We start from the raw sequence: 72,089 nt of genomic DNA on the forward strand, positions 1-72,089 counted from the left end.
AAATTCCCTATGCCTTTAGGAGTCTTTCAGATAAAATTTTATGTTCCATTTGACCTTTTGTTTGAGGTACAGAAATTCCCACACACAAAAATGTGGTGAACCAGCTCAAGCTGCTTGTCAAACTGCAGAGTGGAAACCTCAGCTTACTATAAACTGGTCTAATTAAGCCTCATTAAAATTGATACCCCAGGGTGAGTTTTTATCTCTTGCACAAAGGATGAAATTGCAGATTTCCACATACAATGCAGGCAAATCTGATGCTTTTATGGGTGAATTTTCCAAATGGGGATAGCAAATGTGCCAGGGCCAGCATCCCTGAAGCACAGGGGGATGTATAACTGCTCAGTAATTACAGTTTTCATTTGGGCAAATTAAATGCAAATGAAAACAAAAGCCCTGTCCTGTCTCTGCAGTGTGTCAGTGCTAGTCCAAGCTCATGCTGGCGGTGGGGGCCAGGAGATGTCAGAGGTTCTCCTGCGGACATATCTGCTCATCTTCCACACCTCCCCCAGCTGCCTCTCGTCTCACTTCTTTTCTTCTTCCTTGAAACCTCAGTGGGGATCTTCGCAGAGGGAAAGAGTCCCATCAGACAAACGTCCCTCCGCAGAGGGGGCCATGCTGACTTTCTACAACCAGCTTTCATTCAGTCATTTCTGTCAACTCTACATTTTTTTTTTTGCGGTACGCGGGCCTCTCACTGTTGTGGCCTCTCCCGTTGTGGAGCACAGGCTCCGGACACGCAGGCTCAGCGGCCATGGCTCACGGGCCCAGCCGCTCCATGGCATGTGGGATCTTCCCAGACCGGGGCACGAACCCATGTCCCCTGCATCGGCAGGCGGACTCTCAACCACTGCGCCACCAGGGAAGCCCCTGTCAACTCTACTTTTAAAATATGTTCCAAAGCTGACGGTCTCTCACCATGCCCACAGCTACTACCCGGGTCCAAGTTATTAACATCTCTTACCTAGACTATCGTAACAGTTTGCTGGTGGAGCTCCCACTCTCACCCTTGCTTCCCTTCCCTCTCCCCCAGCACACAGCATACACAACAGGCAGCAACCAAGGAAAACCTTGAAAAACTCTTATCATAGCATGTCCTGCCCCCTTTTAAAACTCATCTTAGCCAGAATAAAGTCCTAAGTCCTTTCTAACATCTGCAAAAGCCTGTATGTTTTGGCCTTTTTCTCCTTTTTTGAACTCGTCTGGTACTTCCCTTCCCGTCTCTCATGCTCCAGACACTCTGGTCTCTACAGGCTTCTTTGCTGTTTCCAAATTGCCAGAAATGTTCCCACTTCAAGGCTTTTACATTTGCTTGTTCTTCATTTTTCTCCATGTCTAAAATCTTATAGATTTATTCCTCTATGTTTATCTTCCTCAATTAAGTGTTCATTGATGAAAGCAGGAACTTTGTTTTGTTTATTGACATAACTCTGGTACCTAGAACAGCCCTTGGTACACTGTAGACAAAATTGCACTCAACAAGCATCCTCCAGAGGGACGGGTGGCAAACTAATCTAATCATATGCTTCCTTTTATGCCTATACAGGAAAGGTGGCTGTGCAAGGGTAGTAGGTTCCAGGGCCTGGTGCATATCCTGAAGGATGCTGTACTCTTGGTCTGTTGTGTTCTTCATTTTTCATGTTGTGTCATGCGGGGGCAAGGATAACAGCATAGCCAGGAAGAAGATGCTAGTCACAGTCATCTCAAATCTGAGTATCTTTACTAAGATCCCCACCATCACCGAGGGGAATCTCAGCACATGTGCCTCTTCCTCCTGCTCTCCAAGAAACTGACAAACGGAGCCATGATGTCAGTGAGAGCCTTCTGGAGAGTTTCAATCACAAGGCTTCTCTTGTTTTTTTGTTTTTTTTGTTTTTTTGTTTTTTTTTTTGCGGTATGCGGGCCTCTCACTGTTGTGGCCTCCCCCATTGCGGAGCACAGGCTCCGGATGCGCAGGCTCAGCGGCCATGGCTCACGGGCCCAGCCACTCCGCGGCATGTGGGATCTTCCCGGACCGGGGCACGAACCTGTGTCCCCTGCATTGGCAGGCGGACTCTCAACCACTGCACCACCAGGGAAGCCCCACAAGGCTTCTCTTAATGCAAATACGCACTTTCTTCTTTGGGACCTGCTTCTCCATGCCTGTAATCAATTTTAGCCTAAGACAGGACCGAGGTAAAATTGTCATCAGAGCACTGATTTCAGATTTCAGATTCTTGCATGAAGCCAAACCCTCAGGAAAGGAAAGAAGAAAGGCAAGTAGGTGCCTCCGTGTTGGGGTGGGGAAGTAACTGGTGAGAAATGTAAGGACTTGGCTAAGTATGCAGACGCTATATGAACTGAGGTAGTGGCCTACCATGGGGGTGGGCGTATATGGTCCATGGCCCAAGTCTGGCCCACTGCCATTTTTTGTAAATAATGTTTTATTGGAACACAGCCATGCTTACTCCTTATGAATTGTCTAAGACCAATTTTATGCCACAAGGGAAGAATTGAGTACTGTGACAGATCCACAAAGACTAAAATACTTACTGTCTGAAACTTTATAGAAAACATTTGCCAAGCCCTGATCTGGTGGGAAGAGCCATGTACTGGGAACCTGATTAATCAGGATTCTGGTCCCTGCGCTATAACTCAGTATTTATGTGAGCAACTGGTCTACCCTCAGTGAGCTTCAGCTTTTTTATCTTTTATATGGTACATAATTTAGGTTAATCTACATAAGTTTATGTTCATTTAAAAGTTCTTAGCCTGAAGGAGGTACTCAATACAGATTGGTTAAACATAGAGGAAAATAAATTAAAATGTCGTAAGAGTATACTCTTTGCTCTGTCAACTGCACAGGGTTACAGTGACAATCCAATGAAGTAAGAACTGGAAAAATCCTGAAATCTAAGATTCCTCTCTCTGTGATCACTGAAGCTAAAGCCCAGACTAGATCTCTGCTGTGTGCCCACAGCTGCACCATGAGCCCTGGGAAGAGGCAGTGGCTCCACAAGCCACCTTCCCTGACTTGGGATATTGGGGTAGAGCCTACAGCTGCCTCTTAGAATGCTCCCATGCTTATAAAATGATTCCAACTCATACATGCAACAGGGAGGAACAAAAAATTGGGGTTGCGTAGAGATGGGAGGGACCGTCTGAAGCCCATGTGCTCTTCCTGTGAGACTGTCCGCAGGGTGTGGTCTCTTCTGATGTTTTTGTTGTCATTGTTTAGCTGTCCATCCTTTTTCTATATCTAAAATTTGGAAGAATCTTTTTGTTTTGCTTTGTGTCTCCTACTCAAAGCACCCCTACCTATTCCTGGTGGTATGAGTGGGGTACCTGGATTCAGCACCAAGAGCATGGAATTTGCACTTAGAGAAAGCTAGCTTTATATTCCTGGCTCCTTATTAACATGTAGTGTGACCTTGAAAAAGTTGCTTAATCTTTCCAAACCCCTGTTTCATCAACTGTAAAATGAAGACGATCCAGCCTCATTAAATCCTCATGAGAATTTTAATGAGATTGTATACCTCCCCCCACTACCCCCTCCCCTGCCCTTTATAAAAATAGATCACTTACAAATTAGATGTTTTAAAGTCTGAGGCAGCCTATTGTCATTTCTAAGAGGTAAATCTTGGCAGGCTGAGTGTCTGATTTTTTTAAAACTTTGCTAATATATATGTAGAAGATATGGGGGAGTTTATCACCCACTTCTTTTAGAACAAGTTCCCACAGGTCTGAGGATGTTTAAAACAGAAATGTATTTAAATGCAGACATAGATCATAGAAGGACAAAATCCTCAGAGGGAGTCAGATGAAACACGATTCAATTAGGGAGCAGATAGCCAGCAATCCCTACGTGCCCTGGGCTTTCTCTTCACTGAATTTTCTCTGAAAGGCCTGTGCCAGGAGAATTGCAGAGAAGCCAGAAGTCCCTATCAATGTAAACTGAAAATTCTAGATACAGGAATGAATCACTTTTTGTTTGGCAAAGAACATTTTTACTTCAGTGACTGTGAACCTAGGATTGTGATCTGGAAACCTCTGATAGGATATTAGCATTATTTGGACCATGCTGTGTGCATCACCCATTTGATGGCACTCTCACTCCTTACAGATAAGCAAATTGAGGGTTAGAGAGATGGACTGATCTGCCCCAATATATGCAGCCAGTAAATGGCAGAGCCAGGAATTGAAAAGTCCATCTGATGCACATGATTTCCCCAGCCACCTTGAAGCCCTGACAGTATGGGAAGGAAGGATAGTCTCCTGAGTTCAAGCATCCTGCTTATTACCTGAGGGAGGAGGCCAGGTAAAGAGGATTAAGCCAGCAGCAGTCATCGCCATGGCACATGAAGACAGTTGAGGAACACATCTCCTTACAGTGGGGCTTGAAAAACAAGTAGGAAGTCCTGGACCAATGGGACATGGGGACATGGATGTTGGTGAAGAAGGGGAGAATTGAGCCTAAAGGGAGGACATCAGAGACACAGTCTGCTTTCCTCATTGCACCTTCTAATTAGAGAAGAAAGAGGCTATGCTTTACAGTGAAACAACTCTTCTCTCAAAGCTCTGGTGGACCATTTTTCAGCTGTGGGACCCAGGGCATGGGGTCTGTAGGGGTATATTACTTCAGGGCAGGGGGTCAGGGAACCAGTAAGAGGTCAGCCAGGGAGCTGTGCAGTGCAGAGTCTTTATTACAGTGGGATTGGGTGTTGGTTCTCTACCAAATCCATCAATGTGCTCCATGAGAGAGGGCTAGAATTTAGATACTGGTCATGCTAGAGAGCCTTCTATAGCTGAGAGTATACTACAAACAGCACCAATTATGTAAAAATGGACTTTTGCCACTTTTGCTGCTATTTTCCTGCAACTTCCCTATCTCCACCCTAGCTGACACTGAGTCACCAGAATCAGAGACAAATCGAGGGAAAGTAGCTGTTGGCCTAGGGAGTCAGGGTTTCAACCTATGAATTAAGGGGGAGAATGATTCAGTCCATAACAGCTAGCTTCCTGTGACACTGCACTGGCCTAGGAAGTGGGATGCCACCTTGTTACTGCCAGGTGGTGAAAGTCCATGTTCTCTGCTCAGCCTCCACTGACGTTCTGGGGTGAGGGTAGAGGCACTGTATTATTACTGATGCCAGGAGTGGAAAGTGAAGCTTCCCACTAGACTTTTACTACTCCCTCCCCGGCCTCCACTGACACCGGGGAGCAGCCCCTTATTGCTACCATGTGGGTAGGAAGGTCCTAGTTCCCTACTCAGTCTTCTCTGATACCACCCCAGCAGGGAAGTTGGGCATCTATGTACAGCCTGGTGAGTGTAAACATCTATGCTTCCCAACTGGCCTTTGCTTGAAAGCAGTATCCCATCAATTTTAGAAGCAAATCACTAAGGTCTGGCCCACAGCCAAGGGAAAGGGTGTTACAAAAGGGTCAGAGGTCATTCAGGATCTGAAAGTGCTTACCACAGGAAGCAGAGCATTGGTTAATAGTGCTGGACTAGAGGAATTGCTCTCTCAAGTCAGAGCCAGTCAAAGAATGCAGGAACCTCCAGGTACAGGAACTACCTAAAATGGAACTACTAAGCTGGCATCAAAGAGGCTACTCTTTCTCTCACAGGCTGTACGATCTCTTAGGACATTTCTCCATCTCTGGTCTATTATGCTATTCTCAGCCACTAAGAAACTAGTCCAGATATGATACTGCATTACTTTATCTGGATTTCCATGTGTTTTCTAGGATACGAAGTGTCAGAATTAGAGAGACCATTTAGTAGCTCCACCATTTACTAGTTATGTAATGTTGGACAAATGACTTGACATCTCTGGATCTCCCTTTTTTCATCTGTAAAATGGGTATGTAGGGAACATGATATGATCCTTGAGGTTGGCTGCAGAAAGAGAAGATAAATTCCTCACAGCAGATCCTCTTTTCCTTATCAGTGCTGGATTCTTCTTATATTTAGGAAATATTTCAACCTACAGAAATGGCTGGGGCAGGGCAGAGAGCTGTGGATGTATAAGGAGGAGGGAGGCTCTAACAGAGTGAGCTAGATCTTTGCCTAAGAATTTGATCTTAACTCTTTAAAGCTTTTAAGAAAATTATAATTCCAAAGCTTTAGAGTTTCTTTGAGCCAAAATTTCCATAGTCTCTATTGGTTGTGAAAAAATTCCATTCAAAAATAAGCTAGAATTTCTTCAGATAAGTAGCTAGGTTTCTCATATTATTATTTGGATAATATATAGATGGAAGTTCCTGATATGCTAAATAATTTGGAAAAACTCAGGTGACATGGATACACCAGGAAGAAAAGCAAAGTGATATTAAAAATAAATGACTGGGGCCTCCCTGGTGGCGCAGTGGTTGAGAGTCCGCCTGCCGATGCAGGGGATACGGGTTCGTGCCCCGATCTGGGAGGATCCCATATGCCGCGGAGCGGCTGGGCCCGTGAGCCATGGCCGCTGGACCTGCGCGTCCGGAGCCTGTGCTCCGCAACGGGAGAGGCCATGACAGTGAGAGGCCCGCATACCACAAAAAAAAAAATAAAATAAAATAAATGACTGGAACTTTGTTCCTACGTAAGATGGAATTTTAGAGGGCAGACCAATTTTTCTTCTAAGAACAAAACAAATCAGGTTAAAATATAAGAATAATTGGTTTAAAGGCAACCGGGATCTGCTGAAACAATGAGGATTTAAAGGGTTAAGACAGAGAAGTGAGCTGAAAAATCTGTTGCTGCTTTTTTTCTGTGGCCATTTGACTGATTCTGGCAAGGAAAAGATGCTGAGCATCTAAACTGGCTCAAGTAGAGAATCAGGAAAATGGGTGACAGAAAGAAAAGAAAATAATGAGAAATGAAGAAAAGAACATAAGAGTCATAGGGACACAGCCAAAGTTTCTAGTATTCACGTGACTGGTATACTTGAAGGAGAGCAAAGAGACAATGAGATAGAAACGATATGTGAAGAGTTAATGGTTGAGATTTTCTAAAACTGGTAAAAGATGTTAACTTATAGATGTAAGAAGCATTGTAAACTCTGAGCAGGATTTTTCAAAGAGCAAACATACCTAGGCACTTCGTTATCAAATTTCTAAAAACCAAAGACCAAAAAAAAAAAAAAAGTAAACATCACTTTCAGAGAAACAACTGTTCAGACCAACAACTAGAGAGGCCAGTGGGTTTTAGTATTGATACTTTCCTACTTTGCTAAAAGAAAATGAATGCCAACCTAGAAGTTGATGCACAGTGAAAGTCTGCTTATAAAGGAAGCCAAATGTATTTCTGAAAATATGTTCTCAGAAAAACAAATTCTGAGATATTTTATTGCCAGGAAACATGCACAAAAGGGAATTCTTCAGATAGAGGAAAATGATCCTAGAAAGAAGCATGAAAATGCAGAAAAGAATGGAAAAGCAATTGGAAGGGTAAATATATGGGTAAATAAATATTGAATGTGTAAAATAATAATCACAATATCCTATTTTACATACACAGTGAATTAAAATGCATTACAACAATACACAAAAGATGGGAGGAGACGTGAATGTAATTAGTGTTTCAGGGAAACTTAAAAAGTAAAAATTTCTATTAGAGAATTAAGTATGCATGTTGTAATTTCTAGGATAACCACCAGAAGAATCACAAAAACATTGTATAACTAAGATATAACGGAGAGGAAAATTGGATAATAACAAAGGAAAAAGATGACTGATCTTCTGCACTTTCAGGTGGACATTTTTGTCTCTTAGAAGGTTTTTTTTTGTTTTTTGTTTTTTAATTCAGGAAAACTTCTTAAAGGACCTTCTGAGTGTGAAACAACAGAGCCTTGGATTGGTTTAGATGGGAGAGAAATGAGAAAACAAAGATATAATGTATTCCACATAAAAAGTCATACAGAAATTTGTGAGTTTCGCCCTGGAAGTTTAGGTGATCAAATGAGTCCTAAAAAGAGGGATTATAAAAATATGGTGAGAGGCCAGTGGCCCAGGTGGGATGTGAATGGGGAGAAACATTTTGTGGCTGAGTTTGTGTCTCTTCAAACCTTCATGAAATTGTGGAATGCACAAGTGTAGGTGAACCAAAGAGGAAAGGCTGCACTCTCCACTTGGGGTTAATCTAGCAGACTGAGAATAGCAGCTGCAGGAGGTGAGGCAGTGAAGAGATGATGAGAGTTTAGCCAGAGCTCCAAATCACAGCAAGCAAGCCCTGAGTGAACAATAGCACTCCGGGAAATTCTCTAAAATCCTTATGATTTGACCGTGTATATGTTGTGGGACGAAGGGGTCACTGAACTTTCCTTGGTAGTGGGGGCTTAAGCCTTTTTATTTGAAAATTAAAGTCCCCAAGAGAACAGAAGAATTTCGAGGCAGCTGGCTCTGCATAGAATGTGTTTCTGCCTGCTGTAGCCCTCAATAACTTCTACTATTATCATTACAGCCTCTGCAGAAAATAAAGTGTTTTTGATTCAAGTCCTCTTCCATCTCCTCTCCCCCTCTCCAATCTCCACTGAACTGAATGGATGATGTTACGTTAGAGACATTTATCTAGAATTGAAGGTGGAGGCTTAATTATTACAGACAAAAACACTAATGAGGAAACAACATTATCTTTCACACATGAAGCTGTTTTGATGGAAACTAATTTATGGCACGTATTCTATCCTCCAGGCTTCATTATAAAGGGCCTCTGTCCTCACGACTTTTCCCCTCCTCCTTCCCCTAACATTTCTCTATTTTCATTAGCTCAATCTCACAGGAAATCAGAGAGCAGATAGTGTTCTCCACACATTTTATAGGAAAGGAAGCAACGAGGCAGCCAGGATCGGCTCCAGGCAAAATCACCACATTACAATGCTTTCTTTGGGCGCCTCTCACTTTCCTTTTTGGCTGCCTTCTCCTCTTATCTTTCTTTTCTCTCTCTGTCTTTCTCCCATCCTCTCCTTGACATCTACTGCCTGACTGGTTGAAGGCTCTCTTCTGCCCTCACCTAATCAATCCTCTTCCATGCTCTTTATATACTTATAAATAAGAATCTGACCTGGACCAGGGTGCTGGCAATCTGGATTGAGCACAAGGGTTTTCCTGCCTACAACTGAGGAAAAGATGAGTAGCCTTCAGGAAGTGGGGGTCTGGGAGGTAATAAGGTCCAGAAATCAAAGCTACTTGGCAGAAGAACATCCAGTGGGACTTCCAGGTGCTATCACGGGAGAAGATGGGAAACACCAATCAGAGACCGAGACACAGAAAATTATAGTTCAATAGCCCTCCCCATCCCTGTTTTCATAATGCTTTTCTTTCCCAGCTGTTTTCCTATAGAATCAGCAATAAAACCCATGCGCTGGCCTTTGCAGCCCTGGGTGGGCTTGGCTGAGGCCACTCTGTTCTGTGCCAGTGCCCGGCTCCAGAAAGGACCTCTAGGAGTAAACTGAGTGGTGGCAACTTCAGAGTAAGGAGGAGAAGGAGGTAGGGGATTCCTGGTCTCTGCAGACTGTGACACAGGAGAGGAGAGAACTTAGTGTAGGGCTAGGCAGTGGATCTCTCCTTCTAGCCCGAATCTGCCCGAAAAGCGCCAGGTCTTTTCATTTTTGTATTCTCATTTTTTTCACAGACCTTGACATATACCATAGGGGCTCAAAACTGTGAGTGGAGTGAAAGGTAAATGAAGGATACACCTTTCCCCTAAAGTGATTTATGCCAATATTGTACTCAGTATGTGTTGATCTCCAATAGTTTGGCCTGTGGGGTTTGTACATGGTAGCTCCCTATTCCTTTTCATGCTCACCTCTCTGTTGGCAACTGTCAGAACCAAAGCAACCACTGCGTCCTGTGTGTCTGTTCGCAGAAGCAGGGGGACAGACGGAGGACAGGAATCCAGCAGGACCAGTAGCAGAAGCCAACAGTCTGAGTAATCTGAAGGCTGGGTGATGGAGAGCGAGCTGGAGAGGGCGGGTGGTCCCATTCAAGGCCAGTTGGACATGGCAAGTACCTGGGGGCAATGCCACCGATTCTGTCACTCTTAGGATGCCAGACCTTGGGCCAGTCACTTATTCCTTGTTAGATGAAGCCATCCAGCCATAGCAGCAGTGGCAAGGCAAAGCTCACGTGGGAGACAAGATGGGGAAGTCCTATGTGCTTCCTGTCATGTGCCAACTCCCTTCCACTGGTAGAGGTTAGCTGGAGGACTGGCCATGGGAAATGAGGAGATGGGGGTCTCTGGCTGTGAATCTGCTGATTCTGTTAAGGCATTTGAATGTCTTTTACCTGATTCAGACTGCCAGATCCACAGTGGCATTCGTGAATATTTCAAACGTCAGGCGAGTCTATTCTGAGTGAAATGACACATTGTGAGCCGTGAATAAATCAATTTCACTTTCCCTTAATGGTGAGTGGGGAGACAAGGAGGTCTAACAATTATCAGTGTCCCATTTGGAGCTAAGATCATTTTCATGTATGGGAATAGAGAGCTCCAGAGATGGATCCAAAAGGGGTAGTGCTCAGAGTTCCCCCAGGCCAGGCTGGAGCCAGCGCGACCCCTGGGCCTCAGGTAGGGTGCACGCTGCTTGGCTAGAGTCTGATTGCTTACCCAGGTCAACGATCTTGAAACAGCTCTCTCCCTGCTGAGCCAGTCCTGCTAACAATAGTTTCTCACATGCCTTGTTGTCATCATTACTTCCAGACTGCTAAGGAGAGTGTCAGCTCTACCTTTAGTTCTTTTTTCTTTTTTCCATGGCCTGACGAATAGGCTTCCAGAGGAGACTAGAAAAGCATGGTTCTTGTTGCTGGATGATCGCATAGCAGCTCTGTTTTTCCAAACTGATGGCATGGCTTGCCAAGAATGAATTACATATTTTCACAGAATCAGTTGCTTTGCTCCTAATCGGCTCTGTAAATTATTTTCCTTCCTCCCTCTAGTTTAACACACTGGCTCCCTTGGTCAGGCACCTCAGGCTAGGGTTTTGGGGAAAGGAAGAAACAGAAAGCCATGAGAGGCCCTTCTAGAAAGCTAGTGGGGAGAATGGAAAAGTCTGGGCTGAGTGCAACCTTGGCCTTGGAGCAGTAGGTAGGACAGAAAACACATGGATGCTCCTCCAGGGCTATGGTGACGGAGTTGCTGGGAAGCAAGGATTTCTGGGTCATTGGCTCAGGGTCACAACAAAATCACCAATGGGAGTCACAGATGCCAATGCTGTGACCTGCTCCTGCCGGAAGATCCTGGTAGGCCAGCCCCACTTCCCTGGCTCAGAGGAGAAACTTCCTAGGGTGTCTCACTCACTGTGAGCTTCCTTCTGGTGGCCCTCCAGCCTTGCCATGGTGACCATCTGTAAATACCTTGACAGGGCTGAGTACAAGGCATTCCTGCTGCTGTGAATGCTTCTCTCCTCTCTGTTCTGGGGGAGCCAGTGGGTTCTCTTTTCCATTCCAACAGGCCCCATACAGAGAGAATGGGAAGAACCTTTTTTCCCCAGGACTGTCATACTGTCTTGAAATCATAAAGCAGCTCTACCTGTGGCCCCTCACGTCCACACGCTTCTTTAGTTTTTCTTTCCATTATAGTTTTCTCTTCTGAGGACTCATGCAGCCCAGTGGGAACCAGGCTGGAGGCCAGTCTGAGTGACATGGCTTTGGGCCATACCCCTCTTCCCTCTTCTCTGTCCTGGGGATCAGCCCCTCACTGAGATTTGCACGTGGCATTCTCCACCAACTTGGCATTGTTCTCCACTAGGACATTGCTCAGCTTGTTGTTCTCCTGCCATGTAGGGAGTCTTTTGGGAAGGAATATTATTTTTTAAAGCATCCAGGATGTGTCTTTCTCCCAAACTTCCTCTTTCTCTCACATGAACAGGTCATCGCTGGGCTAGTAGAAGACTCATGAATTGGTTAAAGTAACATCCTATGACACTTACGCCATGGCACTACTCTACTACTCTACTACTAATGGTGGACATGGCTAATGGAGCATGTCTCTCCTGGTAAGCCTCAGAATCCTTCTGAACACCATGCATCAGACTGCTATTACCAGTCCATTGGAGTTGGTTCTTATGATGACATCTTTTTTTTTTTTTTTTTTTTTTTTGCGGTATGCAGGCCTCTCACTGTTGTGGCCTCTCCTGTAGCGGAGCACAGGCTCTGGACCCGCAGGCTCAGCGGCCATGGCTCACGGGCCTAGCTGCTCAGCAGCATGTGGGATCTTCCCAGACCAGGGCACAAACCCGTGTCCCCTGCATCAGCAGGTGGACTCTCAACCACTGTGCCACCAGGGAAGCCCTATGATGACATCTTTTAATCTTCCTTACCTTAAGCTCTGAATTGTATCTCCCCTCCGTCTAACCACCTATGCATGCTCAAAATTAACAGGTACTTAATGTCTTCTTGCACATGATATTGACCTTGATAGGATGTACTCTCTGCCAGGGAGCTTGCAGTTTGTCTCAGATACATTAAAAAGGTGCAAGTATACTTTATTGGGGGTGAGGGAAGTGCCTACTTTATTAAGGATGGAATTTGTCTCTTTTCAGAATTGAGGAATACGTCTCCTGTTACTATTCATTTGTCTCTGGGAGGCTGTATTCTACAAGTTATTGGTCCGGATAAGTTGTAACTATCCTGGGAGGCAGAGAGGACAACCTGAGCTGTATCTCCTACAATAAACTCTCATAGCCTGGCCAACCCACAGCCGTAAGAGCAGCTCTAATAACCACAGGTCCTGCCATGTGGACGCTTTCCCCCAACACACAGAAGACAAGGGAGGTGATGATTTTCAGCTCCATTATTTTCAAGAGTTACCTTGTATTTTGGATACATTAATAGGTGCTAAAGGGTGGGGAATTAGGTAAACAAAATAGAAATTTAATATGTGAAATAGCTAAAAGATGTTTTCTTCATTAATGCATCAAACAAATAACTACAGAAGCAAGCAAAAATAAATAACGTAAAATCTTCAGTTCTAGTTTTTCTCGAAATCCAAGTCTCAATTATGTAGCTAACAGCTTAGGAATCAGTTCCTTCTGACTTTTCCACCACAGTCCCATTACTGCATAGGTTCTCTGGACTGTTGTTTGGGACTTTTAAGATTTGACTGCATTTCTTCCCATGCCTTTTCATGCTCCTAGCACTTCTGTTTCCAGTCTGGTGGCTTCGCTTGGGCCCTGCAGGCTAGGCCCATGTTGCACTCAGGGACTGTAAGAATCCCAGGCCTCAGGTCTGCTGATTCTCTTCTGACACCGGACCTCCCCTGACGTTTGCCTGGTGCCTCTGACCCAGCCCATAGCTTTGTCCCGGACCTTGTAACAGAATCCCCGCCTGACCTCTCTGCCCATTGCTCCAGTTGTTCCAGGGTTGGGAGTTGGGGCTCTGTGCTGAGTTTTTCCAGCTCAGCCTAGGGTTCCTTCTCAGGCCCAAGTCAGTCTCCAACTCTCTCCAGGCTTCAGCATGACTCCCTCTTTCCAATATCAGTTGCTCCCTATTCCCTGCAGTTGGGGATACGATGAAAATGTTGCTTCTCCAGCTTTTCTTTTGCTTTCCTGTCCCTGAAAACAAATTCACTTACCATTTTCATCTCAACTGAGTTGTTGTTATTTACTCCAGCGGATGAGAACAGCAGTCTTGGGCAAGTGATGAAGCTTTAAAGTAACCGCGATCTTTGGCCTGTAGTTTCTAATGTTTTCTTTCTGGAATGGTAGCTGCACTCTCCCTTAGATTCCTACTCTTGAGAGGTGGACCCATTTATTCAACCTGGTAGCACCTTATAATTTATTATTTTAAGTGGGGACAATTTTGAGAATGAAAGGGATGTTATTAATAACTATGCCAGAATAACAGGAATAAACAAGGACTATTATGGGCAACAGTTACATTCTTATCCTGACCTTGCCTTTAGCAGCCCATATAGAGCAAAAGTCCCATGGCCAGTGGCTGTATCTGGGGTCATTTCTCTTGGAAGTGGTAGATGGATGTGACAGCCACCATATGGCTTTAAATTCAGGAAGATCTTGGTGCAACTCTTGGATTGACTCTTTCTAAATTCATGGACCTGGACAAGTAGTTTCTTTGGTGATTCTCAGTTTCCCTATCTGTACAATGGTTATAATGGTAACTGTCTCAAAGATGGCTTTAAAGATTAAATAAGATAACATATAAAGCATTTGACATGGAATACTTCAATGAATTCTAGTTTTCATTTCTTTATCTTTCTCCTAATGAAACCCATGAAGCATGCCAACTCTGTTTCTACTTCCTTTCCTTCAGAGGGAAGATGGTCTGTGATCTACTACTCAGTATTCTATCTTAAAATGGATTCCCGACTTTGCATTCCTAACATCTTTTAATGTACCAAATAAAAGGGCTGAAATTTGATACACTAAGTGAAGTGATTTTAATGTATGAGAGAGATTTAGCTTATGATCCAAATATGCATGAACATAAGATGCATTCAGAGGAAGATATTGCTAGATGGTAAAAATGAAAAAGATGAATCCTGTGCTGGGACCTAATTAAATGACTGAGAAGATGGCTAATGGTCTTAGATTGAAATCTTTAGCTCCAGACCTCTGGTTTTAATTCCACATTGAAAGCTATTATGCCCACTGCTGGCTGCTAGGAGAAGAGACTGACTACAACCAAATGTAATTGCTGTGGAGAGTGTGGTCTCAGACAGAAGTTCTGTGCCCTTGAATCAGTCTCTCACATTCTCTCAACTTCAGTTTCCCTACCTGTAAAATGGACACAGCAATATGAACTGAACAGGATTGTGGTGAGAATAAAATGTGAGGCCTGGCAGTGTTTGACTGTCAAATACAAACTGAAATGGGTTAATGAGTTAGTTTATTTTTATTTCTTTAGGAATTTGAATTTAATCTGAAAAACCATATACCCTTGCAATTCTTCTTTTAACTTCAACTAGATTTTTCTGCAGGGTTTAGTGAAAATTTCTTGTTTTTAGAGCTTTGGGGCCTACAGCTGTAACACCAACTGATTTCAAGTGAGAAGTTAAGAAGCACCTGATTAGAAATCCCCAAGATCCTCACCTGGCCAATTTAAACCTTTGCCCCCACACCACATACTAGCTTTGTGGGACTTTAATAGTTTTTCCTCCAAAAATAAAAGCATGTTCAAATGTCTTTGGACAATGCTGGGTAAATACAATGAAACAGATTTCTTTACTGCACAGCTTTTAAAATATTTAGCTGAACCAATATGCATCTCCAAGATGGGGCCATGTACCATATATTGTTTCCAAAATGTGCTTAACCATGGTCCCCATATTTTTTGTGGGATATTTTTAGACACCAATGGTCCTTGGCATGCTTTGGCAAGCACTCTTCTAATAATTTTTATGGATTTGGAAAAAATGTTTGCATTATAAAATTAAGCAAGAAAGCAAGCTACTAAATTTCATGTACTGTAAAATCACAATTACATTAAAATGTATATAAGAGCCTGGCAGGAAATATAAAGAAATATTAACATAGTAATTAAAAGCAGTAATCTCAGGAGGAAGAATTTGGCTATTTTTTTATATCTATTTTACTTACCCTATATTTTCCAATTTTTCTACAATGAACATGTATTATCTTTATAATCCAAAAATTTTACTCTACTTTTTTTTCTTTTGGTTAAACAATATCAGAAGGGATTGTTTCTTTTCCAACTACAATGTTGGATCCACCTGAGTGAAATATGCCTTTCATTGCATCCTGAGAAGACAGAAGAACCATAAAAAGCCTTAAGAAGCCCTTAAGGAATTTTGAGGACTATAAAAGTAAAGATTATAAACCAAAGAAAAATACACAAAGTTGTAAGAGCAGTAAAGAGAAAAGTGAGGGCAAGGGATATTGAGTATCTAAAGAGAAAATATAAGAAGCATAGCCTTTCCCAGAAAAGAAAAGAAAATTCACCGTCAAAAACAATGGCGAGTTTCTGTGAGAACCCAACAAGGTAAGGCAGAAACTCACCAATAGCCCGCAGACACATGGCTGACAGGAGTGTCCTAGATCACAACCCAGCTTCCTGCCTCAAGCCAGACCACCTCTGAGTCATCATGGGACTGTTTACATAGGACAATATCTGGGATCTATTTACATGTGAGCTCCTCAAACCCGTGTCAGAATCCTGAATCAATGAGCCCTGACAAGGAAAAAGAACTGTCTGTGGATGGGGTTAGGTAAGTAGCAGGAGATGTGAACAATTTTGTAAGCCCCATAGATTGTAAATGGCAGCAGTTTAATATACTTTGAATATCTACTGTCTGAGTTTAAATCTTGGTTCCACTGCTTATATCTGTCTGGCTTTGGATACTTAACCTCTCTGTGCTTTAGTTTCTATAAAATGGGAATAATAGTCACAACTATCTCATTTAGTTGTTTTGAGGATTCAATGAGATTTTTATATATATAAATATATAAAATATATATATTTTTATAAATATATATATATATCACTCAGCTCTGAGACCTTTATAAATGGTAGCATTAGTATTAATAAAAAGTGAATAATATCTGTAAATAGTTATACAGGGCATGGCACCCATGGGTGTATCATCCTGATTTCTGGATTTATATATAATGAGAGGCACTGTCTGCCAAATATAGGCCATATTCATACCATATTGAATGAGGGAAGTTTCTTAACTGGCCCACTTGCCTCTGGGTACTACGAACTGAAGTGCAATTATCAACTGAGTTGAACTTCTTCTATTTTGTGAAGTATCTTTAACTTGGGACTTGTGCTAGGCAGGTTTTGCTGCAATGATGCTGTGTAACAAACAACCCCCCCACAAATAGCAACAAATATGTATTTCTTACTCACATGTTTATGAGTCAGCTACAAATCTGTGATGCTTTGCTGGGCTTGGCTGGGCTTGATTTCAGGCTGTTGGTTGGTTTCAGGTCCACTCCTTGGAGGTCTCATTCTGAGGCTTAGGCTGAAGGCTGCTTGGGTCGTGCTTAGGTCATGGTGAAAGAGAAGTACATGAGAGTGCATGAGAACTGTAGGGAACCTGCCATGTCTCTGAAAGCCCCAGCCTGGAACACACTGCACTTCCAGTGACAGGGACTTTTCAGTCTCTGCCTGCAATTAATTAATTACTTTTTTTATGTTTAGAGCTTTCATCAATTGAACATCTATTACTCTGGTAATTTTTGTTCTTTTTGGCTAGTGTACAAGTGTGTGTGTGTGTGTGTATATATATATATATATATATATATATATATATATATATATATGCACGGATGTCAGATGGAGAAATTTCTCTTTAAAACATTCAACAAATAAATGATTAGATGAATGAATGAATAACCCTCTGCAAAACTGCCCATTGTAGAAGCTCACAGATACTGACTAAAGTGGGAGGCAAATGAATTCTGGCCAGTGCTTTCTAGACTCTTCTCCATACTCAAAATCATTTATCTGTGATTACTTCCTGTTTCCTGCTCCCAGCTTTCAACCCTCTTCCCTTATAGTTCTGTCTGTCCCAGAGCTAGAGTTTAAAGCTGATCTCACTTGGCACATTGGCATTCTCTCCTTCAGGAACAATTCTTTTTCTGGGCAATGTCATTTGCTAAATTTTACCCTTATAAGCTGAAAAAACATGTCCCACCCTGGGGAGAGATGTTCACTCCCTGCTCCTAAAACCTGCCCCTCCTGGGTGGTCACTGTGGGCCTATTTTTCCAAAGCACTATGTGGACGGGTGGTCTCCTCACCCACTTCTCAGTTCAGGGATATGCTTAGGCTACTTATTTTAGGACCATCAGATACACATAAAACACTGTATCTCAAGACGAATGGATGCTCAAGCCAGCTTGTAGGAGTCACGTCTGTTTTATGCAAGTAGACAAGGTGAATAATTGGACTAACAGCTTTCAGGTATGGGCTCTGTGGTGTGATCAGTTATATATAATGTTCACTCAGGCAAAAAACTAGGTGGCTACAAGCTGGCCTGCTTCAAGATTTCTGGAGCTATTCCGCCTTGAAATGCGTGTGAGTGAACTGGAGATTTTTGTAGTATCTTATACTCACTCACGATGTCTGAATTGATGAAAGACATATCAGACTTACCAGATACACTCTGTCTCCCCCTCCTCACTGTTTTGGTGTGGGTGTGGTGTTTGTCTCCTCAAGGTCCCTTTGTAAATTTTGTCTGAATTTTCTGATTATGTGCATGGCACAGAATGGTAACAGCATTAATAATAACCATTTTATTGAGTGTGTTAGGTGCTCTGTGTGAGATCATGGTATTAAATCCTCCTAACACGTCTGCGAGGCAGGTCCTGTTATAAGCCTCACTTTCCAATAGAGGAAATAGAGCCTTAAGAGAGTTTGCAAGGCTAGTAAGGAGAGAAGTCTAGTCAGGCTGGCCCTGGAGCTTACATATTATACACTACATTATACTGCTCTTTGGGACTTCATATATTTTAATTAAGGTAGGTTGAGTGAATAAATGGATGTATGAATAAATGTCCGAGTAAATGGATTCATAATGGGGAATATGAAGGCATTATGCCCAGTCTGAACCTGAAAGGAGGGTTTATATCTTGTTTGATTCCTGAAGAAAGAGAACAGCAGCTGCCCCTTGGCCCCTGACCATGTACTCTTGGAAGTGAAAGCAGAATAAATAGAAGACATCCTGGTTCAAACCCCAACTCTATCACAAGGTCATCCTGCTCATCACAGTATCCCCAGTTTGCAGCATAGTGGACAGTACAAATCAGGAGTTGAAAATATTTGATGAATAAAGAATGAAAGAATATGATGAGGTATATGAAAGCATCTATTGGTTTCTGGCACAAAGAGCTCAACAAATACATTTGAGCTAGGATGGAAAAAGAGAAAAAAGACAGGAAGGGAGAGAAGGCAGGAGTAACAGGAGTGCTCTTGAGACACGGTCCTTCCTTGGAGCTGAAGGGAACAGAATTAGTCAGGCAAATTTTACTGGGTTCTTGCTTCCCCAAGTTCTCTATCCTTGCCCAAGCCCTGGTACAGGGAAGGACAGATGTCAATCTTTTCCTTGGATATTCAGAAAGGTCCATAGTAAGGAGAATAAGTGCTGTTTGACCCATTTATTTCTTCCCTTCCTCCCTCTCTTCCTTTCCTTCCATTTTCTTTTCAGTTTGGAACTGTCCTGTTTTATAACCCCATTCAAAAACTATGCACAATTGGCAAAGGCCGAGTCACATTTGGACCTCTGGCTGATGGCATTTGACAAACAGGATTCCCTGCTTTCAAGAAAATTAACTTTAGAAAGCTGTCTTTCTTTTTTTGTAGTGGGGGTGAGGATCTTTGGAGTGCCCTCAAAAGACTTCTTGCATAGGCACTGGCTCTTAAAAAGATTTTTTAAAAAATTTAAGCTAATGGGGCCTCCCTGGTGGCGCAAGTGGTTGAGAGTCCGCCTGCCGATGCAGGGGATACGGGTTCGTGCCCCGGTCTGGGAGGATCCCATATGCCGCGGAGCGGCTGGGCCCGTGAGCCATGGCCGCTGAGCCTGCGCGTCCGGAGCCTGCGCGTCCGGAGCCTGTGCTCCGCAACGGGGGAGGCCACAACAGTGAGAGGCCCGCATACCGCAAAAAAAAAAAAAAAAAATTTAAGCTAATGAGAGGACACATTTGGAGCCTATTTCACATGGTTTTTGTATTGAATGAGGATTTATAAGCTTGGCAGAGCATCTTGAGAGTTTGGTTGACCCCCAGATATTTGAAATATGATTTGAATTGCTTGCCCAATCTGTTTTGTCCTAGTCCTGAGGCAATAATTGATAAATGATCTCCCTCCTTTCCTTCCTTCCTACTGTCCCTCTTTCTTTTTTGGGGGTGGGGTGGGTGGGGTGGGAGGGGAAGTGCAGTTGAGATGTCTAGAGCTCTTTAGGTTGGCTCTGATTTTCTTTTTTGCAGTTCTCATTAATTTTTACTTGGTAGGCAATTTGAAGTAGCCTATGTAGCATTTTTACTAAGATTTGATGCTTTATATCTCTGTCAAATTAACCATCTGAGCCTCAGTCTCCATCTTTATGAAAAGAATATCAAGTGCGTATGGTATGGGATTGCCATATTGTTGTATTAGGTGAATAGCTCATGCCAAGCTCACAGAGTAGTGAGTCAGATTAATGAAAAGACAATGAAGGGAGTCATGCTCTTCATACATTGAAACATAATTGTGTCCTTCAGTTCTACATCACAGAGTTGTTTTATGGGAGATCTCTAATCACAAAGATCTCTTGCAGCAGCAGCAGAATGTGCTAGAAACATCTGGATTTGAATCCTGCTTCCACTACATATAACTGGCAAGTTACTTACCTCTCTGACTCAGTTTGCTCGCATGTAAAATGTAGATAGCAGTGCCCGATGGCATTATGGGAGGATTCAGTTGGTAACTCAGAGTGTATCAGATGCTTCCCTCTGTGGATAGTCCATTGTAGGTGCTCAATAAATGCTCTCCGCCTCCTCCTCTACTTCCTCTTTCTTTTTCTCACAAATGGAAATAATTGTAGGATTCTTACTTGTAGAGTTGTTATAGGATTAAAAGTAAAACATTTAGATTAGTGCGTCACACAGAGTAAATGCTGCATTGGTTAATCTTATTTTATATTCATATGGCACTTCTGTGATGGAGACAAGGCAAGGCAAGTCTGTATAAAAATCTTTTCCTATTTGGATATAGACCAGAAATGCAAATAAAGGAAAATAAATAGCTCATGTACCTTAGTGGCTTTTTTTTTTCAGGCCATTTGGTTTTTTGGTTGTCTTCCCGAGACATTTCAAGCTTGGTCAACTTAACTTGGAAATACTTAAATAAACTATGATGGAAAACATTTTCCATTCTGTCCTGGCCAGATTCCCTACTCTAGGGCTGATCCCAGATGCTACTTATATCTTGGTTCAGTTATTGAAATGCATTGTCTGAAACTCAAAAATGAGGGGCTACAAATGAAGAAAAGATGCCCAGTGTCCACAGGGCACGGCCTAAATGACATCCATGCTCAGTGAGGAAGACTGAGCCTTCGTGTGTATGTCTTCCCTATGTGTTTCACAGCTGAATATTCATAGCTGGCTCCTCAGCATGGCCCCATGGACTCATGCCTACTTCGGCATGGGAATAGTGGGAGTGAGGGAATGATTTGGAGCCCCTGGTTTCATGACTTGCAGGCTGTGTGATTTCAAACAAATAAGTCAGGCTCAGTTGCCTTTCCTGAAAATGTTCTAAAAAATGCCTACCTTAAGGGTCTCCCTGAAGATTAAATGGAACAATATAAGAAAGCACATAGCAAATTGTAAAGAGTTGTGTAAACATGGGGCCTTTTGCTCTGTGGACTATTTAGGTCTGTTCCTTTCTTCTGCTTTTCCTCCTTTTCTGGCTTCCTCCCCACTTGTATGCTTTTACAACTGCCCAGAAGTTTCTGTGAGCAGCCCCCTTCTTCCTGCCTGTGTGGCCCTGTCTCCCTTTGAGTTTCATTGGCAAAGAGACTGGGCCAAGGCAGCAGCTGAGATTGGAGATGGGTGGGGGGCTGGGATATCTGCTTCCTGCTGCCTTTTTTGGAAGCAGATAAATGAACGGTGGGAAGTGTTTACAGTGACTTGGGTAGAGCTGAAGCAGGGCAGGGTAAGGTACCTGGGGTGGGATCCTAAGAAATGTAGGCTTCCCCTGTGGGCCTGAAGTGGGCAGGCAGTTGGGAGGAAAATTTCTAGACCAGTGCTGGTAAAGTCTATGATTTCCTCTTATATATAATATACAATGTAAGTCATCCTGTGACTTTGTTCTCTTTTCCCTGCATGAATCATTCTTGTTCAACCTGGTCCTGGGGACCTTTCAGCAATGACTAAAAGAGTCCTTGTGGCATTATTCAATATGGTGGAACAACAGGTCATTTTGAAGATCTGTGTAATTTACGTGAGTGTGGCAGAGAGTGTATTATACGTACAGGTGGTGTCTCCAGCACCGTAATCTACAGGCCTTTACCCTGCGTACCATGCCAAGCTGGAATCCATACACCCAGTGCATCCCCTCCATCTCTTGGACCACCTCCACCACTGCGGTCCAAGCCACAACCCTCCCTCACTTGCACCAGGCCAATAACTTCCCAGCAGCTCCCTTTATATCCATTTCCTCCTCCTGTAGTCCCCCTAGAATCAATTCTCCACAAAGCAGTCCCCAAGGAATGATCTTTTAAAAATGTAAATCAGATCATATCACTCTCCTGCTGAGACCCTCTAATGGCTTGAAGTAAAAATCCAAACTCGTTATCCTACCTTACAAATTTTTTAATCTGAGCTGTCAAATTTGGAAGCCACGGGCCACATGTGGCTACTGAGCACTTGAAATGCAGCTGATCCAATCCACAATGAGATGTGCTGTAAGTATAATATATAGGCCACATTTTGAAGACTCTGTAGGAAAAAAAAGACTGTGTGAATGGAAACGATCTCCATAATCCTTACATGGATTTCATATTGAAATGATAATGTTTAGATGTTAAGTAAAATCTATTATTAAAATTAGTTTCACCCATTTTTCAATATATATTTGGCTACTGCAGAATTTTAAATTATGCATGGTGACTTGCAGTATATTTCAATTGGACAGTGCTGGTCTACATGATGTGACCGTCGCCTGACTCTGTCCTGTTCTCTCTCATCCTCCTGCTTGTCCCTGAGCTCAGCCACACTGCTCTTCTTTCTCTTCAGTCATCAGGCAATGCTCTGTCCTATTCTTGGACATCTCCTCTCACTGTTTACTCTGCGTGGAATGCTTCCCCTTGTCCTGAAAGGGATGGCTCTTTCCCTTCGTTCAGATTTGAGCTAAATGTCAGCTGCTCTATCTCCTCTAAACATCTATCAACATGGCTAGCCTATCACATTTTATTCCCAGAGCATTCTAGTTATTCTCTGCATAGCGTTTGGCCTGGACTGATAACTTCTTTCCTCCTTTTCCTTTCTTTCACCCATTCTTCCTTCCTTACCTCCCCAACATAATGTCTACAGAAGCAGGCACTCTGTCTTGTTCATTATTGTATGCTGGTGACAAAAATAGATCCAGGCACACAGCACTAAAACCAAATTTGTTGAATGAATGAATACACTTTTGACTCATGGGAGCCATGAAGACAAAATGGCCAGAAAAGCACTTATGGCACATGTCTTACGTGTCAGAAATTGCCAAAACAACTATATTGTCAATTTAACAAAATAACTCTATGCTACCTCATTTGGTTGGCAAACTATGGCTCGTGGACCAAATCTGGTCTGCTATGTGTTGTTGTAAATAAATATTGATTGGAACATGGCCACACTTATTTGTTTACATATTGTCTCTTGCTGTTTTTGCACTCCGTGGCAGAGTTGAGTAGTTGCTAGAGAGATTGTATGGCTTGTAAAGCCTAAACTATTTATTGTCTGACCTTTTACCTAAAAAGTTTGCTGGGGTAGTCAAAGGATGACTTGGAAGGGCTATTGTCCTGTCAATAAGTCCATTATTCTTCTATGTAACCACAAAATCAGAGTAAAAGGAGTGTGGTGCCCGTGAAGCTTCAATACAACATCCTCAGTCTCCCCCTGCAACTATATTAGGAAACCTGAGCATCCTTATAAAGACAAGATAGAGCTGCTTGCTGAAACCACTGCAACCCTGTGAGGGAGACAGTGTCACGCACATTTGACAGAGGAGTTAACAGAGATCCAGACTAGGTAAGACACAGAGCTGGGGTTGAAATCCAGACCTGTCGCATCACTTAGCTGCAGTAGTTTCAGAATTCCAAACAGGATGCCCTTCCCTCCTGCTGCATACACACTTAAAAAAATTCTCCCTTACTGTACAGCACAGGGAACTCTACTCAATGCTCTGCAGTGACCTAAATGGGAAGGAAATCCAAAAAAGAGGGGATATATGTATACATATAGCTGATTCACTTTGCTGTACAGTAGAAACTAACATAACAGTGTAAAGCAACTATACTTCAATAAAAAATTAAAAAATATCTCCCTGACTGCTCTGTCTTCTTTAGTGCCTTAGTTTTTGCCTCAGCCTTGGCAAGTACTGGAAGGTTTACTATAGAATGCATCTGGCTCCCATCCAAGCGATAAAAGAGTCTCAAGAGCCTGCATCCAATCAGGAAATAGTAATCATCTTTGGCTCAGTTATAATATGAAGCAAAAGAAGACGATGCTTAAGCGGTGGTACCAAACTTCCTTGGCACACGCTTCGCTCTTTGCATATTGTTAAATTGTTATATATATACAAAAGTTCTCCACGGCTGATCAAGGCTGCCTTCAACTCAACCCATTGTATTAATGTCTGTTTTTCATCTTTCTAGCCTTATCTTCCTCTTATTAGCAAAATTAAATTAAAATGCCTTGAATTGACAGACAGCCAAGATAAGCAGAATGTTGCTTATGAGCATTCCATAATGCTCAAAGGAATTATTCATAATAGTAGAAAAACAAATTTCCATAATGAGTTCAGGCTCCCTAGGCTCTGCCTCCTTCTCCATGGTATGAGTGTGACCCTCTTCCTTGGACCATCATTACCTGTTGCTTCATCCTGAACCAAATCCAGCCTCTAATGTTGTTGACCAAGTGATTCGAGTGCTGTATACAGACATCCTCTGGCTCCGTGGTGCCTGGAGGCATTGGCACCCTGACTACATTGCAGCCATATCTGGTGTCATGCATATTCTGCTAAGTTATCCCTACTGCAAAATTGGCTTCTGGTACCTTGTATTACATCAGCAGAGGGTCCTTGTGCATCAGGAAACCCTGGGATGAAGATACTAAGAAAGCCCTTTCCAGTCCCAGAACTACTTTTAGGAGGCAGTGTGGTTTCATTCCTCCTTTGATTGGGGGTTGGAGAGGACTGTGGGTAGACAAGAGCCGAGGAAGCAACTTCTCCCCCTGAACGCGTACTCTAAAAAGTGCCCTTTCGACAATTTGAGGGAATGCACTGACATGACTGTTACTAGGGCAGCAACGAAAGGACCTAGAGAAGGCAGTGTGGAAACAAGTCTGTGAGGCCCCCAAAGAAAGCAGGCAAAAGACGGCACCGTTCTCTCTGCTCCTTCTGAGGGCAGGGGCCCTGCTGCAGGCTGAATCCCCCTGCACGTTAGAACCTGACGATGCCTCCATCTCAGCCCCAACCTTCCAGATGACAGGCAGAATCGGGTCTGTGAGGGGCACAGCTGGTTTTCAGCTTATGGTTGTGAATTGACTGCAGCAGTCTTGGCCCGAGAAGTGTCACCCTGAAGTTCATCACCAGTATTTGGTGGTAACCATAAGCCTGCCATGTGCTGGTGAGTCAGGCTGCACTTCAAGTGCTGGGCCCAGCCCTCAGCGCCAGTCTGAGGCGGCACTGACCCAGGGAGGCGAACAGATGAGAGAAGGCTCAGGGCTGGGTGTGTGGCCTGGAAAGAAACCTCAGAGGTAGTACATGTTCTGTTGGTGCCAGGGAGCAGAAATGTGGCCCCTGAGTGGATGTTTAGGGACATGGTGTCTCCACCGGTGTATTTGGTCTAGTTGAGAACTGTTTCTTACTTGAGAGGATTACCTTGGAGGTAGAAATCTCACTGTTGCTTCAAGCAGAGGCCAACCTAGGGATGGTAAGAGAGGTGAACTAAGGTCTCATGGAGGTTCCAGGTTTTGTAGGTCCCAAAGTTCATACAATCTGGGGACGCCTTTTAGAAACTACAGAATACAAACATGCAATTCGATATGAATGTAAATATTTATTTAGAATGTGAAAAGAAATCACAACAGATGACTGGGGCCTTGGAGATTCACGTTTCTTCCCTCTGAGAAATGTTCAGGCAATTTTCCAGAGATGCTTCTCCAGAAATCCTTTTGCTTTTGTAAGCTGTCTTCCCACCTCCATAGAGAACACGTTAAAATTCTCACCAAACCTCTCAGTCCTCTAATGAGCCCCTGCAAGGAGAAGCCCCAAAGCTTAAACCTCATGACTTCATGGTAGACCCTCTTCGGCTGATAGCCCATCTGGGTTGAGAATTGTGGGTATGATCAGATGCGAGGCGGACCAGACCAGCCTGCAGGGAGTGGAACGGGCGAGTCACAGAAGGTGTAGGGGTCGGAAAGAAAGAGCTCACTCCGGCTGAGTCTCTGGCACCATGCTTGTCACACTTCACCCGTTTATCTCCTCACTTAGCGCCACTTTGTTGTGGAGGAAATTAAAGCACAGAGATGTGAAGAGTCAAAGCTGCTTATGCCTGGTTCTGTGTCCTTTTTCTCACTCGGAGATGCTAGAGCCTTCCTACTGGGGAAGTTTTCATGCTGGTAGAAGAAGAAGGATCTCTTCTTGAGGACAGACTGGGCTCAGAGGACAGCCCGAGTATCCCCAGCATGGGGGTGAAGCCCAACACACACACCAGCGCCAGGGCCCTCCATGTGCATATGTGCTCCTGGCTCAAGGAAGATGCTTTTAAACCAGAGGAAAAAATTATTTTTTTGTGGCCAAAGGCACTAGGTGTTGTGGCTTCACTGATGAGAAAATTACCACTGACATCTGAGGGGAAATCAACTTTATTCAAAACAACAGTCTGGAGTCTTGTATTTTTTTTCTCAGAGCTGCTTCTAATTCTTCCTTAAATCAAGGGAAAATTTCACTGATTGTCGGGGCCTCATTTTCTCCACTTATAACACAATCGTCCTCAATCCTCCTTCAGGTTCATTATGAAAATGAATATGAAAGCAGTTTAGTCTTTAACAGACCCATTTGGACACAGGTCACAAACAGCTAGAAAAAGGCATTGATATTAGTTTTGTTGTCATTAAGAAAAGCAACCGCAAATAATAATAACACTGATTTAGTTGTAAAAGAATCCAATCTCCCTTTGATGGAAGGTAAAAAAATGTACCATTTTTCTTTTTATTATGAGTATTATGTAATTAATTTATGCTTATAGAAAACTCAGGACAGACAAATCATAAGGAAAAATCACTCATAATCTCACTTCCCAGATATAATAAACTGCTGATAACATTTTGGTGTAAATTCTTCCTTTGTTTTCTTCTTCCACGTGTATATGCATGTATGTGTGTGTGTGTGTGTGTGTGTGTGTGTAAAATGTTCTAGTTTTTACTATTTTTCTAAATGGTATTATACTATCCTCTTTTTTTTTTTTTTTTTTTTTGCGGTATGCGGGCCTCTCACTGCTGTGGCCTCTCCCGTTGCGGAGCACAGGCTCCGGACGCGCAGGCCCGGCGGCCATGGCTCACGGGCCCAGCCGCTCCGCGGCATGTGGGATCCTCCCGGACCGGGGCACGAACCCATGTCCCCTGCATCGGCAGGCGGACTCTCAACCACTGCGCCACCAGGGAAGCCCTATACTATCCTCTTTTGTAACCTGGTTGTTGGCATAGTAATATATTGTGACCATCTTTTCATGTCAATAAAATCTACTTAATAACACCTTTAAGTGACTGAATTATATTCCATTGTTTTGGTGTACCATAACGTGTAGAAATAGTTTTTACTGTTGAAAGTGAACAGAAATCAATCATCCTACACAATGATGCAATGAACATCTTTTACTTGCTGATCTGATTGTTTTCTTGGGAAGCATTCTTAGAAGTAGAATTATGGGGCCAAAGAGTATGTGCCTTTTATGGTTCGTGATACACAGACCAACCCTCTCTCCAGAAGGCTGTCCATGTGCTACACCCACCTCTGTGCCAGAAAAAGCCAGTTTCCCCATGCCTCTGCCAATAACAGGCATTTTCATTCTCTTTAAATTTGCCAATTTGAGGTGTGAAAAAATGGTATCTTGTATTCATTTGCATTTCTTACTTAGCGGTGAGTGGAAACATTTTTTTTCATGTGTTTCTTAGACATTTGAATTTTGTCTACTATAAATTGCCTATTGATTTCCTTTGTTTATTATTTTTCTAGAATATTTTTCTTTTATCTAATCTTTCCTGAGAAAGTATACTTAGCAATACTTTCTATACCTTATTTTAGGATGTAGAGATTCAGCTTCTCTTAAAATGTGATTTCCCCAATGCAGTCTCTCCTCACCGAAGAAAGGCAGGCAATAATTTTCAAAAGCAAAATGTACTGGCACTAAAATTTCCACAAAGCATATTTGATTTTTTTAACTAGTATTTCACCTCTCAATTTTTTAATATGTAATCTCTCTCTCTCTTTCTCTGTGTTGATGAACTTGTACTTTTGGTTTGGGTTCAAAAATAAATAGGTGATCTAACTTTTATGCTGTTTGAGCTCCAGAACCTTCTATAATAATGCGTTTGTCTGTGTATGTGTGTGGATAGGGGATTGGGTATAAGCCGGTGGTGTCCACAAGATGTCTTTATATCAATACCCGGAGGGCTTCTGCAAACTAACTATTGATGATAACAGCACAGGCAATTTGTTGAAAATGACAGAACCTATATCTTGGTACTAGAATAAGAACTATATATATATAATTCACTATATAGAAAATTTAAGCAAAATTATACATAACAAATTATAAATGACACATCATAGCTTCTGATATTAATTTTTAAGCCTCCACCAAGAATTACAAAGACCTGTGCTCTGCCTGGTTCTTGGGCACTCTTCTGTCTTTTCAGATCTCTTTGGTTTCTGCCTCTCCTCTTGCCCCGAGTTGATTTCTTTCTCATATCAGGGCCCTGTTTCCCAGTCACTGCACGCTCCCATATCCACAGTTGCCCATGTTACACTTCATTCATTCCTGAATTGGAGCAGTTAAGGATACTAGCTTCCTCTGATGCTCTTTGCAGAACAATTGCCCGGTGGTCGGTAGCCACCCCTTCCTGGTCCTGAAGCTTCTGTCTCTCCTCGGACGCTCTCTGCCAGCCTGTGCTTCAGCAGCACTGCTTCACTTCCCACCCCTGCTGTGGCAGGGGGAAGGATTTTATAAGCTTTAGAGGAAGGGTATCTTCCAGACTGGTACCTGGGTGAAAATTATTTCCCGTTCTCATTATTTAAAGACGTGAACACTGTGTCACTTCAGGGAGACACCCGTAAACAGTCTGTCCGGCTGCTTAACTGTAGAACTCTCAAATTATAAGTGCTGTTCATACCTTTGGGGGTCCTGCAAATCTTGTTTACTTAAAACAAAACAAAACTCTTTAAAGTCTCTAATGAGTTATATGTAGCTAATAATTTGGAAATATTTATCAGTTGTCCACCTCCACGAGACTTCCCGTTTCCCCTTGGTAACCTAGGAGTTCATACATCTGCAGCTGGGGCAAGAGATACACCGACTTCACCAAAATAGGGACACAGCACATTTTTCGTTATTACCCCAAGTCATTACTAATATAAGGCAGGTTGTGTCTTCTACTGAAAATATTTAGGGGTGTCAGAGAAATTGCAGCACAGAACAGGAAGAAACTCTAAGTTGTGCTGTCAGGAATCACTATTCTTCATACTTGATCTGCTATCCTCTAAACCAGAGAAAGCTTCGCCCGTGTGTCTCTGCTAATGGGACCTAGCTTCCCACCACTTTGCTGACTCCCCATTCTCCCGTCATGAGAGCTTTCTCCTATCTCTTCTCTCAGTCTCATCTTCTATTAAATACTGAGCTTCTTATTGCACAATTAAGCAGAGCCATTTATCTTTTTGCTTTTTAAAAAATTTATTTATGTATGTATGGCTATGTTAGGTCTTCGCTGCTGTGCACGGGCTTTCTCTAGTTGCGGGCTTCTCATTGCGGTGGCTTCTCTTGTTGCAGAGCACAGGCTCTAGGCACCTGGAGCACGGCATGTGGGATCTTCCTGGACTAGGGCTTGAACCAGCGTCCCCTACATTGGCAGGCGGATTCTTAACCACTGCGCCACCAGGGAAGTCCCCATTTATCTTTGTTTTGCCTTAACCTTCTTCTCTCAGATTATGCCAAAGCTTTGTCTTTCCTATCCAATAGGGCCATTCATAAGAGAGCTATCTTCCATTGAGATTAAGCTCTCTGAACACAGAATTGATGACTGTCAGTCAGTAAATATATGAAACACACCCTCTCGTGCACTGACCATCAAGCAGCACAGCCCTTAGAGACTGGTCTACCCAAACTTCCATCTTGGCTATCTATGTCCACACATACTCCTCTTACATTCTTTCCCCTTCGCCTTCCTCTCTCCTTCTGTTGCATTTAGACAGCCAACTTTGCAACCTTTCCCACTTTGCTGGGGTTTTAATCAAAAGATCCAGACACCTGACCTCTCTGCTTACTCTTGAATAGCAGGTCCTGGGCCAAGGTGTTTAATGCCACTCTCCTCAACACGTGTTATCAGCCAACATACACTTCCTCTATTTCCATTTCCTCTTTGCTTATGGGTTTTCTCTAACTGCTGGCGGCAGTCCAAGGGGTACAGTAACCAGGTCTTCTCTAGGTTTATTTTTCTCTTTCTTTGACCTGCACCATTTAGTAAGTGCTTGCTTTAGCACACCACGCGGTTGAAGGAGCCTTACAGAAGTACTCCACATTGTTCTTGAGAAAATCCAACGTGATGTTTGCTGATCAGAAGGAAGCTTTAGCCATTGCTGCCAAGTGCCCTTACCCTGTTCTCCTCAGACAAACCATACATCATCTGGCCTGGCCCAGTGCTGTTCAGCCTAATGCTGTAATTGCAGTGTGATTACCTGCACTGGACCTCCTGCCTGCCTTAGATGCGATCATTTCTCGTGAGTATAATTCATTGCCATCATTGAGCGCTTGGAGGTGATTCATTTCCACTGTCTCCTGTGGCTTCTAAATAAAACCTTTTAAGCAAAGAATAGACAAAGGGAAGGCTGAGAACAGTGATGAATTCCTACATCACTCCCAGCTGACATGTTGCCCTCCCAGAGCAGGATCGGTGCATTAGGAGTAAAGAGATCACTCATTTCGTGACATTTTTGTAATAAGTTGCAGTGTTCACTATTGTGTGATTGAAGTCCTTTTTATTTATTTATTTATTTATTTTGGAAAGATGCTACTGGAACAAAAATGTTCTCCCTCAATTTGCTTAAGATTACGCTGACTTTCTGACAGACATTCTTGCTGGGTAACCTGACGCTAAGCGTCTAGCTAGGAGGACGCTACCTCAGTCTGAGACGCCTGGACCCTGGTGCCACATGAATGCATTTTTGCTTCTCTACACCTGAACCCAGAGCTTGCCCCAGAGCTTGCACCGAAGGTGGGTCTCTGTCTAACGTAGGTTTTCCTTTGTTGCTTATGCCCGGATATGCTGAAAAAGCTGCTTTTTATTCTCCGGGAGAAGGAAATACTCACCTCACAAAAGGATTCTGAGCATAGGATTGGAGCTTGGGAGAGTGTGATAGCCTGAAGGGGACCTGGCATAAGGATAAGGGCAGAGGAGAGGGGATAATAGGCAAAGGCAATGGGAGCCTGCCTTCCTCTGGATTATAACTATGTCAGCCGTTCCATTTCTTCATTTCAGCCAGCTCAAGTTAGCTGTTATTTGCAGCTTAAAGCATCTCACAGACACAGCTTTGATGCAGTGAATAAGCTGGATTGGCCTAGTTTTGCTGGTGGTCTCAAACTTCTTCAAATGCAGGCATGATATTCAAACTATTTCATGGCTGGTACAGTCCAGGCATTGACCAGTTGGAGGGGGTGACAACTGAAATATTTTTACTATTCACTTAGTAGAGCCCACTCAGATCAATCCTCTTTCTGATCACTCCTGTAGCAATGATGGCACCTCTTCTACAATATGCCATTGGGGTAAAGCCTAATTTCTTCTTTCTCCAGTAAGTCATTTTTGCTTTTCTGAAAACCTATGGGCTGGCTGACAGCACACGTCCTACTGAGAATTTCCTTATACTTTAATTTCAGTAATCTTTTTTGTTTCCAATTTTTCTGTACATGAAGGAGTAGCTAGTACTTATATCTTAATAAATCATAAAATACTTCCTTCAACTCTCTTCCTCCCTTTCCTTCTTAAATATTCAAACTTCATAAAATGTTGATGAAAAGTAAAAATTAATAAAACAAATTATTTTAAAAGCCTCAAAATTAAGTCAGTGTTTAAAAAGTTTGTATCAGGGCTTCCCTGGTGGTGCAGTGGTTGAGAGTCCGCCTGCCGATGCAGGGGACATGGGTTCGTGCCCCGGTCTGGGAAGATCCCACATACCGTGGAGCGGCTGGGCCCGTGAGCCATGACCGCTGAGCCTGCGCATCCGGAGCCTGTGCTCCGCAGAGGGAGAGGCCACAACAGTGAGAGGCCCGCGTACCAAAAAAAAAAAAAAAAAAAAAAAAAAAAAAATTTGTATCAGAACAATGTATGTGAATCTAAGGTATTAACTTTTTTCAGGATTATTTTAGTGTTGAATTGATTTTGTTCTAATTCTTTGAAAATTGTTAATGCCCATGTAATATGTCTGTATGGTGATAGCTATTTATTAGTTAGGATATTTGATTCACCAGAAAATAATTGCATATATCTCAAATCACATAGTATGGGATTTTAATGTACTCTATAAAAAGATAGAGAGTGGTTAAATTAATTTATTAAAATCAGAATGTAGAACCTTTAACATAATGATCATGGGTACCATGGTGTGTGAAATGAGACATACACGTTTTAATATAATTTTTGCATTTATAGCTATTGATAACAGCTAGAGCGTGATAGCCTGAAATTGCAATCTGTTTGCTGACTCTTGTTTCTCCTGTCCATAAAAGGCAGGCCGTTTCACTTGAGTGTAAGAGATGAGCAATGAAGACAGGGATGATTAACAACTACACTTCTCTCTTCTGGAAGAAAATGACACTATGCCATACCTTACAGTTTTCAAAAGAAAAATACCATAGTGGAATTCTTCTTTAACTCAGATCTGGATGTAATCCTGATGACACCAATAGATATGTAGACATGTCATTGGGCAGAGCTGAGTGAATCATGGTGGTGACATTTTCACTACCAAGTGCTCTGTCTTAACTCTAAGTAAATCAGTCAAATATTCTAGTCCCATTGACGAAGTCTTATGAGAGTGGTAGCTAGGAAGATATTTTTTGAGTTTTGATATAAAGTTTAAAAGATCAATAATAAACTTGTTTTTAAAAGAATCTGTATAAAATCACAGCCCCCAGCTTTCCAGACTGATCTAGATTAATAGTACTTCACATCAAGATCACGTGTTTCCTTGAGATTGGCAGCCTGTACCTGATGATCACACACTATGTCACTTAATAGATGACTTTTAGAGCTAAGTTTCCTAGTGAAATTACAGCTGGTATCCAGCCCCTTGGAATGATTAATCTGAAACTATAACTTAATCCAGAATTTCATGTCTTGTTCTTTGCTCCTAAGCTTACAAAGAAGATGACTGACAGAGACTGGGGTTCATGGTGGGGTTTTCTAGGACCACTTCTTTCCAGAGACGTCAGGCAATTGAGAACATAGCTTTTAACTCCTGTCATTTCCTGTGCCATTTGAATAGTAGAATCTGGAGCAAGAAGGTGACACCTTTAATGTGAGGGAATCAGGGAACTTGTCTTTTTATTTCTTTAATCATTAATTCTTTTTTATCTTTTCAATCTTCTTCTAGGTTTTTTACAGAGCAGGTACTGGCTCTCTTGGATCTATTCTTTGTATATTTTAAATCTATCATTTCCCCTCAAATTCTGCAAGAGCCAGCCAGCCTTTCAATTAACTGGATTGTTAGATTCTACTATTCAGTATATTTTTCTTGTCTCCATTACAAACGTTTTAAGTAGTTGTATGTATCATTTGATTGTAATTTTGCCTGGTCTTAGATCAGCCCTTTTACAGTGATGCAGATTCCATCAAAAGTTGATGATTTTCTAATGCTTTTTTTTTGTCTCATATGTGGGCTGAGAACAGCAGGGGCAGGTGTAGTGAGCCAATGTTACTAAATCCATCCCTGCCCAGTGACTTTGGCAGGATTCAACTTGGGAGATAAAAGGGCTGTGAATGAGCTGGAAGATCTCACTCAGTAAACTCCATAACACGTTATGGTGGCCACCAAACAATTCCAGCATAACAAAGAAAAAACTGCATTCTCCCTCTCAGTTTTCAAGGATTGATGATTCTCCACTACCCCATAAGAACTGAGGTGACCAAGGAAAATCTATAGGCACCATTAATAGAGACGGAAACCTACAGAGAACATAGTGGAAGCCACTAGCCATGTAAACAGAAGAGGTGAGTGGCAACATATTTCTGGATACACATAAGACACCTCTTAGGGACTCCCAGAAATTCACTGGGAGTGGGAATGGTTTTTTAAGAGATTGAATTAATGTAGGTGCTAAGCAGAGACTTGGAGCTATTTGGATTCAGGTTTAAGTATTATTGTGACATTAAGTTTTTGTTATAATTATTTGTAATATTAATAAGCTATAAATCATGATTTAAGTTTTGGTGAACCCACTACCCATATAAAAAACTAACATAAATAATACCATGGAATATATCTGTGGGCTTCCCCTGACCCTGTCCCCCTCTCTGTTCCTGAGGTAACAACTATCTTGAACTTTGTATTCATCATTTTCCTTGGGTTTTTTTGTTTTTGCGGTACGCGGGCCTCTCCCGTTGTGGAGCACAGGCTCTGGACGCGCAGGCTCAGCGGCCATGGCTCATGGGCCCAGCCGCTCCACAGCATATGGGATCTTCCCGGACCAGGGCACGAACCCGTGTCCCCTGCATCAGCAGGTGGACTCTCAACCACTGCGCCACCAGTGAAGCCCATTTTCCTTGCTTTTTGAAAATTGTTTTTATGTATTCCTGAGTAATGCAAGTTTTAGTTGTCCTTCACAAATCTGGAGATTTATAAAAATAGTATCAAATGTTCTTTAGTGTTCTGTGACTTACTTTTTTTACTCAACATTATAATTCAAAGACTCATCCATGTTGTAATTTATTCATTTTCACCGTTATTTAATATTCCACGGTATGAATATGCCACAATTTACTTATCTATTCTTTTATCCAGGAAATTTGGATTGCTACGGTTTTTGTTTTTAAAAACAATTCTTCCTGATCATTCGTTTGCATGTGTCTTGATATAAATACGTCAGCGTTTCTCTAGAGTGGAAATGCTGGGATGTAGGGTATATACATGCCCAGCTTTGTAAGATAATGCGAAACTACAAAATTGGTAGTACCAATCTATTCTCCACTGAGAATGATTCAGAGTTTCTTTTGCTCCAAATCCTACCAGGTTTGATATTGTCAGAATGTAATTTTTTCCAATATTGTAGGTATAAAATGGTTTCTTATTGTGACTAAGTGTGAAATTCCACAATTACTAATAAAGTTGAGTGTATTTTCATATTTGTGTTGTGTTTTCTGTGGAAGGCATGCTAACAGTAGTGATACTCAAAATACCTACAACTGGTACCATCATACTGAATGCCTGAGAATACATCAAGTCAATGAAAATTGGCTGCAAATTAGCTTTAGGTCTTTTGCTCATTCTTCTATTGGGTCTTTTGACTTTTTCTTACTGATTTCTAGAAATTTTTTATATATTCAGTATACTAATCCTAATACTTTTCATGAGTTGAAAATATCCTCTCGTAGTCTGTGGCTTATTTTTCGCTTACTTTCTGGTGTTGTTTGATGAACAAGAGTTCTAAATTTTATTATAGTCAAATGCATAAATCTTTTCTTGTGGTTTATGCTACTTATTAAAAATCATTTCCTGGGCTTCCCTGGTGGCACAGTGGTTGAGAGTCCACCTGCCAGTGCAAGGGACATGGGTTCGTGCCCCGGTCCAGGAAGATTCCACATGCCGCGGAGCGGCTGGGCCCGTGAGCCATGGCCGCTGAGCCTGCGCGTCCGGAGCCTGTGCTCCACAACGGGAGAGGCCACAACAGTGAGAGGCCCGCGTACCGCAAAAAAAAAAAAAAAAAATCATTTCCTATCCTGGGATCATAAAGATATTAATCTCTATATATCTTTTAAATGTTTAACTCTAGCTGCTCATATATTTATCTTTAATTAATTAGAAATTGATTTTTATGTATAGAGTATGAAAGGCATTCAATTTCATATTGTTTTCTGTATGCCGGTTAGATGGAGGTGTTAATAGAAGAGATGATAAGAAAGGGTCTGAGAGTAGAACCAACAGGATTTGCTGGTGAGTTGGATGTCAAGTGTCAGAGAAAGAGAAGAATCAACCATGGCTCCAAAGTTTATGAACACAGTGCACTGCAAATGCAGTGTTAATAACTAAAAGGGAAGAGTAGGAATTTTTTTTTCAGGCAGAGACAAGCCTTTTGGTTTTGATCGTGTTAAGTTTGACATGACTGGTATGTATCCAGATGAAATTGTTGAGGAGATGTTTGGGTCTCTGAGTCTAGGGTTCAGAAGAGAAGTGGGACTGGAGGAGTTATGAGCATAAGCCCTGAAACTCTTCAGCCTTCCTGCTGTCACTGTCCCCTGGCTCCCAGGTGCCCCATCCTGCACATGAATAGTTCAAGTGTCAGCCAAGGATTGCAGGGTAATTAATATGCAGATTTGGTGCTCCCTCCTTTTGGGGATTTTCCCCCTTAAATTTTTAGCACTCTGGTTGCCTTAAACTCTGACCTCTGACTCCTAGGTTCCATGAACCTGTTGGTTTCTTCTTGAGCTCTGTTCTCCATGCTCACTGTATGCAAACTGGGGTGTGACCTGGAAAAAGAGCCATTTAAATGTGGATCTCACCCAGAGGAGTTCTCTTCTTTCAAGGGTCACAATCTCTCCCGGTCTAACAGAGTTTTGTTATTCTCCAGTGCCTTCAAGTACTTGTGGTTTTTAAAACATTTCCCCAAAGTTAGTCATTGTTATAAGTAAGAGGGTTGCTCTGATACAAGCAAGTCCACCATTACTGAAATCTAAAAATTTCTGCCTATCTTCTTGTTGAGAAGAAGTCCACATTTTCCCATATGCTAAGACCTTAACTTTCTTCTAAGTGGTCCGTCTTTCCTAGGAAATCTGGCTGATGAGGAAATGTTGTCTGGGGTTTTACACTCAACCTGGGCCATGGGGAGGAGAGGAGAAGAGAGACCTCTGAGGACTGGACAGCTAATCTCTGAAAAAGGAAAAGCGTGAAGCACAACTCAGGTGCAGTAGAACACTTTCCCCCAAGGCCCCCTCCCCCGGTATCTTTCCTCCTGTAGTGGATGTTTCCCTAATGGGGAAGGTGGAATCAGGGAAATCAGTGAGAGCTACAGTAGGTTTCCTGGTGAACCATCTATGAGCAAACACACTCTACAGTGAGACTTTGTTTTCTTCAAAACACAGATTAGTCTCACATGAATAACACATTTTCTTCCTAATAAAAGGATTTCCCGTCTCCAATAAGGAACTTTTACCTCCTTCTTAATGAAGCTCTTATTACACAGGTTCCCCCTTAACTGAGATGGGCTGCCTGCTCCATCTGAGGAGAGTGATGCCAGCTTCAGACAGAGTTCTGGCAGCAAACTTTTCACCTTTAATGGGAGCCTGAAGTTCATCTCACCACACAGTGTTGCTTAAGTCCATGGTGAGGGAAACGTTGTGAAGCTGGCAGAACGGGGCCTCAGCACCCCTCACCCCCCTTTCCTGTGCCCCCTTATCCCATGCCACATCCTCTCTCCAGTGTCCCTATGTCACACACCCTCCCCACATATATGTTCTTGTGGTTCTTCCAGTCAGAAAACAGACAATTAAAATTTAGAATAAAGTTGGCTCATTAGGGCTTTCTCATGTTTCAAAGCACAAGAAGAGAAGTTCTGAGGAGCAGTCTCTAAATGATAAAGTGACAAAATTTCAGACACTGCAACCCTGAGCAACTTTCTGGAGACTCCCCAATCCCACTGCTAAGTGCGCTACCCCATCTGTCAATTTGCAAGTCCAGGCCCACTGACAGAAGGGTTTTCCTAGCGTGTGAGCTACTTTGGACCTTGCCAGAGGCCACAGGAATCTCCTACTCCCTATCTCTATTTCCAGCCCACAGATCCGGAACCTCACATTCAATGCCAATTAATACGTAAAGACCGCTGATTACATGTAATATGTTTTTGCTAATCTTTTCTCATCTTTTCCCACCTTTTTTCACTTTCTGGAGAGAAAGTGGCTGAAGATCTTAGAGATTAGTTGATTTAGGCAAAGCCACATAGCTAGTAAGGACTTAAACTGAGAGCTGATCCTAAGTGCAGTACCGCAGCAGCAATGCGACTTCCCCCATATCGTATAGTTATAGACATTTAAATTTCTCCATTAACCTTGAAGGACTTGCTAATAAAACAGTTCTGAGCTATGTTTTCTTTTGACCAATTTTTCAAAGGAAAATCTCTAAAGCTTCCACCTCCAGCAGTTATGAAACCGTACTTGTAAGCAAGGAAGACTCTGAAACTTGCATGTTAATCCCTGTCTTCAGAAGGGGTCCCAGGGTCCTAATGTTTTTACGTCTCTTCTTTCTGTATGATCTTTGAGTCATAGACAGCTCTTTCCATGCCACATAATTTAGTTGAGTTCCCAAACATGGTTCCATTGGCTGAATGCATAAGAATTCCCTGTGGTATTGTTCTAAAAATACAGATTACCAGGCCCCATCAAATGTTCTGGCTCAGCAGGCCTCAGGTAGGGCCTCTCAGTGGTTTTGATGCACAGCCATGTGTGGGAGCTCTTGGACTGGTTGAAGAGTCAAGTCACAATGTTGGAGACTGGAGGTTTGGTCTTGGTATTACCACCCCACTCCCTGAGAATCAGTGTGTTCACTTGTGAGCTGGGAATGAGAAATCCTTGACTTTATACACCCTCTGCGGCAATGTATGAGAGCAGATTGTGTCATGGGTGTTAATACACATGGTGAAAATGCTTTACAAATTAAAGTTTATTTCTATTCTTCTCCACAGGCATGGCCAAGAGAGCATCTAAAGTGTGTATCAATTCAATATTTAATATCCATCAAGTTTCTATCCAAGAGGGTAAAAATGCTGTGACCTTTCCTCATCAGGGGCAGAGGATAATCTTCTTGAGATCTCCTAGATGATTTGTCCTTCAATACCTAGTCTCTTGGCCCTCTTCCAAATCTAAAACTTTACAACCCATCTTTTCAGCTTTAATCCCACTTTTTATACCCACGTTTACAAAAAGGTTCCTTTTGCCTTTGGGGAGATGTCATTCAGGCTCCTTTGTCTGCAGGACTTTCTCAGTAAGCCTCCATGACCATCATTTTCCTTTCCACCATTTGATACTTAGGCTACTCTAGTTCTCCTCAAACTTGAATGTGAATTACAAGAGCCTGGGGAGCTTGTCATAAATGCAGCTTCCCAGGTCCTGCCTCACATGATTTTGGTCCAGAGGGGCTGAAGTGATGCCAGAAAGTTGCATTTAACTAGCACTCCAGGAAACTGTGTGCAGATGATCCTAGGTGCACACTCTAGGAGATACTGTGCTATACCTTCTGTGTAGCATCAAGTTAGAATGTGCTTGTTTTGATTCAAGACATGGGATTTGTATTTAGAAGGGATGGGTCTGAAGATGGCCTTTATACTGTGAAGGAAAGTTTAGCTGAGCACTTTAAGCCTCACTACTCAACTCGTGGTCTGCAGACTAACGGCCTCTTCTTACCTAGAAGTTCATCACAAATGCAGAATCTCGGGCCCCACCCCTGACCTTATGATTCAGGATTTGCATTTTAACAAGACTTCCAGGTGACGCATGTGCTCATCGAGGTGTCAGAAGCACAGCTGTAATGACCAGAACATGGGTTTGGACTGAAGCTGACTTGGGTTTACTTTTTGTACCCTAATTTATCAGTTGTGTGAACAGGGTTATTAGCTTCACCTCGTTGAGTGTCTCTCTCCTAGTGAGTGAAATGGAAATGATAGATACTGTAAATATCATTTGATTTAATGCTCCTTCTTATCTTGATAAGTATATTGTCTAGAATTCCTAACAGAAAATCGTGCTTCATAAATGTTAGTTTCTTAGCACTCCTTCTACCATAATTAATAGTGTCCAAAATTTATATGGGGAATAAGGAAATTGCTTAAGAAACCAAATTTTTGTTTAAACACTACAGGCAGACAATTTAGATATCTAGAACTATACAAGGAAGTCCTTGAGAGACCTGAAGCACTGTCTGAGAAGAACAGACCAGGGACACTTTCTCTGTGACTGAAAGAAAAGAAAGATGAGGGTATGCAAGAAAAGACATGAAGGATTATAACTGAGCAGGACCTTATGGGGCCTTCCTGGGACAGACCCCTCCCCCATATCCTCTGCTGTAGCGCCTCTCTGAAGTACCCAGATAACAGTATCTGATGTACATTTCCTGAGTTGTTTTACAGATGCTAAAACCACCACCAAAAGGAAGAAATTAACTACTTGATGATCACGAGCACATAACCTGCAGACATACTGGAGCCTAAGGATTGATTATGTTAACCCCTGTGACACCGCCCTGTTACCTCACCATCAGCCAATCAGAGAAATATGCAGGAACTGATCACACATCCTGCAACACCCCTGCACACACACACCAGGCCTTTAAAAATGCTTTTGCTGAAACCCTTTGGTGAGCAGGAGCCACCTGTTCTCTTTGTACTGACGCCTTACAATAAATGCTGCACTTTCCTTCACCACAACCTAGCGTCAGTGTCGCTTTACTGCATGCGAGTGAGCAGACCCAAGTTTGGTTCAGTAACAGAATGGGTAACAAAAACAACTGAGTTCTCCCCATTGATTCCACAAGGGTTCGGCAGTGTGAAATTGAAGGCTAAGGGAGGAGACCAGGCAGCCAACGATGACAGTTTGCCAATGACTTTCCCGAAGGTGGCTGAGAGACAGCAGTTATGCTGGGAGTGAATCATAGAGGGTTTTCCACCTGATGCCAAGTCCCACTGTGGGCAGAGTCAGGATGCCATCTGTAGATGTGGCAAGCTTTGGAGAAGTTCTGGTCAAGGCATTCAGGGGCATTCCAGGAGAGCCAGGAAACTGGAAGGGTGCTACCATGGCCAGCATGTCCTCCCTGTATTACTTTTGTGCCTGGAGTGGCAGTTACTCTATGATTAATGGTGCAGCCTCTAGCCTACCACCTGCATACTTTGGGCAGGTTACTTTACCTCTTCTTATTTTCAATATATAGCTAATGATAGAACCTATGTCATAGAATGAATATGGGGTTTAAATCCAATAATGCATATAAAAGGTCTAGCTCTGAATAGGTTATGCACATTTTTGGTGTTTTTATGATTAGAGTTTCTATATAACATCCACAATATGAACAGTGAATGAAGATTTAAATGTGGAAGTCAGCTAGGAAATCTTGTGTCTCTAAATAACTCCAAGGCACTTAGTGTTTGACCTATGTTAAAAAGTGATTTGTTAGTTAAACTTAATATAATTTTATGATAATGGTGCTTGTCTTATAATTTAGACATTTCCAGGAGTACTCCAAAAGGGGAATTTATATCCAGTAATAGTCAATAAAGCTAATTAGCCACTTCATGAAAAATTGCACTGATAAAGCTGCTTCAGTTCTGTTATCTCTGTGACTTATTCAAAGAGCGTAGCAAAGAGAGAGCTTCCACCACACTTCCCACTGTTTTCATTGTGTCACTCTGCTGCTCAGAAGACAGCAGCCCTCAGTGAGGTATTCCAGGCCCTGCTCCCAGCTCCCCATCAGGAGACTCTACTGGCCTGCAGTCTCCTGCTGCTCCTACTGTACAGATCTAGGCCAGGCATTCTGTGTTCTCGATTGAAAAAGACACCTTATTCTTTTTTTTTTTTTTTTTTTTTTTTTTGCGGTATGCGGGCCTCTCACTGTTGTGGCCTCCCCCGTTGCGGAGCACAGGCTCCGGACGGGCAGGCTCCGGACGCGCAGGCTCAGCGGCCATGGCTCACGGGCCCAGCCGCTCCGCGGCACATGGGATCCTCCCAGACCGGGGCACGAACCTGTATCCCCTGCATCGGCAGGCGGACTCTCAACCACTTGCGCCACCAGGGAGGCCCGACACCTTATTCTTTTAATTAGATCCCTCTAGAAAACATCTAAGGAGCCAAATTTTCAGCTGCTGTCAAACACTGACAAGTTTTTCTGATAGATTGTGGAGAATAATTCTAAGCCATTCAAAAACGAATTCAACGAAACAGTGGCCATTTCTGTTAGATGGCTTGGAATTTAAGTTAACATTCTGTGATCTAAAAGACATTTGTTAAACTTTTGGGGTGAGGGTTAGTATTGATACTTCATATTGTACCTTTTATAGGATGGATTTTTCACTCTTTGGAGGGCAGCACATGAAACATCCAAATGGCACTGATATCACTGTGGCTGTCACCACCGTCATTATCATCTTCATCACCCCAACAGTGGCTATGTACTGAGCAACAGGCATTCTGCCAGGAATTTTTGCATACAAAGTAGAAAGTTAAGCATTGCACTTCCTGGTAAACCCTTCAGGGTAAATATTTGCAAAAATGTACTATGGGTAGAAGTAAATAATTTAACCTTCCATTAGAAAAATGAATATACATCTATTTAATCTTGGAGGATGTCTGCCAAACCAAATGATTTCGGTTTAAGGCTGTCATCATAAGCCATTCTTTCTGACAATAATCAGATTGCAATGCAAATTATGAATGGAATTCACTTGTATTCCATCATGATAAATAAATCAGAGAACAGAAAAGAATGTATACATTCTTGAGAACAGAAAAGAATACATACTTATTCTCAATTGCAACTTAAAAGTAAGGTCCAATCATTAAGATACAAGTTAAAAAGAACCTGGGGCAGAAGACAGCGCTGTTTCTTACTGCCCAAAATTGTTATTAATCTGTCATATAACTGTTTCCACTGATCCTAACCATCATCTTGTTAAAGAGCAAGTTCAATAAAGACATCCATAATCTGCTCAATACGGCCTCACCCATGACATACAGAGTCGGAGGCTGGGGAAAGGTCAATTCAGATTGATAGGTTACTACATTGTTTTCCAGACAGATTTCTTCTCAAGGTGATAAGGAAGTGTAACAGTGGTCAAGCATATCAGAATCATACGTAAAGATTTCTTGTTCCTTAGGGCTTCCCTGGTGGCGCAGTGGTTGAGAGTCCGCCTGCCAATGCAGGGGACACGGGTTCGTGCTCCCGTCCGGGAAGATCCCACATGCCGCGGAGCGGCTGGGCCTGTGAGCCATGGCCGCTGAGCCTGTGCGTCTGGAGCCTGTGCTCCACAACGGGAGAGGCCACAACAGTGAGAGGCCCGCGTACCACCAAAAAAAAAAAAAAAAAAAAAGATTTCTTGTTCCTTAAATTAAGTATTAGCTTAAGACCCACCAGCCTGCCCTTTGTTCATGAAGCAACTGACATAAGGGGCTGGAGAGAGAAGGGGGCTTCAAATAAACTGCTTGGCTTATGGTTTTGAGGGCATCAAGGAAATGTTATTTAAAAGGGGGGGCGGGGCCTCCCTGGTGGCGCAAGTGGTTGAGAGTCCGCCTGCCGGTGCAGGGGATGCGGGTTCGTGCCCCGGTCTGGGGGGATCCCATATGCCGCGGAGCGGCTGGGCCCGTGAGCCATGGCCGCTGGACCTGCGCGTCCGGAGCCTGTGCTCCGCAACGGGAGAGGCCACAACAGTGAGAGGCCCGCGTACCGCAAAAAAAAAAAAAAAAAAAAAAAAAAAAAAGGGGGGGGCGGAAATTACAGAAGGCCTACATAATTAGATCCAACAAGTTAGTGAAGAGAAGGGCTCAACAGAATGTCAACGTTCTAGTGACAGAAAATCTTTACTAGTCATGTGTTAAAATTTGAACTTCTAAATCACTAGTGTCATCTAGGAACCAAACAAGGTAAGGGACCTACAAGTTCCTAAACTTTCCTTGGATTATGAAGTGGAGAAGAACAGGTATCCTAGATATCAGATGAGATCTGGGCTTCTAAGATTTTGTTCACCAATTCCCCTAGTTTCCCTCTATTCTGTTTTCAGTGAGCCCAGTTCCTCCCATAAGTATTTATGACATGTGAATGCTTTGCAGGAGATGATAGTTTTACAGTAAAATTTAAATTTAATATTATTCTGAGTGGACTTTATTGAATTATTTTCTAAATTCTGTTTCATACATCACATCACCAAGCTGGCTCTGTTTTATCTGGCTTACCGACAATGTTTTACAAAGCAGTAACTGGAGGAGTGATAATAAAACATCACCAATGGACTCTGAATGTTCCTCACTCTATTTCAATATTTAATCTTCAGTACAAACCCTGGCCCAATTATAAGTACACATAAACCCTGGGACAATTATACCAAGATCACACTGAGGGGAAGATTATCACCTTCGGCCAATTCAACATACCAATCCTGAGAAGAATTAACACTAGTTAAGCCAAATTTCCCCAATCTACCAGAAGTGTTACCATTCAGCAGAATCAAATTATGGACAATTGTCATTTCATTCCTCAGGGACCCTTCCACAGAGACCCCTGAATTTGCTCCCAAGGACATCTTCAGCACTGTGAGATGACATCAAAGATTGTTTTACCCGTGGCAAAGTTACATCATAATACTGAAACAAAGCACGTTTAGCTTCTTAGAGAACTGAGCCAGCACCAGAAGGCAAACGCTCCTGTGGCCCTAGCTGAGGGGCTTAATTTACATTTCCCTTATGCTCACATTCCTTTAAACTTACATTTCTTTAATCTTTAATATGAGGGTTGGCCGGTCTACCCGAATTCCAAAAATGTTTTCCCTTACAGTCCAGCATAAAAAAAGGTGCCTATATCATAATATTTAAGGAAACGACATTTTTGGAGTTTAAGTGTTACAATAAGATGTAATGTTAAACTCCATTTTCAAAAAGGACATTGTGACTTTTCTTTGGGATTCCAACCAGACAAGCTTGAAGAGAGGCATCATAGTCCTGGGAAATACATACTCTAGGGAATCAACTGGACGTAAAAGAAGATAATCACTGTGCGTGTTGAGTCACTGAGTTTGAAATAAAATCACAGCTGCTTAACGAACAATTTGACTTGCATCTCTCTAATCCAGTCCATCAAACCCAGGTATTTTCTATGTCTTGAAGCCTACAGGTCTCATCTCTACCCACAGTTACAGGGATTTTCTTGGGGTGCTGCTTCTGACTGTGCTTTTAGCCTCCAGGATAATTTTGTTTCTCTGACTTCTATCTTATTAGATTAAACCTGGATTCTTCTTTTCCTCCTCACCCTTTAAGCTTACAGTGCCATGTAGAAGATGTGTGCCTAACTGCTTCATTTTGCTTTGATCTGAGATGCAACCTCTCTCAGCTTTATACACATGTGGTCGGATACATCAGAACTCCCCACAAGCGCTCGAGCCCAGCAGGCCTCCAGTGCCCCTAGGTTGGGGGTCCAGGAACTGACTCGAGAGAGCATCACTTTACATGTCTAGTTGTATGTGCAGTGCTGGGGCTTCTCTGCCAGAAGGAAACATTTCCCCTTGGCTGAACTTGGCAAGGGGAACCTTGACAAGATCTCTTGGGAGAAACCTGCCAGTTGTTGGAGGGTTCAGCATTATACTGGAACCCTGATTATAGAGTGGAGGGCATTTTCAGGCAGAAAGAACCATACTTGAGAACACAACCACATGGAAATACCATTGCTTGATCAGAAACCTACAAGCACATTAACATAGTTGGTGTGGTGGGTTTAAACGATGAGAGTGGGAAGGAACCAAGGAAGAAAAGACTAGAAAAATAGTAGCAGATGATAAGTGATCTCCTAAGATGTGCAGGGGGATTTGACTTGATTTAGTACATGTTGGGAATACTCTGTATAAGGGTAACAGGGTCAGAATCAAATATATTTCCTGGTAAAATATGTGAAGTGTATAATGAATCTTCCAGAGGTTTCAGGGATAAAGATGACTTTACAGAAACATAAATGTCACAGATTCAAAGCAACTATGAAGCTAGTACTCTCCACTCCATTTCCTTCCAACAAAGACAAAAGGGTCTGTACTTAATTTTCACAAAACAATTGCTCTACAAATAGTTGTTTGAATTTCACGAGGGTGTCTTGATGGCCACACTGGCTTCTCTTGGGAGAAGCAGGAAGGTCAAAAAGGACTGTGACAAGTTGGAAGTGCCACCAGAGAGGAATCAACCATGGCCAGAGTTTCCCAGAAAGTCAGCTCTCATTGCTTGGAGTAATGGCAAAGCTAGGTGATCTGAATAGTCTGCATGCAAGGAATTCCACAGACCAGGAAAGAACTGTAAAGATACCGATATAGAAAACATCAGAGGCACATGCCTTGGTTTTGGATTGACAACATTATGGCTGAGGAGATGTTATAAGGCAGAGGCATAGAGATACCTTTTTTTACCCCCTGTTGGAGGAGGGCCTCACTAACAGCCATGAAGAAAGGAACAAGTCATCTTAACACTCTAGTTGGAGATGGGAGGGGAGATGTGGAGGTGGGCAGTGGAAGTGTGGAGCTCCAGGAATTCTGGTGGAGAGGGCTCAAGTGAGACTATAGTTGGTAATCCATGTGCTTTCTAGTCTCAGATAACTAAGAACTGGGAAACATGAACACTTTATTAGAATTCACATGAGAAAGCAATAGGAGTGAACAAAGTACCCCTCTCCAACCCTTGATGTGTACATGAGACAAAAACTCTTTCTCTTCCAAGGTCCAGTTCTCAGCTCAAACTGAGACCACCTGTTTATGGGCAATTCATAGAGCAGCTAGCTAATACTTTGGCTTTGAACCACATATAAAGCCTTAGGTAAAGTAAACTTTGGACATCCCTGGAGATAGTGCCCTCAATCCAACAATGTTCTAACATTGGCCCTGCCCTAGACTTCCATATTAGGTAGCCTAATAAGAAAAAAATAAATATGTGGTTGGGAGGAGAGAGGAGGAAGTCTCTCTTGACATGGAAGCCACTGTCCTCATCCTCACCTTAATTCTAGTTCCAGATTCCTATATTGAAATTAACTTAGCACCTCTATCTGTAAGTCTATAAACATTTCACACTCAGTATGCCCTATCCTTACCACATTGACTCTTCACTTTCTCTCTTCATCAGCAGAATATCCTTCCATTCTACCAACCTCCAAACTTGGAAACATCTTTCGTTCCTCCCTTAAAATTCTGCAAACCCATAAAGCAATATATCCTTAAATTACTCTGACAATTATTCTTAAAATAGGTTAATATCTTGTTCTTCCTTGCCACTGTACAACCACAATCAGAGCATACATCAGTTCACTTCTTCTACCCCATACCCATATGGCCCTGACACCTCCACATGTCCTTCTGCTGTTCAGAAATTTAGTGTGCCTCCCCATTGCCTGAGCAGTCAAGTTCAGTCTCATGTCCCCATCAGGGCTGGTTGGCTCTACCTCTTAAATAGTGATATTCTCACCTCCTCTCAGTAAGTAACCTCAATTCTGAGGTCAAAGTCTAGGTAGATCCCATGCATTTCCACATTAACACCACTGTTTAGCTAATTCCTGGAACTGGCAACTCCTTTTCTTCCTCTTCCTACTGTCAGCTTTGCTATTTTCTACTGTCATATAAAGCCTAATTTAATTCTCTCCATGTTGGTAAAGAGATCCTTAGTAACTTTTGCTGCCACCAACCTTGAAGAGCCGTGAGCTACACATTGGTTAGCTCAGGGTGGGTATTCAATAAACATTTAAATTAAATTATATTCAGTCATATTAATCTCAGTCTCCTTCATGTGCAAAAGCATTGTCCTTTAAACTACAGTATAAGGTCTTTGAACTTAATAAATGCTTGCCAAATTGAATTGACTGACTTATGTTGGAAACAATTTTAAGTACGTGCTTGGGCATAGTCTATCAAACGTGGCCATTTAAACATAAAGGGAATTTAAGGGAATATTTTTCTTCTACACTTTATCTTAGAGGAGGAGAATTGATGTGATTGCCCTACTCTTTTTCCCTTTAGGGTACATAATATTCTCTTAGGAGTCAAGATAAGCTCTGTCATTTTTAGCTTTCAGTAGCATTATGAGCACACATATTCTGATACATGGCATCATGTGGGAAGACAGTTAAAGGAACAGTCCCTATTTTTTGGATTTCTACATTCTAGTTAAGAAAAGAGTAGTGGAACAATGCCAGACTTTGTGCCCAAATGGATGTTTTTGGCATTGTGCTAGAGGAATACATAGAGGGATTATCAGTGGTTACAAAAACAGTAAGAGAAGGCTTTGTAGGGAAGACAGGTACTAGAGATGAACCTTGAGTAAAGGGGTAAGATTTTAATGGGAAGTTAACTCTCTATGAGAATTGATGCAAATCAATAACTCTATCTGGGCCTTACTACTTCCTTCCATAAAATGAGGAACTTGGGTAAGGTTATTTTCAGGGCTACTTCCAGGGACCCAAGGTAGGGAAGGTGGGTCATGGTGGAGGAGGGACAGTAATCATAGTCAAATAAGAGGCTGAGCAAGTCTGAGCAGTGAAGCTGGTGAGGATTAGGAAAGATCTTTGAGTGACATTTGATCTTGAGGAGGTGGATAGCAGGAGCCAGGGGTTCAGGATATTCCAGGCAAACAGTTAAAAGTAGGTGGGGCTATGTTCATTGCAGCGCTGTTTACAATAGCCAGGACATGGAAGCAACCTAAACTTCCATCAACAGAAGAATGGATAAAGAAGATGTGGTACATATATACAATGGAATACTACTCAGCCATAAAAAGAAACAAAATTGTGCCATTTGCAGAGATGTGGATGGACCTAGACCATGTCATACAGAGTGAATTAAATCAGAAAGAGAAAAACAAATATTATATGATACCACTTATATGTGGAATCTAGAAAAATGATACAGATGAACTTATTTGCAAAGCAGAAATAGAGACATAGACATAGAGAACAAACGTATGGATACCAAGGGGGGAAAGGGAGGGGTGGGATGAACTGCGAGATTGGGATTGACATATATACACTACTGTGTATAAAATAGATAACTAATGAGAACTAATGAGAACCTACTGTATGGCACAGGGAACTCTATTCAAAGCTCTGTGGTGACCTAAGTGGGAAGGAAATCCAAAAAAGAGGGGATATATGTATATGTATAGCTGATTCACTTTGCTGTACAGAAACTAACACAACATTGTAAAGCAACTATACTCCAATGAAAATTAATAAAAAACCAACCAAACAAACAAAAAACATAGGGGGTGCTACGTGGCTACTCTTGCTCAGGTATAGCTCCTGACACCCAAATCCTGAGGGTTTTGGAATTTATATATCAGACTCAGCTTGAATAATGGTTTTGAGTTTTAGATAAATGTGTATGTTACGGAGAATGAAGAAAATTCACCTGGATAGGTTGTAAAACTCATTTTGAAGAAAAGAGTAAAATAAGGTCGCACTAGCTACATTTCAAACACTCAGTAGCTATATGTGGCCAGTGGCTACCATATTGGATAGTGCAAATGTAGAGCATGGCCTTCATCGCAGAAAATTCTATTGGACAGCTCTGCTTTAAATCTCCTAGTTAGTTCATTCTAAGCCCCAGAGGGAGATCAGAGAAGAGGAAACACTCACCCTCCCCAAGCTATCTTTGGTTTTATGACACTTCAAACATTCCCAGTACATCTCAAAGAATGTCACCAAATTATTTTTAAGTTAATTTATTCCAATTCAGGTCAATTAAAACAAAAAAGGTGTCACACTCCAGTTTTTTTTCTGTGAAGAGCAAAACTTGTATTGTTCATACCTTCTCAGAAGAGCTATTTGAGCAGGTCTGAAAATACAGTCTATACAGAGAGTGCAGGTTTGTTTGTTTCACCAATTACATCACCAGCACCTTTTTGGAGACAGCAGTGTGTACTTGGCCCCTTGGTGCTGCTAAGGTGTTGTTTCATTGGCCAGACCCCTTTGTCATCCCTCCCTTTGGGTCTTCTGCCTTTTTCACTGAGACTTTCTGGTGCCTTCCAAAGAGTGGGATCCAAGGTTAACTGATGAATAAACAGTACATCCTTATGAAGGAGACAAAGGTTTGTCAGGATGGCATCTTGAGTGGAAACTTGCCACCTGGCCTTGGCTCGTTATAAAATGGAGTAATCTTTTTTAGGACTAAAATCCCTCTCCATGTCATTTAACAACTTGGAGAAAGGAGTTTCAAAACATAATTAAGCAAATTCACAATTTTTCAGATCCCAATAACGTAGAGAGGGCCTTAGAGAGATTTGCTTTCTGCTGGGACAAACACTGGACCCGCCAGGCTGACTAACACAGAGCTGTGAGAGGAAGCACGAGAGTAAAAAGTGAGGGAGATGAAGGTATTCCTGAGGATCGGAGGAGAAAACAATAAATGCAAAGTGTGTCTCACAAACTCCCAGCCCCTCTGGCAGCTGCCATCTCCTTCTTCATTCCAACCCTCAGGCAGACCTACTGCTATTTCACAACGCAGCGGGAGGGGGGCGGGGCAAAACAGTCACACATCAATGAACACATCTTCAGCCACAGAAAGCATTACTTTCTCTAGCGGTCCATTTGGCTCATTAGAGAACAGAAGTGAGAATGAGTCACATGGCTTGGTTTTCCTCTTCCATGCCTCACATGAGCATAGACTCTGAGCTTTAAAGCACTTCCTTCAACAATGTATTTATATAGCAATAATATTTTGTTCAATGGACTAAATGAGGCACCAAAGATACTAAGGTAAATAAGATGTTGTCTTTGCTCTTGAAGAGTTCAGTGACTATTAGAGGAACGTAAAATATCTGGCATGAGTGTCACCACTTTCACTTCCCTTATCATAGTAGACATTGTTAATGTATTACTCATTCATACAAATATTGAGTGTCTACTGTGTACTCAGATTGAGCCAGGCACTAGAGATACTAAGACGTAAAAGTCAGGTAAGGTCTCTGCCTTTATGAAGTCTGCATTTAACATTCCCCTATTGAACTCAAATATGGCCTCAGAATCCTTCTCAACACAGTGCTCTAGTACCACTAATACCTTAGACTGGTAGAGAAGAGAGACCCATTGTCGGAACCATGGTCTGGCAGGAGAGGGAGATTCATACATCAAATAATGTGATACCGAGTGAACAGCACTACGGCCGAAGTGCACATTAAGTTGTATTGGAACATAGAAAGTGGGTGACTCACCTGTGCCGAAGGAAATCAAGGAAACTCCTCGAGGAAATACAGGCTTTAAGGGACTTCCTTGAAAGAAGGACAGGAGTCCGTAAAGCAGATCAGAAGTGGTCAGTGGAAGGCGAGGACTGCAGGCAGAAGGAGGAACAAGAGCAGGGCCCAAGGCATGAAAGGGCACAGGTGATAGGCAGGGAACACAAGATGAGTGTCCTTTGTGTGGCCAGTGGTGAGGTGCTGCAGTGGCCAGAGGTCGGGAGAGGGAAGACTGTAGAGGCAGGATTAGGCTCCATTGTGAAAGTTCATCTACTCCACGTTGTAGTGTTTGGACTTCATGCTGATGAAGACACTGGGAAAAGTGAGGTGCTCAAACCTAAAAGAGAAGCAGTAGAATTTAATGTTTTTGAGAGCACGGACACCAAGCCAAAAGCCTAGGTTTGATTCCATCTCTGCCACCCACTAGCTGTGTGGCCCTGGGCATGCCAGTTAGTGCCTCTGTGCCTCGGTTTCCTCATCTATAAAGTAGAGATGATAATCATAGCATTCACTGCATTGTGACAATTAAATGAACTAATATAGGTAAAGTGCTTTGAACATTGGCACATGGAAGCCCTCTATGTGGGTTATTTCTATGTTTATCATTCTGTTTTTGCAAATTTGGAAGCTAAGGTACAGATAGACAAAATAATTTACTCAGGACCACAACGCTCCTTTGTGGTGGAGGTTGGATACCTATCCATCACAGCAAACTGCTTTGAACATGAGCGTTATCAAACATTCATCTCTCCCAGTGGATCCTAGAAGATACAGTTTTGTTTGTTTAGATGATGAAGAGGAATTTAATTCTTTTCAAAACTCTTTGTCATTTCTATTTCCCCCTTTTATCTTAAGATGCTCCAGCTGCTTTCCATATTGTGTTCTTCACTCTGTTGTTCTTTTATTTTAACATGTACCATTTCACTTTCCCAAAACACAGGGCAATTTATCATAATGTAAAACAAATAAATAAATAAACCTGAGCAGAAACACAAAGTACATTTTTCTCCAGGAAATTTCCCTGTTCTCAAGCACAGACAGAGAAAATCCAGTGGCACCTTCAACAAACATATATAGCAATAAGTGCATTAATCACATCACTGTAAGAAACTGGTTCAGCTCTGCTGGAATTTCTTGCTTAAGATTGAAAGAGAAGGCACGTCTTTGAAGATTGGCCAGATCTGTCCAATTGCTGCACCAGTCCAAGCCATTTAAAGTTTTGCAAAGCTTCCCACATTTGCAAAATAAGCACAATGGCTATTAAACTGTTCTCAAGGAGGCATTTTCCTAGCTTTCTATATATAATAACCAAAATCCTTTGCTCCCCAGATGAATACTATAATATCTGTGGTGAGAAGAAGAGATTCTTACCACCACTTTGTGTTAAAATCAGGCTGTCTGCCTATTCCCAACGTGCTGTGAGTGATTAGGAATCAGGGTCTGTAATCAGGAGCAAGAAAAGGAGTCAAAGTGGATGGGAGAAAAGGAAGTGAGATTTTTAGTTGTAAAGCTTTGGACAAGATAAACTTTGTAGAGGTTTAGCACATATCGGTATTAAAACTCAAGTTTTTGCCTTTTGTGGAAGAAAAGAGCTGAAGCTTATTTAAGGGGAATTGATGTAATGGGGCATATGTTTGGTATATTCTATTATTTTCTAGAGGAAGGATTTTACGGGTAGAGTGGAATTTGTAAAACTCCCTGGGTCGGAGAAGGGAGGGATCTATGTTTAGGTGAGGGGTCTTCAACAGTATGGCTACGCCCAGTGTTACTTAGGTTATCCAAAGTGCCATGAGTCATTGAGGTTGCAATTAGTCCAGTTGGGAGTTGGTTGAAGAAGCACAAACACCAGCCCACTGTCAAGGAACACAGTCTGTGGTTCTCAAACCTGAGGCACATTAGAATTTCTCAAGGAGATATTTTTTCTTTTCTTTTTAAAAATTAAAAAAATAGAAACATAATATATTCCTATAAAGTACACAAAACATAAGTGTATATCCCATGAATATTTAAAAAGTGACCTCACCCATACCTCAGCTAGAGCAAAATATAGACCACCACCAGCACCCCCCTACAAGTCTCCCCTGAGCACTTTACTAGTCAGTATCTGCTGGACCCACAAAGGAAATCGACATCAGACTTGCCTCACCATAGAGTTGTTTTGCCTGCTTCTGAACTTTATTTCAGTGGGATTATGCAGTATATAATCTTTTGTGCTGGATTCTTCCACCAGCATGATATCTATGAGACTCATTCACATTGTTTTACATATATAAAACAGCTTGCTGTTTTTCACAGGTGTATAATATCGCTATGATAACAGGTGCATACAAATTCATATCTTGTATCTTCTTGTTGAATGATTATATCTTATATCTTGATGAATTTAAAACTTTCTCATAAATGTCTCCTTCATTCCTAGTAATATTTCTTGCCTTAAATTTTTCATGACTGATCTTAGTAATGCAATGCCACCTTTTTATTAGAGTTTGCATGATATGTCTTTTTCTATCCTTTTCCTTTCAACATTTCTGTGTACATATATATATATAATATATATACATATATATATAAAATCTTACAGGAATATGATATATATTCTACTAATACATATGTATATAAATATATATAGACTATAGGAATATATAATGTATATTTTAGTTGTTTTATTTGGATAATATAGTCTAGCTATATTTAATGTATTTCCTAATATATCTGGATTTAAATATACCATTTTACAATTACTTTTCTTTTTATCCTACCTTATTCTTGCTCCTTTTTACTCCTTGTCTTCTTTTGTATCAGTCTAGTACTTTTAAATTCCATTTCTATTTTTATTAGCTTTTTATTTACATATTCTTTTATTCTTCTCTCAGTGGCTACCTATAATGGATCCTTAATGGAGTCTACCTTAAGTTAGCACCCGTACAACTTTTCAGAAAATGCAAGGGCTTCATAACACTTTTTTTCTATTTATATCCTTTTCCACTTTTGTGCTATTGTTGCCGTTTTCCTTTAATTTGATATTTATTTGAATAAGATATTACTATTATTATTAAAAAGGAAATATTCATTTAATTTACTCACATTCCTCCATTTTTTTTTTTTTTTTTTTTTTTTTTTTTGTGGTATGCGGGCCTCTCACTGTTGTGGCCTCCCCCGTTGCGGAGCACAGGCTCCGGACGCGCAGGCTCAGCGGCCATGGCTCACGGGCCCAGTCGCTCCGCGGCATATGGGATCCTCCCAGACCGGGGCACGAACCCGTATCCCCTGCATCGGCAGGCGGACTCTCAACCACTTGCGCCACCAGGGAGGCCCACATTCCTCCATTTTTAATGCTATCGGTTCCTTCTTACATTTGCTTGCTTCCATTTGGGATTATTTCTCTCCTGCCTGATAAATTCTCTTTAGTATATATTTTTTGTTAGACTCTTTTTTGGAACAAATTCCCTCTGTTTTTGTTTGTCAAAAAATCCTTGTTTTACCTAATCTCTGATATTTTGGGTAGGTACAGAATTCTAAGTTGGCATTTTCTTTCTACACTGTAAACATGCCATTCTCTTGTCTGGTGGCTTCCATTGTTTCTATTAAAAATTCAGGTGTCAGTCTTATTGCTGCTCTTGGAAGGTCATGTGTCTTTTTTCTCTGGCAGTTTTAAGATTTTCTTTTTGTTATTATGAGGTGCTGAGGTGTGATTTTCTTTGTATTTATCTTGTTTTGGGTTAAAGAGATTCTTGAATCTGTGGCTTTATATTTTTTATAAATTTCAGATAATCTTTAGCCAGTGTTTTTTTTCACATATTTCTTCTGCTCCATTATCTCTTCACTTCATCTTACAACTGAATCACATAATTTAGACACTTTTGCTGTATTCCATTTGAGCCTTACCCTTTTTTATTTTCCTCCCTTATTATCTGTATGTACTTCAATCCATATATTTTCTAATGACTACCTTCCAGCTGCTTAATCCTCTCTGGTTTGCCTAATCTGCTGCTATACTCATCTATTTCTTAATTTTAGTCTTGCATTATTTTTGGTTCTAGAATTTCCATTTGATTCTTTCCTATATATTTTAGGTCACTGGAGGAATGATCCAACTTTTCATCTTTTTCTTGAACATATTAATTGTATGTATTTTAAAATCCATGTCTGATAACTTCAGTATTGTGATTACCTATGATCTGTTTCCACTATGCGTTGTTTTTGTTTTTTTTCCTTTTTCTCTTGCCTCTTAGTCATTTGGTCCAGTTTCCTGGCATGCGTATTAATTTGAATACCAGACATTATCCATGAAAAATAGTCTGAAGAAAATGGGGCTCTAGAAGATTTTATCTTCTTCCAGAGTGAATTTAATAGTCTTCCAGCAGGCAGATAGAATATAGGCAGATCACCTTAATGCAAGCAGCAATTGCTGTAATATAATTTTAGGCTTTTTGAGGCACACATATTTTTTGTTTTTACCTCTAGGGAGTAGCTCTTTTTCTTTTTTTTGCGGTACACGGGCCTCTCACTGTTGTGGCCTCTCCCGTTGCGGAGCACAGGCTCCAGACGCGCAGGCTCAGCGGCCATGGCTCACGGGCCCAGCCGCTCTGCGGCATGTGGGATCTTCCCAGACCGGGGCACGAACCCGTGTCCCCTGCATTGGCAGGCGGACTCTCAACCACTGCGCCACCAGGGAAGCCCCTATGATGTAGTTTTTATTGATCCTCAACCTATGAATGAGGATACTGATGTTCAACAATGCTAAGTAAGCTGTCCAATATCACAAAATTAGGGAGTGTCTGAACTGTGATTCAGCTCTGTTTGATTTCAAGATTATACTGGCTGGTCTTGCTCTTTGTGTTTGAGAACTGTCCTTTCCTCTTCCTTACAAGGACATGTTTTTAAATATTCTTAATAGCTGACTCTTCCCACAGGCAGAAGGGAGAATTCTATTTCTTACAGTTTAATACTTTGAATGTAAACTGAATGTTGTGGTTAAATTTTCAGTAGGTCTGCATTATTATTTAAGAAAATAACAGAAGGAACAAGAGAAATAATCATGGCATTTCTGAGGCGAATCTTCAATGATTATTTTCTCACAATGAAACATAATCCTAATTTTTCTTAAACAAATGGGGTTTAACAAAGAATATCAGCTGAGTAATGAAAATGTGAATTTTAAAATACTTTAGCTTGTTTTTCACATACATTTGGGATTTTACTATCAAGAATATTTAGTTTTGAATGGTATTTTGCATTTCACCTTCAGTTAAATTCAATACAATGTATTCAATAGGTAGATGGGGAGGGCAGGCTGTAGAGAAAAGGAAGCTGGTGTTCAATGATAGACCAGATTTGGGCCAAAGACCTGTGTTTACCACCTACTAAATGTATGAGAGTATAGATCTAAACTACTCTCTCTAAATCTCAGTTAAACTCATCTGAAGAATGGAGGCTAATTCCTACTTCAAAAGGTTATTGTAATGATTGAGACAACAGTATGCTAAAAGGGCTTACCATTGTGCCCAAGCCATAGAAGGTTTCAATAGAATTGATTTTATCTGAACTGTAAGAGATGTACAAGAAATGTGGGGTTATGGATTGGAGGATGTCATAGAAAATGGGTGATATAGAAAAGAGTTCATGGAGTAGGTTACATTTAAGTTGGCATTTAAAGAATAGATAGAATTTCCACAGGTGGAGATTAGTGATAACAAAATTCCAGGAGGTTAAATGGATTAAACAAGGCAGAAAAGTACCGCTCTGATTCAGGAATCACTAGTGGTGAGGACTGCTTGGGATAAAAGGTTAACAGGGGGAGAGATGAGGAATTAATATGATGATTAGATTGATATGTTCCATTTCAATCAAATCTAAAAACACCATCCACTGTAGGATACACTATTATTTCATGCTCCGTTGAGAAAAAAACCCCAGCCAACTGAAGAGTGACACAAAATGTTTATTTTGTTGAAAGAGCTCTTTTAGAATTAGTTATACATCATTCTCATGCATAAGTAGGGAAGAAAAAGAAATAGAAAAACTAGTTGGTTCAAGAATGCCCAAAGCGGGCTTCCCTGGTGGCGCAGTGGTTGAGAGTCTGCCTGCCGATGCAGGGGACACGGGTTCGTGCCCCGGTCCGGGAAGATCCCACATGCCGCAGAGCGGCTGGGCTGGTGAGCCGTGGCCGTTGAGCCTGCGCGTCCGGAGCCTGTGCTCCGCAACGGGAGAGGCCGCAACAGTGAGAGGCCCACGTACCGCAAAAAAAAAAAAAAAAAAAAAAAAAAAAAAAGAATGCCCAAAGCATCTTCACTTTCAGCATCCTGAGTCACGTGTGCTTTCAGAACAGTATCGTCCTCTGTGGCACCAAGAGCTCTGAGGACATGGTGTTTCCTAAACAGGTCCTCTGAAGTTGTCTCTGGGGTTTCCTCCAAGCTATTGGCACCCATTCTGCAAATTCTGATGTGTGTTCTTGGGCAGTGGCAACCATATCACTCCCTCCCTGCGGCTGCCAGTGATTTTAAGGCACAAACTGATTTCAGAGATGTTAAAAATGTGAGGCGAGAGGCGGGAAATGTGCTTTTTAGAAAATCTTTGCAAGTTGGTGCTGTGAAAAGTCTTGGAAATACATTACGCTTAGACTTTAATCTGTAGCCAGTTGAGAAGCACAAAATGCTTTTGAATCAGATGGGTGTTTGGAGTGATTCGTTCCGGCAGCAGGATACAGAGGGATGGGAGAAGGGGGAGCTCTGAGGTCTGTGGGCTGCTAAGAGAGGAAGATGGTCTCAACTAGGGGAACAGCTGAGACAATGGGAAGAAGACAAGAGACTTTCCCTGGGAAGGCCACTCTCAAGCAAGTTCATAATATTTCCCTGTGTTATTTATACATAAAATCTAATCTTTAAGTTAAATTTTGTTTTTCAGCAATCATATGTCTGGGTCCTAAAAAAAATGAGAAGATTTACAAAAGAAATGTGGGAAACTTCAGTTATCCAGACTGACAACAAATTGTTTCCACCATTTAAGTTTTTAGTACATTGCTAGGCCCTAAGCTGGGTATGGAATAGGCAAAGATGGGTATGACTCAATCCCTGCCCTTGAGGAACCCACATTCTTGCAGGGAATCCAGAGAAAACAAGAGTGAGAATACCATGTGATGCATCCTGTGTGGAGTGACTCAGGGAGGAAGAGTGGGCACAGAGGAGAGAGAGGGCATCTAATGCCTCAGGAGCCTGTGGGGACATAAAGGGAGCCTCAGAACTGCTTTTGATCAAGATACATAAAAGCAGAAGCAGAGGCAGGACAGGGTGGGCTTTCTGCCCAGAATTCACATATTTTTCAGTGGGTAGCTTTATTCCTCAATTCCTTCAGGGTAGGGTGTGCATACTGGTTCCGAGGTCTATCAGGTCCCGTGGAGACAAGCGTGACCAGCAGATCATTTGTATAACCTGTCTCCTTGTAAGGACTCAGGAAGTGTCAGGAAACCCAAGTTGCCCTGACAGTGGTTCTTCCCTTTTCCTAAGTGTGAACCAAGTTGGGGACAGGGCACCTTCCCTCACCAGCACACCCACTGCTCTGGGAATGTGCATTCCCTATGGAGGAAGAACATTCAGGCTATTCTTTTTCCAAGCTGATGTGTCTCTGCCTTGTAAGAAAAAAATTGGCCTCTTGCAATTTTTACTCTGACTTAGCGAGGAAGTAGATAGAATTTTCCTCTAGATCAATATGGGTGACTTGTACCCAGAAAAATTTCCAGGGAGGGAATGCAGTGATGAATGTGACTCTGCTGTCTTGATTCATTATGCCAGTTATTGGTGTTTTCTCTGCAGGATTTGTCTGCCTGAAGGAAATCCCAGGTTGGACATAAAGATGCTGCTTGAGGCTAATGTCCTGTCAATTACTGAGAATAGCTCTGCAAATATATATATGTAATGTCAAAATAGAGGGTATGAACATTGAGAATAAAATCTGCTGAAATTCAGCACCCTGCTGATGCCTGGATATTGGTGAAGGAAATAAATCTCTTCGGTGGAGTTACTATCCATATGTTTATGATGTTTTACATTTAATCTTCTATATTTAATGCTGAAGAGATTTCCTAGCTAGGATGTGTCCAACTGTGGTAATAAAAAAATGGTAAAATGCAACATAACTCGATGCAAGTGATGGGAGAAGTCTATTTCTTACTCACACAGAGTTCAAAATGAGTATTTATAATTGACAAGCAGCAATCAGCAACCCAGGCTCACTCTTGCTGTTTCAAAATTCACCATGCTCACTTATAAAACCCAACAAGCAGACAAAAGCACCAAGGATGATGCATGGGCGGTTTCTGGGGCACAGGCTTGAAGGGAGTCCATATCACTTCTGCTCACATTTTATAGGCGAGAACTCAGTCACCTGTATACACTTGACAGCAAGAGAGTTTGGGAGATGTAGATTAGGTGTATGTTTAAGAAGAAGAAGAAATAGGTTATAGGTTAGTGAACAGTTAACCAGTCTCTGTTACAGTTTACCTTCTGTTCACCAAACACAGTATCTGTCCTGCTTTTCTTCCCACACAGAAAATACACACAACTTCCTCAACGAGGGAGGAAACTAAAGTTCCACAGTCACCACATCCAGTTTTCATCTCTGTGTGATGTACAGTCCTTTCCATTACTTCCCAGTGAAAGTTAAACTATGAATAAATCACTTGAGCTTAACAAACGCCATAGACAACAGTGGAATATAAAAAGGACAGCAGCAAAACTCTCATTTAGGAAAAGAAGACACTGTCTTCTGCTGGTCCACAGTCATGATGGAACCCTGCTGGGCAGGCACTGTGAAGGCCACCTAATTTGGAGGTTTCTTGATTAAGCCCTGATTCTGCGTGTGGGAGGAACACCATGGTACCTCTTTCTACCCTCGGGGAGATTCTTTTTTACATTTTTCCTCTTTCACTTTTGAAGTGGGCATTGGAGGATACGCCTTCCTTAGGGGATGTAGGACTTTTCATAGCCCATTTACTGCTTACGTTAATTTGGTTTTGCATGGACTATTCTAAAGCTTAAACTCTCAAAGATGTTTTCATGCCCAGGGCCATGGTTTCTTTGACAATACAAGTCCCTCAAAAACTGTAGGCTTATATGTCCACGCCACTCTCTCACTTTGTCCCAGTTTACCCTTCTCCCTCCCCGTGTCCTCAAGTCCATTCTCTAGTAGGTCTGTGTCTTTATTCCTGTCCTGCCCCTAGGTTTTTCATGACCATGTTGTTTTTTCTTTTTTTAGATTCCATATATATGTGTTAGCATACGGTATTTGTTTTTCTCTTTCTGACTTACTTCATTCTGTATGACAGACTCTAGGTCCATCCACCTCACTGCAAATAACTCGATTTTGTTTCACTTTATGGCTGAGTAATATTCCATTGTATATATGTGCCACATCTTCTTTATCCATTCATCTGTTGATGGACACTTAGGTTGCTTCCATGTCCTGGCTATTGTAAATAGAGCTGCAATGAACATTGTGGTACACAACTCTTTTTGAATTATGGTTTTCTCAGGGTATATGACCAGTAGTGGGATTGCTGGGTCATATGGTAATTCTAGTTTTAGTTTTTTAAGGAACCTCCATACTGTTCTTCATAGTGGCTGTATCAATTTACATTCCCACCAACAGTGAAGGAGGGCTCCCCTTTCTCCACACCCTCTCCAGCATTTATAGTTCGTAGAGTTTTTGATGATGGCCATTCTGACTGGTGTGAGGTGATACCTCATTGTAATTTTGATTTGCATATCTCTAATTATTAGTGATGTTAAGCATCCTTTCATGGGTTTGTTGGCTATCTGTATATCTTCTTTGGAGAAATATCTATTTAGATCTTCTGCCCATTTTTGGATTGGGTTGTTTGTGTTTTTTTTGATATTGAGCTGCATGAGCTGCTTGTATATTTTGGAGATTAATCCTTTGTCAGTTGCTTCATTTGCAAATATTTTCTCTCACTCTGAGGGTTGTCTTTTCGTCTTATTTATGGTCTCCATTGCTGTGCAAAAGTTTTAGGTTTCATTAGGTCCCATTTGTTTATTTTTGTCTTTATTTCCATTTCTCTAGAAGGTGGGTCAAAAAGGATCTTGCTGTGATTTATGTCATAGAGTGTTCTGCCTATGTTTTCCTCTAAGAGTTTAATAGTGTCTGGCCTTAAATTTAGGTCTTTAATCCAGTTTGAGTTTATTTTTGTGTATGGTGTTAGGAAGTGTTCTAATTTCATTCTTTTACATGTAGCTGTCCAGTTTTCCCAGCACCACTTACTGAAGAGGCTGTCTTTTCTCCATTGTATATTCTTGCCTCCTTTATCAAAGATAAAGTGACCATATGTGCATGGGTTTATCTCTGGGCTTTCTATCCTGTTCCATTGATCTATATTTCTGTTTTTGTGCCAGTACCATACTGTCTTGATTACTGTAGCTTTGTAGTATAGTCTGAAGTCAGGGAGCCTGATTCCTCGAGCTCCGTTTTTCTTTCTCAAGGTTGCTTTGGCTATTCAGCTATTCGGGGTCTTCTGTGTTTCCATACAAATTGTGAAATTTTTTGTTCTAGTTCTGTGAAAAATGCCATTGGTAGTTTGATAGGGATTGTATTGAATCTGTAGATTGCTTTGGGTAGTATAGTCATTTTCACAATGTTGATTCTTCCAATCCAGGAGTATGGTATATCTCTCCATCTGTTTGTATCATCTTGAATTTCTTTCATCAGTGTCTTATAGTTTTCTGCATACAGGTCTTTTGTCTCCTTAGGTAGGTTTATTCCTAGGTATTTTATTCTTTTTGTTGCAATGGTAAATGGGAGTGTTTCCTTAATTTCTCTTTCAGATTTTTCATCATTAGTGTATAGGAATGCAAGAGATTTCTATGCATTAACTTTGCATCCTGCTACTTCATCAAATTCATTGATCAGCTCTAGTAGTTTTCTGGTAGCATCCTTAGGATTCTCTATGTATAGTATCATGTCATCTGCAAAGAGTGACAACTTTACTTCCTCTTTTCCTATTTGGATTCCTTTTATTTCTTTTTCTTCTCTGATTTCTGTGGCTAAAACTTCCAAAACTATGTTGAATAATAGTTGTGAGAGTGAGCATCCTTGTCTTATTCCTGATTTTAGAGGAAATGGTTTCAATTTTTCACCATTGAGAATGATGTTGGCTGTAGGTTTGTCATACATGGCCTTTATTATGTTGAGGTAAGTTCCCTCTATGCCTACTTTCCAGAGAGTTTTTATCATAAATTGGTGTTGAATTTTGTTGACAGCTTTTTCTGCATCTATTGAGATTATCATATGGTTTTTATCCTTCAGTTTATTAACATGGTGTATCACACTGATTGATTTGTGTATACTGAAGAATCTTTGCATTCCTGGGATAAACCCCACTTGATCATGGTGTATGATCCTTTTAATGTGCTGCTGGAATCTGTTTGCTAGTATTTTGTTGAGGATTTTTGCATCTATGTTCATCAGTGATATTGGTCTGTAGTTTTCTTTTTTTTGACATCTTTGTCTGGTTTTGGTATCAGGGTGATGGTGGCCTCATAGAATGAGGTTGGGAGTGTTCCTCTCTCTGCTATATTTTGAGAAGGATAGGTGTTAGCTCTTCTCTAAATGTTTGATAGAATTCGCCTGTGAAGCCATCTGGTTCTGGGCTTTTGTTTGTTGGAAGATTTTTAATCACAGTTTCAATTTCAGCGCTTGTGATTGGTCTGTTTATATTTTCTATTTCTTTCTGGTTCAGTCTCAGAAAGTTGTGCTTTTCTAAAGAATTTGTCCATTTCTTCCAGGTTTTCCATTTTATTGGCATATAATTGCTTGTAGTAATCTCTCATGATTCTTTGTATTTCTGCAGTGTTAGTTGTTACTTCTCCTTTTTCATTTCTAATTCTGTTGATTTGAGTCTTCTCCCTTTTTTGCTTGATGAGTCTGGCTAGTGGTTTATCAATTTTGTATATCTTCTCAGAGAAGCTTTTAGTTTTACTGATCTTTGCTATTGTTTCCTTCATTTCTTTTTCATTTATTTCTGGTCTGATCTTTATGACTTCTTTCCTTCTGCTAACTTTGCCAACCCATCATTTAGATTTAGAACATAAGTCCTTCATATGTAAATTTCCTCTTTTTGAGTTTAATTTTATAATGATCTCCAGGAGCATGATGAGTTATTACTTTCTTTATGAACTGGGGACAGTGAACAGTGGGTATAGATCGGAGTATGACGAGAATTGATTTCCTCTCCTTAAGTAACTTACTCAGGCAAGAGAAACCCCATCAATAAAGCAGAGGGGCCAGTTCTGCAGGCAAAGGAGGGTTACATTTTATGTATAAAGTGAGATTCTTATAGAGAGCGTATCATTTGGCCTGCCATTTTATCTCTCTGTTTTTTCTTTTTCCTGACTTCCTGTGAGATGCTAAAACCTTTCCTTAGAATTCTATTTTGATTTTTCTTTACTACATTTTAGTGCAGCCCTTTGTATAATATTTGAAGTGATTTTTCTAGGTATTATGCTATACATACATAATTTATCAACAGTCTACTAATGTTGACCTTTTACTAGTTCATGTAAACTGTAGAAGCCTTATCTCACTTTAAGTTCCTTTACCCTATCCCATTTATAATATAATGCCTTACATATTTCCCCTGCATACATCAATAATCACATCAAACAGTGCTACAATTTTTTGCTTCAAACATGGCACCCAATTTAGAAAATCCAAGAGAAGGAAAGTGTATGGTACTTAACCATATTTACTCTTTCCATTGTTCTTTATTCTTTCCTGATGTACCTATGTTCCTTGTTTTGCTATTTCCTTTCTGTTTCAAGAACTTCCTTTAGACTTTTTCTTAAGGTAAGTCTGCAGGTGACAAATTCTCTTAGTTTTCCTTCATCTGAGGATGTCTTGATTTGTCTTTCATGCCTGAAGAATATTTTTTCTGGATATAAAATTTGGGGTTGATAGCTTTTTCCTTTCAGTACTTACAAATTATACTGTGACTTCTTCCTGGTTATTTGTGATAGAACTCTGCTGTCATTTGAATTGATTTTCCCCCTGTAGGTAAGGTGTAACTTCTTTCTCACTGCTTTCAATATTTTTGCCTTTAGTCTTTAAAAGTTTGATTATAATGAGTCTTGGTGTACACTTCTTTGAATTCATCTTCATTGGGTTTCACTAATTTTCTTGAATCTAGGTTTATGTAGATTTCCATATTTGGGAAATATTTTTTTCTTTCTTTTTTTTTTTTTTTTTTTTGCGGTATGCGGGCCTCTCACTGTTGTGGCCTCTCCCGTTGCGGAGCACAGGCTCCAGACACGCAGGCTCAGCGGCCATGGCTCACGGGCCCAGCCGCTCCGCGGCACGTGGGATCCTCCCGGACCGGGGCACGAACCTGTGTCCCCTGCATCGGCAGGTGGACTCTCAACCACTGCGCCACCAGGGAAGCCCTATTTGGGAAATTTTTACTTATTTATTTGAATATATTTGTCAGTCCCATTCTCTTTCTCCTCTTCTTCAGAGATTCTGATAACACAGATATTAGATATTTTGTTATATCCAAAGACTCTATTTTATTTCGGTCTACTTTTTCTCTGTAATTCAACCTGCATAATTTCTATTCCTCTATCTTCCGATTCACTGATTCTTTCTTCTGTCCTTTTTATTCTACTATTGAGCTCATCCACTGAGTTTTTCATTTTGGTTTTGTATCATTCAGTTGTAAACTTTCCATTTGGTTCTTCTTTATAGGTTCCATTTGTCTTCAGAGATTTTCTTCTTTTTCATTTATTTCAAGTGTGTTTGTAATTATTCATTAAAGCAAGTTTATAATATCTGCTTGAAAATCCTTGTACTAACATCTGTGTGGACTTGGTGTTATCATCTGTTGATTGCCTTTACTAATTCAAATTGTGATTTTTCTTAGTGTGACAAGCAGTGTTTGATTGTATCTTGGGCATCCTGGGTATTATGTTATGAAACTCTGGATCTTATTGAAATTATTAAATTTTCTGTTTCAGCATGCCTCCTCTGACACCAGACTAGTGAAGGATGGGAGTTTCCCTTTTGTTGCTGCCTTATCTGATCTACATTTGACTATGATTTAAATAATAAATTTTATTGTGTTAGACCACTAAGATTTCGAGATTGCAAGAGCAGCTAGTATTAGTTAGCCTAATACTTTAGGAAAACATGTATTTGTTTATCTTATCTATACAGATCACTGACTCATTTATCCATTTTGTTTTATTAATGGGCACAATATAATGTGTGAGTAGGAGATGTGTGGATGTGGGTGGGAGAATTTGGAGTGAGGGGATAGCAGCTTCTTTCTGTGCTTCTTCAGGGGTATTTAGTAAATTAACATTTTCATACTGGGCCATAAAGCTCAATGCAATTATTTCCCCAGACACTCCCCCAGGAGAAAGCAATCTCCAATTGTACCCTGGTGAGTATTTTGCCTTCTGTGATACACTGGGCCAGTGCAACAGCCCTTGTGATCTGAAGAGAATATGCTACACCCTTCACTGAGAAATGTTCTCTCTTCACTGTAGGATCCAGTCTGCTGTTTGTAATAAACTCTGAAATCTCTGTGTGGCAGGTGCTGCTTACCTAGGAAGCATGTCGTGAAGCACACTCATACTGCCGTGGCACAGTAGAGAGGGTGAAGACTTAAATGACATAATCTACTTCTCTCTTCCACCGAGATCCTGGTTTCAGGAGAAGGGACCAGCGTCTTCTCCCCAAACTAGATTTTCCTCTTATCCTTGGTTAAAGAGAAAGAGTAAGGTGACTGCCCACCCCCTCTACTGAGGCTGGGGTCCAACTGTGAGCAGAGGGCCCTGTTCTTCAGATCAGGTGAAATTAAGTAGGTGAAAACATTCTGTAACCGGTTACTCTTAAATATGCATGTTGTGAGGTGACATCACGCCAGAGTTCTTGAAGTCAGACCTGCTTGTTTTCAAATTCTGTCCTTACTCCCTCCTAGCCAGTTAATGTTGGGAATGTCTCTTGACTGCTCTGTTTCCTCAGTTCTAAAATGGGACCTATGAGACCTATTCCCCAGGGTGAGATTAAAAGAAATAACATGTGAAGCACTTGGCTCTGTGTCTGGCACGTAGTTGATATTCAGTTAGTTTTCTTCCTTTTCCTTTCTTGCCCACATACTGTCCTCTGGGTAGAACATAGAGACAACTTTTTCTTGTGCCCCTGCCTGCCCCAGCATGTACATTTCTTGATGTACACCTAGAGACTTCTTCAATTATGACTACGCAAACTCTGCAGTAAATAACTTTGGCTACCTTCTTAAGTAAACCCCTTGAATGATGTCCCAATCCTCCTTTACCACAGACTCCATTGAAATAAGACAGAAAGAATGCAGTAGAATGAACAAGGCACTAGACTTGGCATCAGAAGCCTGGGTGCAAATCTACTTTCCAGTTGGTGCAGTGTTGGTTAAATTAGAAATCTCTCCCAAACTCAGTTTACTTGTATGGAAAATGTCAGCGATAGTTTCCACAGGAAACATTGTGAAATGTAAAACCTATCATAAATATAAAATATTTCAGTAAGCTTCCAGGATACCTTTTTTTTTTTTTTTCTGTTTGCCCTGTTTTTCTATGCTTCCGGGTGGCTTGTGCTACATGCATCTTCCCCAGACCCACTGAGCAGCTGTGTTTTGCACACAAGGGTGGTGCGTTGGCTGGACCAGCCATCCATGCCCCTGGATACACATCATCTTTCTTTGCTCACATTAAGAATGCTTTGGGGGGCTTCCCTGGTGGCGCAGTGGTTGAGAGTCCGCCTGCCGATGCAGGGGACACAGGTTTGTGCCCCGGTCCGGGAAGATCCCACATGCCGCGGAGTGGCTGGGCCCATGAGCCATGGCCCCTGAGCCTATGCGTCCGGAGGCTGTGCTCCGCAATGGGAGAGGCCACAACAGTGAGAGGCCCGCGTACCACAAAAAAAAAAAAAAAAAAAGAATGCTTTGGTTTCAATGTATGCTTCTTTAAAACATTCTCATCAAAGCAGAGCATAGTGAGAACAAACTATCTTTCCATAAGATTTTATTTTTTGTACACTTGTTTCCATTCATCCACAGATCCCCGATGTGGTTTTAAAATCTTTGTTAAGGTTTAGTTAAGTCTCACCCTAATTCAGTGCTGGCCATTTTACAAGTAGAAAAGTCTAAAAGTTAACATAGCCAGCAGACATGAAATACAACGTATGGATAAGTTGTCTGAGATATTGTTACCGGGGGAGTCATCATTTTGAATTTTCTGACTTTACTTAAAAAGCCTAACCACCTTGATGTTTGTTTAAACTTGAATTCAATTCCATTAAGGGGTAATGTTCCCATTGTCTCACTTATATGTTAACAGAATTTTGTACGTTTGAGAATATATTTTCTTACAGTCGGAGGCTTTCGGATCTCTGCTTTATTTCACAGCTGTCTACACTTGAGGCCATGTTTTTAGACATCTACTTTTAATTTTCCTGCCTCTTTGGAACCAATTCAAGTTCTCCTCCAAAGCAATATGGGGACTCACTTGGGGAGTATAGTATCTATTTCCAAGGAAGAACACTGACTTTTGAAAAGAGAGTAAAATAACATTATGGAAATCTCATGTTCCAACTCTGTTCTGACTCATTAATTTTCTCTGTGTGATACCTCAGTGATCTTAATCATCTACCTGCCTTCAAATAGGCTTTGATTTCTTGAGTTGAGTTTGGTTCCTCGTATGTTTCCTCTCCTGTCTAGAGAGTTTTCCTCAGTCCCTGGACTTTGACACAATGCAAGCTGATGTTCAACTCCTGCTGCTGCTTTTTTTTTTTTTTCCCTCACTCGGGTCTCCTGAGCTAAATGGATCCTGCACAATTTACCTCATGCCTTATTGCAGCTGTTACCACTTTGCTCCAAAAATGTTTTCCTCATATTTGATTACTTTGTCACTCAGGCTTACCGTTATGTTGACATATTATTCACTCCTGTGTCTCATTAGCTTAACATTCTGATGTGCTGCACAAAATAGCAAATATATTTGATGTCTTGAAGCTGCAGTCCTGTGTGGGAAAAAATGTTTATTTGTAAATTTGTCATTCTAATTGAACACTTTGCAAATCTATTCTACCATCATTTCATTTCTTTTGATTCTGTTTAAGAAGCAAAGAATAATATATTTCTGGGCACTAGTAAAATTATTTTATACAACGATAGATATTCCACAAAGAAAAAAGTCCATTTATCTCTGTTTCCTTCCTTGACTTTCTTGTTTTCAAAGGCTTTGTAAGGATGCTGATAGTATTGTATATGCCATGAAATTTGTCAGGATTTATTTTTACATTTCTTTTTTTTTTTTGCGGTACGCGGGCCTCTCACCGTTGTGGCCTCTCCCGTTGCGGAGCACAGGCTCCGGACGCACAGGCTCAGCGGCCATGGCTCACGGGCCCAGCCGCTCCGCAGCACGTGGGATCCTCCCAGACCGGGGCACGAACCCGCGCCCCCTGCATCGGCAGGCGGACTTGCAACCACTGCGCCACCTATTTTTACATTTCTTTAACCAAAGAGGCTTTAATCTCTCCCCTCTAAGAAAAATTCCTTAGTCCATTAAGCTTTTACTAAGGAAAACTATGTTGTTTTTACCCTTAATTTTAATTTTCCTAATTTCATCCTGTTGCTCCTGGTTAGAAACTGGAGGAATTTTAAACTTGTTCTTTGTTCATAGAATTTTAGAACTGAAAGGAATGGAGAATGCCTCGTCCATCTTCTCAATTTTTCTGTTACCAAAGTTCACAGTGGCTGAGTGTCACAAAACTGGTCTTAGCAGAACTGAAATCAAAGTTCAGGTTATCAGATTCCCAGCCCAGGTCTTTCAGCCTCTATGATGTTCAGGACACTGAGTATTTTCACTTGTTATTGTCCAGGTTCTGTGAATCTTCTTCTTAGAATGTATCACTTGGACGTGCTTCAGGCTTCTCAATTTGATAATTTAATTTCACTGATTTAAATTTAATTTGGTTTAATTTCCCTTTTCAGGGATAGGACATTTGGATAGCTAAAGACTGAGAAGGGTATTCATTGATTCTGTTACTTCTTGAGGCCAGGAATGACATCATATTCATTTCAGTAGTTCTAAGCTGAGTGCCATTCTTCATACATAGAAAGTTCTTCATAAATACTTGTTGAAGAAATGAATGAATGCAAAAAAAACCTCTTATCTTACAACTCTGTGTGAATGAGGAAGCATGTAAAAAAAAGAAAAAGATTTACCACCATCAGTGAAAATGTAATCTTGAAGCTGAAAGCACAGGTGGAAAGTAACAAGGTTAGAACTACATTTAACTGCCAGAAAGAAAGAGCTATAAAAGTTCAGAAATGAAAAACTAATATAGCTAGAATCTATAAAATTATAAGGAGGTGGATAAAGTAAACATCAATATATGTTGTGGAAAATAGGGATATATCTCCAGTTTGAAGGGTATATCTTCTTGAAAAATAAAGATAGGAGAAATAGAGGGGAAAATTCCTTTCAACAGAGAAAATAGAGAAAAACACCTCTAACCTAGGGAAGAGAGAGAGACAGAGAAAGATAGAGAGAGGAAGAAAGCAGAAATTGTGTGACAAATTCATGAATAATAGATCCATAGTTTTTAATTCGTAGTTTAAAAATATAAATCATTTTATTATGTAGGTTTTAAGAGCATCTCATGAATGCACTCCAGGGCCTTTGTCTCACTGCTAAGAACTTCTACTAAGTAAGATAAATAACTTTCTCAATTAACTCATTTATTATAAGTTAAATTCTCATTAATTCTTTGAAGTGGGTTGGGGAGGGGAAAATGTATTTCTTGGCTATTGATTCAAAACATAATGTTAGTACTTAATTTGATAAGTAGTTTAGATATTTCAGTCACAGATGAAGCATCTCGTTATAGGAAACAGAATATTGAATGGTTTCAATACGGAAGTTTTCCACCCTCAGAGTCTGGGGCTATGGGTGATTTCCGAGGATGGTAACAACACCCCTTCTCTACTGGCTTGACTTCATTACCTCCATCTGAAAAACGAAAATTCTATCCCAAGTCCTGCTTCCCCTATGGAACACAGGAAAGACACTGGACTGAAAGAAAGAAAGCCTGGGCTTTGACTCTGGCTATATACCTGAGCAATGAAATTAAACTTCCTAAGGCATCAGTTTCCTCATCTGCTAAATTAGAGCTATATTCTGAGGTTACCTTCTCTCAGGATTTATGTATTAGTTAAGGCTCTTTGGTTGCAAGCATTAAAGGAATTCATTGAAGGATAAAATTGGAATCTTCAAAGAAGTCATATAACCAGGCTTCAGAAGGAAGACCTAGAATGAGTCAAGGTTCACAGAAGGAGGATGTAATAGCCCATCCCCTCAGGATGCCTCCATAAGGATGCATGCAGCTCCCTTGTCACAACACTGAAGGTTCAAGTTCCCAGAACCAAACATTTGATTGTCCAACACTCATTCCTGGGTAAGGGGTGGGTCTCTAACCCTGACTAAGCCTAACCAATGCTCTCTTGAAATGACTGAATACAAAGGTAATGGATATGCTCCCAGGGAAGCTGAGGCTATAACTTTTAAAGACCAGGTCCAAGATTTTGTCTCCCAGTGACTCTACCATATTTTTTCTTCCCCAGGATACACACGTTTGCTAGAAATAGCAATCAGATTTTGCTTTAGAGAATGTTCTTCCCCCATCAAATACAGGTTTTGGAGATGTTTCAGTAATCTATTACTGCAAAAAAGCCACCCTCAAACTTAGTGGCAGTCTGAGACGTAGAGAATGGACTTGAGGACATAGGGCAGGGAAGAGTAAGCTGGGACGAAGTGAGAGAGTGGCACTGACATATATACGCTACCAAATGTAAAATAGATAGCTAGTGGGAAGCAGCCACATAGCACAGGGAGATCAGCTCGGTACTCTGTGACCACCTAGAGGGGTGGGATTGGGAGGGTGGGAGGGAGACGCAAGAGGGAGGAGATATGGGGATATATGTATATGTATAGCTGATTCACTTTGTTATACAGCAGAAACTAACACAACATTGTAAAGAAATTATACTCCAATAAAGATGTTTAAAAAAAAGTCAGCATTGATTCATTGCTTGTTCTAAGAATTATGGAATAGTTATAATTATAAACTGAATTTTCTTAAATATTAGATAAAATAAACTTATGTTCATTAAAAAAAAAAATACTTAGTAGCAGGTTGAAAACAAAAACCATGACATTGGCCATGGTACGTTGGGTCAGGATTTTGGGCAGGGGTGAGTGGAGATGGCTTATGTCTACTCTACGTGATGGCAGTCAAGGAGGCTCAGCTGAAGCTGGGGCATCTACAGTGACCTTCCTCACATGACTGGAAGCTGGTGCTGGCTGTCAGCTGCGGAGCCCAAAACTACATCTACGCTTAGCTTCTTCCATTGACTAGTGGGCTTCCTCACTCCCTTACACAAATCCCCACCTCAGGCACTGATGCCAGGGAACTAAGTCTAAATCTCTGGGCCTTAACGTCTTCACCTGCACATAAGAGGGATAGGGTTACACTGTGTGTCAAGGCCCTGCAGGCTGGGCTTTGGCAGGTTATTCTCTCCTGCTCCCCTCTGTCTTCCTCCCTGAGTGAAAGGGGAGTTTTCCCTAAATCCTGAAATTCATAATGTCAACAGGCAGTAGACAGTTCATAGTCTTTCAAGTCACAGAGATCTAAATTTACTTCTGGCTGTGGGGCCCTGGATCTGCTCCTTAATTTTTCTGAGCTCCATTTCTTCATCAGAAGAATGGGGATATCCATATCTATCTCAGAGGATTGTTATGAGAATTAACAGCAATAAAACGTGAAGAACTAGTAGAGGGCCTGGTACATAAAAGGTGCTTAATAAATATTCTTTTTCTTTTTTTTTTCCTTTTGCTCAAAGGCTCCATCCTTCTGGGATATTGCATTCCCCTTGGGATGGAACAGGTAAAAAATCCCAGTACAATGCATTTTCCCATGGCATAGTTTGATGAGTGACACTGCTTAAA

This window comes from Mesoplodon densirostris, chromosome 9 (genome assembly GCF_025265405.1).
Source record: "Mesoplodon densirostris isolate mMesDen1 chromosome 9, mMesDen1 primary haplotype, whole genome shotgun sequence".
Lineage (NCBI taxonomy): Eukaryota > Metazoa > Chordata > Mammalia > Artiodactyla > Ziphiidae > Mesoplodon > Mesoplodon densirostris.